Source organism: Vombatus ursinus, unplaced genomic scaffold, assembly GCF_900497805.2.
Source record: "Vombatus ursinus unplaced genomic scaffold, bare-nosed wombat genome assembly UNPS02014818.1, whole genome shotgun sequence".
In the NCBI taxonomy this organism is placed as follows: Eukaryota; Metazoa; Chordata; class Mammalia; order Diprotodontia; family Vombatidae; genus Vombatus; species Vombatus ursinus.
In genome coordinates this window covers 20840890-20912978 of record NW_020954596.1, presented here as the reverse complement: position 1 = coordinate 20912978, position 72089 = coordinate 20840890, and positions in this window count along the sequence as shown.

The window sequence follows — 72089 nt, the reverse complement described above, 5'->3', positions numbered from 1 at the left end:
TGTACATTGTTGCTGGCATATTGTCTCTCCATTGGAAGATGAACTCTTTAAGGGCAGAGACTATGTTTTTTTTTTTTGTTTGTTTGTTTCGTTTTTGTTTTGTCTAGACAATGGGGTTGTGGCTTGCCCAGGGTCACACAGCTAGTGTCAAGTGTCTGAGGCTGGATTTGAACTCAGGTGCTCCTGACTCCAGGGCCAGTGCTCTATCCACTGCACCACCTAGCTGCTCCCAGGGACTATGTTTTTGCGTTTCTTTGTATCCCCAGACCTTAGTGGAGTCCAGAGATATAGTAATCAAGCGATCAGTACCCATTTATTAAGTGCTTACTAAGTGCCAGACACTCTGCTAAGCACTAAGGATACAAAAAGAGGCAAGAGATAATCTCTGCCCTCAAGGACCTTATAATCTAATGGAGGAGAAAAAACACACACATACACACACATACACTATATATATATGTGTGTGTGTGTGTGTGTGTATGTGCATATATATATGTGTATGTGTGTATACATACATACACACATATACACACACATATATACATATATGCACATATATAGTGTGTATATGTGTGTATATATGCATACACACATATACACACACATATATACACACACACATATATAATATATACACACACATATATATTGTGTGTATGTGTGTGTATGTGTGTGTGTATATATGTGTATATATGTGTATGTGTATATATATATACACACACAAAGCAACCTAATACAGAATAAATTGGAAATAATTAACAGATGGAAAGTGCTAGAATTAAAAGGTTGAGGAAAGCTTCCTGCTGTTCAATAACAGATACTTTATAAATACTTGCTAACTGACTGATTGGCAGTGATGACCTCCAAGAGTATGTGTTAAATTTCCCATGTGTAGTAGCACATTTCTCTACTGAGAACAGATGTATGATTCCTCCAAAATCAAAATTGGTCCATGCATTGAATCTGAGTTTGTATGCCATTTAACACTTTTTTCATTTAGGTTATCACAGACACTCTTTGTATTGTCTTCCTGGAGTTTCTTTCTTTGTTCTTTATGTTTTAAACAAGCCTTGCCAAGTTTCCCTAAATTCCATATACTTATTGTTTCAGATAATTCTACAAATTCTGTTACATTCAAAACCACAATTTGTTTGGCTATTCCCCAATCAATAGGCACTTGTTAGGTTTTCAGATTTTTTTCTATCACTGTGTTTCTAAGAATATAATAAAAATAATAACTAAGAGTTATACAGTGTTATATAGTACTTTAAGATTTGAAAACATATGCCTGAGACTTAATATGTGCTTTATCTGTAAAATGAGGGGATTAGAATAAATGATAATCATAAAAATGGTAGCTAACCTTTAAATAGTTCTTGAAAGTTTTTGAAGTCCTTATATATGTATATATATATACACATATACATGCACATATATACATATATACTATATAAAATATGTTAATAACATATGAAATTACATATCTATACATGTATGTATATAAAATTTCATTCCATTTTCACAACTTTGTAAGGTAGGTGTTATTATTATTTTATTTTACAAATGAAGGAACTAAGGCTGAGGTGGCTTACACAGTGATTCCATAAGTATCTGCAATAATATATGAATTCAGGTTTTCCTCATTCCAAGTTAAGTACTTGATCTATTATGCCAACTAGTTGCCTATTATAATTATATATGTGTGTGTGGGTATAATTTTTCCCTGTAAAGAAAACCAAAACAAAACAAAACAAAACAACACAACTTTCTATTGAGTTATTGTGTCCAAAACTAGAATTGTCCTTACGAATAAATAGGAGAAGGGAAGGGAATAAACACTTACATAGTGCCTGCTACTATATACCAGGCATTGTGCTAAGCACTTTATCATTATTATCTCATTTGATTCTTAACAAAGACACTGTGAGGTAGGTGCTGTCATTTTCCCCATTTTACTGTTGAGCAAAGTGAGTCAAACAGAGATTAAGTGATTTGCTCAAGGTCACAGAGCTAGTAAGTGAGTATCTAAGGTTGCATTCGAACTATCTTTTTGACTCTAATCCCATTGCTCTGTCCACTGTACCACTTAGCTGCTTAGGCAGGATCTCTACCAAAGGAGGTCTTAAAAAGAGGATCCCTATGGGGGCAGCTAGGTGATGTGGTGGATAAAGCTCTGGTCTTGGAGTCAGGAGGACCTGAGTTCAAATCCAGCCCTCAGACACAAAACACTCACTAGCTGTGTGACCCTGGGCAAGTCACTTAACGCCATTGCCTCATCAAAAAAGAAAATAAAAATAAAAATAAAACAAGGTCCCTCGTTGAGTAAGGATAATTTCTGAGGACTCTTCCAACTTTTAAAATTTTTGACTTTCCTAATATTTATGAATAAGGCAAAACAATAACCCTTAAGATACTTCCTTTTATTTTTTTAAAAATTATTTATTTATTTATTTTTCATTTTCAACATTTACTTCCACAAGATACTTCCTTTTATGGCCACTTTCTATGTCCCAGCCATACCATTTAATGTCTATCATTGTGGAAATGTTGATGATAGGACTCACTTGAAGCTCTCCCATTCCCTTCACCCTCTTAGTTGTCCTAAGAAATTTATATATTTGTGCATAACATGTTGATGCAAAAAAAACCCAAAACCAAAAACAAACAAAAAAACAAAAACAAAAAGCAACACCCATATTAGAATAAGTTATTTAGTTTACTAGTTAGTCTTTCATGAGTATGACTCTGGCTTCTACAAAACTTGTAGTATTCTATAGGTCTAGTATGGGAAAAAGAATATTGGATCTCAAAATCAGAAGACCTGGGTTCAGGTTCTGGTTTTTCCACCTATGTAACTTTGGGTATGTTTTCTCATCTACAAAATAAGTTGTCATGGAAAAGCCATATGCATAGACACATATGCGTATATGCAAATATGTGTGTACGTATACATATGCATATATATGCATATACATGCATATACACATGCATATCTATGCATGCATGTGCATGTATATGCATTGTATATATATACACCATACATATATGTGTATACTACATATATATGTATATATTGTGTACAGACACATATATTACATGTATTATATATAAATATATAAATGTATACATATGATGCATTATTCCTCTTTCCAAATTTCCAAATATTTCCAAATAATAATTTTAATTTTTAAAAATAGACATTTACATTCATTTTTACGATTTTCAGAGTACTCCCTTAAAAACCTCTTTGACACAGGCAGACATATACTATTGTCACCACGGTATGGTTGAAGAAAATGAGTTTTGTAGTTAGTAAGTGACTTCCCCATAACTCAGCGGGTAAGTCTTAGAACCAGACACAGAACTTACACAATGTTCATAGGATCCCAAGGTCTTAGAACTAGAGCTAGAAAGGACCTTAGAAGAGGTCATCCAGTACAATTCTCTCATTTTAGGAATGAGGAAACTGAGTCTCAGAGAGGATAATAGAAGAGACCAAATTCATACAACTAGTAAGTAGCAGAGTTGGGATCTGAACCCAGGTCTTTTGATTCCAAACCCAACATTCTTTCATGTCTCTCATGCTTCCCACTTCAGGATGTACCCAAACTTTCCCAAGAATAGTTTTTTTTTCAGTTAGGTAGTAGGCCTATAATTATCTCCATTTTACTGATAAGGAAAATAAGACTCAGTAAAGTTAGATGCCTTGACTTCCCAAAGATAAGAATATATGCTAGGATTTAAAATTAGTTTCTCTGGCTTCAAGTCCAAGGCTTTCCCAATTAAAATACCAGCTTACTTTGCTACTTTGATAGATTAGTGTACTCACTAATGAGAACCCTCCCCCGACCCCCACTAGTACAGACGCCCAGCTCATCTGTGCATTTGCATTGTGAGTTATCCTTGCCCGTGTCTCTCTGTAACACAGTGTACCCAGTGTGCTGGAAAACCTCTAGCTCTTTTAATATTTTCAGACTTGATCCATCCAGTTGCTGTCTCTTTCTCTCAATACATGATCATTGACCAGAGTGATCAGGAAACAAAACCAGGGCATTGAGTATCACCGTAAGAACTTCTACATTGGATCTGGCAAACATTGATACTAACAGTAATTTACTTTTTTTTTTTTTTAAATCATAGAATAACCAAGAGAAACTGTGAAGAAGGAGATGGAAACAAAAGTCTTCCTACAATGCACTGTATCTCTCCCCTGCCAGCTGCCACTGGAAGGGTATTTGCAAGAAAAATTGCACTGAAATCTCTAGAAGGGGGTGGGGATTTATTGTTTTGTGAAAGAAGTGGTTAGTAACAAGTGCCACACTACCTTAATTATGTCCTTTGCTTTTGTGAAATCCATTATAGCCAAGCACTTCTCATTTATTTCCAAGGCTCCTATGTGCTAGTGCAGTTATGAAAGGGAGATGAGCACGGATGGTATTGTGTGTATTAGCATTCAAACAGGACACCAGACTTCCCTTGTTGCTTCATAATTCTCATATCTATTACTGTCACAAAAGGCTCTTTAAACTCAAGTAGGATTCATTCAAGTTGATTTTCCAACAATGGATTTGTTTTGTTCATATTGAATAAGCTTACATCATTTTAAAGTGAATTTAAGGGCCATGAAAGGTGACCAATTCGGAGCTCTCCCAAGCACTGTAATGTACCAGAGCCAGCTAGCATATGGCATGTGGACAGTAAATGTAAGTGTCCCCCTCCCACCCCTGCTTGGAACATATGAAATGCCATCGGTATAGAGAGAGAGCTTCATTTGGTTGTAGCTTGGGTCTTTGGAAGGGTAGCAGGATGTGGTGAGAGAAGAGAAGAGGCTTTGAACCTCAGCTCTTTTTTTTTTTTTTACTGTCTGTATGACTTTGGCAAATGACTTCATCACTTTGTTATAATTCCCTTATTAGCATAAGGCCTCCACTGATTCTATGGTCATTGCGCCTCTCTCTCTCCTCCCCTGTGACTCACCATAGTAACAAAATCATTTTGTATTTATTTCCTTTTTATAAATTTACATGCACATGTGTTTGCCTTCCTCTATAAAATTTAAACTTACTGAGGGCAGAGTCTAGCTCGTTTTTGCCTTTGAACCACAAATACCTAGTATTGCGCCACTACATTGTAAGCACTTATTAATGCTTATTGATTGATCTGTGAAATGAGAGGATTGGACTAGATGATAATAATAATAATGCATAGTATCTATGTACCGATTTGAGGTTTACAAAAAACTTTCATATAAATTGTCTTATTTGATCCTCACAACAACCTTGTGAAGAAGGTGATATTATTATCCCCTTTCACAGATGAGACAGCTGAGGCTGGGAGAGATTAGATAACCAGCCCAGGGTGATACAAATAGCATATGCTCAGGTCAGGATTTGAACTCAGGTTTGCCTGATTGAGAATCTAACTCTCTATCTTTCCAGCCACCTAATTGCCTTTGAAGATGATCTTTATCTTCCTTCCCAGATCTAAATCTTGTGAAATTAATTATAGAAACCATTTATTAAGGACTTCTGAGGGTCAAAAGTTGTTCTAAGCTCTGAAACTACAGATATGAAAGGAAAGGCAGGACCTGCACTCAAGCTGACATTATGATGTGACATCAAGGTGAATGATCAGGGTGTTATTTCAGAAATACTAAGGGGCAGGTAGGTGGCACAGATAGAGCAGTGGATAGAACAGTGGCCCTTGAGTCAGGAGGACCTGAGTTCAAAGACAGCCTCTGACACTTACCAGCTGTGTGATGCTGGGCAAGTCACTGAATCCTGATTTTCTCTTAAAAATAATCACCAAGATTATTATAAGGTTATTTCAAGATTTCAGTGTTTCGAAATAGCCATTTGTTTTAAGGTATACTTTCATCTAATTGTGTTCAGAAGTTAGTAAGTTAATAAATATTGATTAAACTTACTAAGCTGCCAAAGGCAACTGGGTGGTTCGTTGAATAGAACTCTGGGCCTGGAGTCTGGAAGGCCTGAGTTCAAATCCAACCTCTGATGCTTAATTAGTTGTGTGATTCAGGGCAAGCCACTTAACTTGTTTGCTTTAATCCACTGGAAAAGGAAATGGCAAACCATTCCAGTATCTTTGCCAAGAATACCCCATGGAGAGTATTGGTGTGCTATGGTCCCTGGGATCATGAAGAGATAGACATGACTGAACTATAATCATGTGCCAGGCACTATGCTAAGCAATGAAGAAAGAGGTAAAAGATAGACCCTGCTCTCAAAAAACTCACAGTTTAATGGAGAAGACAACATACAAATATCTACATATAGAGCTTATTTGTATGTAGATATGTATGTGTGTGTGTGTGTGTGTGTGTGTGATAAATTGGAAATAATCCACTGAAGGAAGGCACTAGAATTAAGAGAGATCAGGAGAAGTTTCCTGTAGAAAGATTTTATCTGGGACTTGAAGGAGTCCAGGGAAGCCAGGTGGTATAGGTGAGGAAGAAGAACATTCCAGTCATGGAGAACAAACAGAGAAAATATCTGGAGTCAATTGATGGAATATCTTGTTGAAGCAACATCAAGAAATTTAGTGTCATTGAATCACAGTGTATGTAGGAAATGGGGTTATGAGGTATGAGCAGACTAGAAAGGTAAGGAGGGGGACACTAAGTTATAAAGGGCTTACGACTCCAAAAGATGATTTTATATTTCATTCTGGAGGTCATAGGGAGCCAATGGAGTTTATTAAATAATAGTGGGTGACATAATTAGCCCTGAACTTTAGGAAGATCATTTTGACAGCTAAGTGGAGGATGGACTAGAATGGGGAGAGACTTTTGGCCAAGGAATAGGAAAACATACAAACAAACAAACAGAACTTTGTATGAAGAGTCAGTATATTTAGTTTCTAGGCCCACCAAGCTCTGCCACTAACACATTGTGGTGCCTTGGGAATATCACTTCATGGCTCTTGGCATCCATTTTCTTAACTGTAAACTAAAGTGTTCTGAGCAGTAGGGCTGAACTCAAATCAAAATAGGGGCCACTAAACTGTACATAAGGACCCCTGTGGGCCCACATATTAACTTAGAAATCTGTATAGATGTAGAAATGTGTATATACACATATATATACATATATATATATACACACATACATACATATACACACATACATAATTAATACATGGACACATTAAAATCAGACAGGAATTACATTTTAATCTGGTTCAGGCTATATTAGGGGTACCATGGGTCATATGTAGCCTGTCGGTCATATGCTTGATACTGCTAGCTTAGAGTATGACAGATACCTAAGGTCCCGTTCAGACATTTTGTAATTCTATGATGCATGAATTTAATATCATTATTTAAAGGGGCTAGATGTAGAAATTAAAAAAACATGAACTCATATAACTGGGAATAACCCATTACTGTCAAAATATCTCTAACATAATCAAAAGACATGATTCTGAATCATTATATTGTCACTTTCTAGCCTATGCCTCATCATCCCTTAGGCTTAGTTACCTCCTTTGTGCAATGGGGGTGATAATATTTATACTGTAGGAAAACTACACAGAGTGATGCCACATTTTTCATACCTTCAGGTGATGTGCAAATGAGAGCTCTTTAAAAAAAAGTATTATTTTTAGTGCCAAATTGGGATTATAGGTACATAAATACAGACATGGTGGGGAGCTTAGAGGTCATCTAGGCCAACTTCAAAGATGAAGAAACTGAGGCCAAAGTCCACACAGGTAGCAAGTAACAGAGCTGAGATTTTAATGCAGGTCAATAGGCAACCAACTCAATGTTCTTTCTGCAAGGGACAGATGTAGTTATAATTCTCCTGGGTAATTTAGAATTGCAGAAAAATGTTAAAGCTAAAAGTGATGTTACAAGCCATCTAGTTAACACCCCCTCCTTTCATTTTATGTAGATGGCAACTGATACTCAAAGAGTAGCAGTGTCCTGCCCAAGGACCTTGAATCCAGGCCTTGAGATTCCTGCCCAGTGCTTTTTCCACCATGTTGCACAACTACCTATTGGCCTTCGTGCTTTTACTGGGAAGCTTGAGAGCCTAATGAGAAGTAGTACTGAACTCTCTGACTTCCTACAGATACCTCTCGTAACTAAATATTATACTCTTGTAAACCTCCTGAATATTTTCAGAAAGCACCCATGGTATAATATTTTAGCTTCTCAAGCCAACCAAAAGCATAATATAAAGTATGGATCCAGTGAAATATCATTTATCACCCACCACACACAATGCTTTTCTGATGCTATAAACACACACACAAACACACATCACCAGATGAAGAAGTCTGTGTAGCAGAGCCAACATCAATCCATCTTTTCCAAAAATCAATGAACTGAGCAGTAATAACTAATGAGGAAGAAAAAAGTATTTCAGGGATCAGGTGAGCAACCTAAAGGGAAAAGGGAATATGAACATATCAATGGTTCTGGTTAGTGATATCATTTATAAATTAACTTAGGTTCATGCATAAGAGGGTAATGAAGCGTATGGATAGGACAGAGAAATGGAAAGGACCTTAGGTATTAGATAGCCACCCCTTAATTCAGAAGATCAGGAAACTAGAGCCCAAAGAAGGAAAGTGATCTGCCTGCAGACTGGGTGGCATTTCCCCAAGAATGAACCCAATCAGTCATGTCTGACCCTTTGTGACCCAATTTAGGGTTTTCTTGGCAAAGATACTGGAGTAGTTTGCCATTTCCTTCTCCATCTCATTTTGCAAGTAAGGAAACTGAGGCAAACAGAGTCAAGTGACTAGTCCAGGTTCTCACAGTTAATAAATGACTGAGGCTGGATTTGAACTCAGGTCTACCTGACCCTAAGCTCAGTGTTCTTTCTGCTGAGCCATCTGGCTTCCCTATACAAAAATAGTTATGAAAAAAATTTTAATTTTAATCCCTTTGTTCAGAATAAAAAGACCTGGGTTTGAATCTTAGCTCTATCTCTGCTTCCTATGAAACGTTAGGCAAATTACTTCACTTTTCTAGACTTCAGTTTTCTTATTTGTAAAATGAAGGGTTTGGATCAGAAGCCTTCTAAGGTGTCTGTGGATATTTAATCCATGATCTTATTTCCATATAATTGTTAAGTTTGACTCTACCCTAAACTTACCTATGCCTGGAATGTATTCCCATCTTGATGTCTTCCCCCTGAAATAGTGCTTGGCATTATATGAATGTTTATGGAATAAATGACTTTGAAAATTTCTTCTTCTACTCAAGGTCCAGCCATTGCATGAAGCCTTCCTTGACCCTTTTCAGATGAAATGTGGTTTATCCTCAAATGTTCTTTGGCCAGTTTTCCTTTCATTACATTTTGCCCTGTAGCATATTTATTTGTACACTTTTTAATTTTCCAATTAGATTATAAACTCCTGGTAGGCATAAATCCTCCCCGCCTCTCACCCATCACAAGCTCCTAATACAATACCTTACATAGAGCAATGGTGTCAAATTCAAATAGAAACAGAGGCCCCTAAAGTATACATAAAAATCCTTTTCTATATACTGACTTAGAAAACCACATATTACCATTATTATGTTCCATTGCATTTGTATTTTTTTAATAAATATTTCCCAATTACATTTTAATCTGGCCATTTTTTTTTAATGTATCTCTGGTGTACAGGCATGTTTGATTGGGAGTCAGGAGACACAGGTTCATATCTAGGCATTCATGCTTGAATAACTTTGTGACTCCAGATAAATTATTATCCTTGCTACACCACAGTTTCCTCCTTGGTCAATGGGGATAACAGCATTTATACTTTATAGTTCAGACAAATGGTATGACATGAAAATCTTAAGAAAGATATAGAAATGTGAATTTTTATTGCATATGTTAGACACATAATAAATGTTTATGGAATGAAATGTAATTGAATCTGTTGATTATTTTGGCAACTTGTTGTGTCAGCAGCTAGTGCAGTGTGGGGCTTCTAAAAGAATAAATAGCTGTCCCAGTTTCTTTTACAAGCTTTTATTGTAGGTATGTTTAATATATATTTTAATACTCCCATGTGCTACTACCATGTCAAATGAATGGTCATGTCATCTTTAACAACATGAAAAAAAATCGCCACATTCTCACACTGAAGCAAAAAATAAATCATATCTTAACCATTTTTTTAAAAGTCAGGCCTCAGTCAAAGAATACAATGCAGCAGCTGGCAGCCACAATAACATCTGCACAATGGCATAATTTCCCCTACTTTGACAAATCTTCTACCTCTTCCTACCAAGTCACTCCAATATTTTCCAACCCTTTATATGCACTTCTTTTGACGAGGCAAGACTTTTCAAAAATAGTAGCATTATAAAAAGTGACTTAATCAACAGATGATATGATTCAAATTCTGAATAAAATGGAAAGGGGAGAAGCATTCATGAGCTCACATCACCACCAAAATGGCTCCAATTATATCAGCAACACTAGGTAGAAAGAGAGCACATTTCCTCTTGTACTGATATAAAGATGTGGGATGGCTTGATCATCAGAGCACTGCAGAAGCCCAAACAGAAGCATGTATTGCCTGTAGGTGTGTTGTGGAGGGAGAAAGGGAATGAAAGACCTAAAAGTCAACAGCTTTTAGGGGAGACAATCTGATCATGACCTAGGCCTGACCACCAGTACCAGCCTAGTTGTTAAGGCAGGTACTGAATGTAAAAATTGCAAATGTTGGCTGGATATAAGATATAATCTCGAATGGAATGTAAGGATCATGCAACTCAACTCTTTAACTTTACAGTTGAGAATACTGAGGATCAGAGAGATGAACTATCTTGCTCATTGTTTACCTGTGTTACACAGGGAATAAGAATTAAAATCTAGGGGTGTATGGGGTGTTCAAGGAGGATTAGTATTTCTAATGTGAAGGCTTGCTGAGCCTTTTTCAGGGCTGTTCATCCACCTTTGAGGTCCACCTTCACCCAACTCTCATCTGCAGCTCTAAGAAACTATGGCATCCTCAGTGGCCACAGCCCTGTAAACTGTCTCAGCAGAAGGGTTAAACAAAGCTGAGGGTAACCAACTGGCCTCAAACCTGATGGTGAGTTAGGAGAAGTGTTAACCCCAAGCATGTGAACACTTCCTCTGGCAGAATGGGCAGTTGAGAACAATTTGTTCTAATGATGCTTGTGGAGCACTTAGAGCTTGATCAGAAATCAAAGATGTCAAGGTCATCCACTGCTTCTCAGGCCATTGTCAGTCATCTTGACTTTTGTCTTGCCAACTGCACTTTAATGACTCTGGAAGAGAGTGAGGATGATGACTTTGTACAACTCTGCCTCACTTAAAGCCAGTTCTTTCACAAGTCCAGACCTTACCCATGATGTCTTTGATTCTCTTTGAAAATGAAGATCAGCAACAGTAAGAATGAAAACTTAGAAATAATGCTAGTGCAAGATTAAGGCCCCCAATGAAGACTTTGTTTACACTTGCTTGACTGTTGAGCTCAATGTTAAAGGACATGAACTCTTCGTAATGATGTAGCAATTACCTTATTGACTACTGAGCAAGAAACACTTGTACTCTAAAAAACATTGAGTGACCCTGAGCTCTTTTTTTCCCCTTTTCTTTATTAGTGAAGTATAGCTAGAAACTTCTAGTCTCTTTCTCCGGTGGAGGGCAGGGGGGTGATTCAGATGGGGTTGGTGTTTTTCCCACCCTTGCTGACATGGTGAACAGGGACTACAGGGGCTTAGTCAATACTGGACCTTGGGTCCCCACTTTTGCATATTTACTGAAGTGTTGTTATTGTTGTCCAGTGATTTTGGTTGCATCCAATTCTCTGTGACTCCATTTGGGATTTTCTTGCCAAAGATACTGGAGTAGTTTGCCACTTCTTTCTCCAGCCCATTTTATGATGAGTAAATTGAAGCAAACAGGGCTCAATGATTTGCCAAGGGTCACTCAGCTAATAAATATCTGAGGCCAGATTTAAATTCAGGTCTTTCTGACTCTAGACCTGGCACTCTATCCACTGCACCACCTAGCTGCCCATCTTTACTGAAGTATAGACGAGTAAGTAGCTCTCCTCAGATAGACATGTTCAATCTTAAAGAAAATTTTGTGAGTTTCATAGCTTTTGAGATCCACAGTCCCTTGGTCAGACCTGACTGGCAGTAGGATCAGAGGGAATGATGAGTGTGTCAAAGGGTCAGAGCTCAAGGGCTGACTGGTCTGGACAAAAATATGTTACTAGAGGAAATTGAACTATGTAGAAATGAGGTGAAAAATAAAATGCTTATTCAGTAATTCTGCAAACTGCATTATATCCTGATGTTTTAAGTATCAACTTCCCAGGAAAGTAAAATAGTAATTATGTTACTGGTTTCTTGTTTGGGTTTTTCTGACAATCTATACCTTAGAGCCATATATGCGTTAAACAGCTCTGTTGTGTATTAGAATTAATATTTCTCCCATACTGATTCAGAGTATATACACTGAGTGTATATTTCCTTATTTGGGATGATTCCAAACATTAGTATAAACTTAACCTTTGAGTCATTCTTCCTGGAAGCTCCAAGGTTGGGGTACAGAGAAAACAAAGATTGTTAAGAAAGGCACCTAATCCCTTTCATTAGGGGTCAGAACTTCTATCTGGAAGCCTACCTCAACTGTGAACTACCTCACTCATCCTACACCACACTTGGCAACACTGAGGCCTTAATGATAACATATCAGTAAGCACCTAGCAGGTTAGTTAGGGCTATCCTAGCTGAACAAGGTGCCAAGGGAATAGGTAAGGCTTAGTTTTAGGGCAGGATCAGGAGAAATGGTTTCTCCAAGACCCTCTGGAAATTGAAGTGGCGGTCCTAGATAGCAACCAGTTATTTCACTCAAAAATAAATTCTTAGGATGTTAGAGTTGTAATAACAAAATTTCAGAGTTAGAAAAAAAAAACTTCAAAAGTTATCTAGTCTATTTGGATTCTGAGCAGGAATCCTCTCTAAAACACTATGGCAGGAAAGGAGGGGCAGGGAAGCAAATATAGTCAAAGGAGACCAAAGACATTAATTTAAGACTTAACTTTGCCCCTAATGGACTGTATGGCCTTGGAAATGTCAATTAACCTCTTTGGGCCTCAGTTTCCTCATCTATAAAATTAGAAGATGGAATAGATGGCCTTTGACATATCTTCCATCTAAATGTATGGTCCTTAACAAATGGTTACCTTTTCTCGGTATTCAAGGAAGGGACCTTAGAACAAAAAAAAGGTGTTATTAGAGTAAAAAGAGACCCTATAGATATTCAGTCTAACCTTCTCATCTCAGAAAAGTTAACTAGGTCCAGAGCCAGGAGGCGACTTACTGAAAACTCATAGTCAGTTAGCAGTGACACTGGTTCTAGAGGTGAAGGTCTCCTGTTCTTTAGTACTTTCCACAATAATATATTTCTGGGAACCTCCAAAGGGCAAGGGAGAGCCTGCAGAAAATGAGAAAAAGGGAGGTTTGTCACCAATTTTTTCTGACTGTACCTGGAATCAGCTTTGAGTTGTTAGAGTCTACATGTAGATGTGCTTGTTTCCTTGGTTGTTATTTTTAATTTCTTTACCTCTAATTTTCTTGAATCTTTCCAATATTGTACCTGGTAATTAAGTTGTATTCACCACTGATATACATTTTAAAAGTATACAGTAAATTTCAAAGAATAAGATGACTTGCTGAGTGGAAAATCTTGATTATTATAGCCTGAAAGCAGACTGGTACAACCATTATTCACACACAAAAATAACCTTAGGACTGATAATATTAATAATGCTTTTTATTACCATTAGAGCTAGATTTAGATATTTAGCTTTTTTCTTGTATAACAGGTTGTTCGTTTTCATGCAGTTAAAACCGTTAATAAAAGTGATTAATAAAGTAAATAGCTTTCTTTTTATATACATTTTTAAAAATGCCACGTGTGAAACAATGCCTCTTTGGGAAATACTGCTTGACTCTACCCCACAATTTAAGAGCATCACCTTATAAGGAAATGCAGAGCAAGGATTTTCAGTAAGAGACCATTCGTGATAAGAGTCATTCATATTGAGATAGCACCTTTTCTTGCGGGGTAGATAGTGCCCCATTTTATAGAGAAGGAAAATGAGATGCAGAAGTAAAAAGACCTGCCCAGGGCCCCACAGCTATCAATCACCACAGCAGAGAATACGATTCTGGGCTCTGGATGGCAAGATATCAAAGCCACTGTTTCTTTCTGTACAGTTCACCTCCTCTTCAGAGAGATATCTCTATGCTATGTAACCTCTCTGAGTCAGTCTCAGTTGCCTCATCTGTAACAGAAGGTTCACTCTACTTTCATTAACTCATAGGGTAGTCGTGAATAAAGCACTTGGTACATTGTAGGCCCATAGAAATGCAAGTTATTGTTGTTGTTGAAAATTGTGATACAAACATATGAGATTAAAGACTTTGGCTCTAGCAAACTCACAGTCAAGTTAGTAAGATATACAAATAAGCTGATGTGAGGCAGCTATCTCTGGCAATGGAATGTCAAGCACTAAACATGCCTAAAAATATATATTGCTCAAGGATAGACCTAAGAAAAAAGAGAAAAAAAATCATTAGAGGTAAAGCTATAACTTGAAAGTCTTATATTCTAGTTTAAGTTCAGTTGTAGTGTGGGGGTTTAGGGGTTGGAGCAGAGGACAGTTTACCTTAACAGTAGTCATATATAGAAGTCAGATAACTATACAAGGTTTCATGATCTTTCTTATAGTTTAAATTTCAATGGATAGGGCAGCTAGATGGTGCAGTAGATAGAGTGATGGGGCTGGAGTCAGGAAGACTTGTCTTCCTGAGTTCAAATTTGGCCTCAGAGACTTACTAGCTGCATGACCCTGGGCAAGTCACTTAACACTGTTTGCCTCAGTTTCCTCATCTGTAAAATGAGCTGGAGAATGAAATGGCTAACCATTGCAATATCTTTGCTGAAAAACAACTACAATCAAAAATAAACAAACAAAAATGAGGTCATAAAGAGTGGGACATAACTGAAATGACTGGACAACAACAAAAATAAATTTCAACAAGAGTGATAACATATCAAATTTTAGCTTAGGGCTTAGTGGAGCTCTTCCTCAAGAGACTCCAAATGATAAAACAGTTTTGTAGACAACAGACCCAAAATCCTCAAACCCTGGGTAACAATTCAGGGTAAGGAGACTCGGGAAGGGTAGATCCAGGATGATGAGCACAGAAAGAAGGATTTTGTAGTAACAGGTGCCAAGAGATTGGGCATGAGGTAGGGAACATGGCACAGGCTTATATCCTAGAAGATTTGATGACCCCACTCCCAGCCCTGCCTGATAGCTGCACTTTAGGACAGTGGTGAAAAAAAAATCCAATTTTTATTCAAAAGAGAAAAAGAAAAGTAGGTTGAACCTAAAATAAGTCAAACATGCTTAGGCCTGCATGACAGACAATATAGGGTTGACCTACTTCGTATAAGCCAAGATGTAGCTAATGTTTCAAAGGTGCTCAGGACAGCTCCTCTCCTTACACCCCCCCCCCCCCCCTAACCTTTGCTTTTTGCAGGCTATTTCCTGGAATTCCACGACTAAGGATTCCTTTAGGACAAGTTTTCATAATTTTTCTTAAAATATTAGATTTTAGCTTAGGACTTACCAGAGCTGTTCCTCAGAATAGATATTGATGAGAGAAAGGTGAAGAAATCCTGACAATGTTGGACACTTAAAATATTCATCTATTCTAATGAGTAGATCAGGGATTAGGAGACATCTATTGATTCTTGTCACATATCTCATTCCTCCCCCCCACCCCTGTCTCTCTGTCTGTCTCTCTGTTTCTTTCTGTCTCTGTCTTTCTCTCTGAAAAATCAATTTGTATTCCTAGAGAAGCTTATGATTCACTATGTACTTTTCTCATGATCCTATGAAGTATATGATACAAATATCTCTAATGCTGACATTCCTAGTACTAAAGCAAATCAGTGAGTTAGAGGAGTGGGATAAAGGGTGCAAGGGGAGGTGTTAGAATCTCATTACACCAAATAAGTCACTGTTTGATTGATATTTAAGGCTAGTTTTGTCCATCCTCTCCCCCAAAAAAAGAAAAGAAAAGAAAAGCTATGACTGAATTTAAGAATTAAAAAAAAAAAACTAAACAAAAACTAAACATGAATCTTTGGGTTATATAATAACATTAAGAGTTTGAGTGATTTGCCTTTTCTGCCCCATTTTTAATCAGTTGCTTGGGTGTCAGGTAGACACAGTTAGATAATAGATGTCTCAGACTTCTATTTAATCCAATTGGTAACCTGAACATTTCCCACAATGAACATAATTTGGTTGTTTCTTGCTGCAGTTTTCAGACCCTTCAAAATGTTAACCTCCTACTCATTTAACTGATGGGCTCTCTTATTCCCTGTCCCATTCACATCCCTAATGAAGGGTAAATGAGACTAATTCTCACCCAGATTCTTCCAGCACCCTTTCTAGCCAACCACCACAATTCACTTGCTGACATGGAGAGCACACGGCTAAGCTGCCAGCTCTCCAAATGATCTAACTCCTGTTCACCAGAATTAGGCTTTATTCATTTCTGCAATGAGATTTCTGAATGCAAATATTTCAGTATTCTGTCACCTCCAGGCCAATCATCTCTGAGTCTCAGTTATAGAAAAAATAATAGAGTTATAGAAAAACAAAACAAAACTAAACAAAACACTCTATTGTGAATTAGCAAACCTGCATTCTGATCCTTGTAGTGCCACTTATGAGCAGTGTGATATTGAACTACTGGATTTACTTTTCCTAACCTCAGTTTTCTGATCTGTAACATAAGTAGACTAGGCTACATTATCTCTATGGTACACTCCAGCTCTAAGCCCTGTGACCCTATAAAGATAATCAAGTTGATTTTCTTTTTTCTTTCTTTCTTTTTTAAATATAGAACAATGATAGAATGGTTACCTCTCAGGAGGCAGTGTGGAAAGACCACTAAGTGGGCAGTCATTTTCATATATTACCTCTATTTCTCATTCATCCAGCATTTATTGAATTTCTACTATGTGCCAGGCACTATGTTAGGCTTTGAGTATACAAATACAAAAGTGAGACAGCTCCTTGATGATCTTACATTCTACTAAGAGGGTATGACAGATGGGAAAGTAGGGGCTAGAGAAAGGATTTTTAGTTAAAGGAGTCACAAGGATGTTGAATAGAGTAAGATGGCAGTTATACTGTCATACCTTTTTTGAGTAACAATTATAATATTGATTCTAACAATTCTATTGACTGTAAGATGAAGAGTAAAAGTGGAAAAACTAGAGTTGAAACGGGCATACTCACAAGATGGCAGATCAGCAGGCATGGCATCTGCTCAGCAGTCCCTGGTTTCCTGGTAGATGGCTGGGATATGGAGCATGTGCTGGGACCCACTGTGTGTAGTGGACTATGTGAGTTTTCCTTCACCAATAGACTAATTTAGATGCCACAGAATGAAGTCTGCATAGATTAACAAGGGATGGTAAAAATAGGGTCTCTGGATGTCAAGGTCCAAACAGAAGCTGTTCCTTTTGGGAAGAAGGAGTGTTGGTATATCTGAGGGTAAGATGCCCACACTGGGTAGATACTGGTACTCTGGTGGCAGTGTCACTTATCATCTGTGTGACTTTGAACACGTTACTCAAACAAGGAAAGCCTTAGATTCCTCATTTATAAAACAACATCAGTAAAAATGTAGCTGTCTCACTCAGAGGACTATTGTGAGATAATACATATGAAAATACTTGGTAAGCTGGGAGGCCCTGTGTGAATGCAAGGGATGATTTCTTTTCCTTTGTACAATTATTATAAGTTATCATTGGAGGCATTACGTGAATGCAAAGGATGATTTCTTTTCCTTTGTGCTCATATTATAAGTTCATATTTGTTTGATTCTCTCCCATTGCCAACATGTGTGCATGTATGTATGTGTGTATGTATGTCTGCATTTAGATATAAGGTATATAATCTGTAGATAAAGATCTACAGATATAGACCTCTATATTTCTATCTCTATATATACACACATATAAATATCTATAGTTCTAGATCAATATCAATCTATAGATATAACGATATAGATCTATATATGGTCTAGATTGACCTTGATTTATATAATCTATGCCTATCATTTCTCTATGATCTAGATCTAGAATGATATAAATAAATATAGGTCTATAGATTTATACATACAGAGATATACAGATCTTGATATTAATATAGATCTGGATCTGCAGATTGATACAAACATAAACATTTCTTTATTTGTTTTTTTAATTGAGCAACTATAAAATACAAGACATTGTGTTATATGGGCTACAAACACCATAATAATGATGACAATAACCCCATGCATTTCTACTGCCTTTTAGACTCTTAAAGAGAGCACTTATTATCTTTATCTCATTTAATATAATTTAAATCTACAAGGTACATAGCTTTCCTCATGAACTTTACTATGATTATTCCAACCCTATGACAGCTCTTTCTCTTCTTATTTCATAGCATTTATTGTTTTGACAACTCTTGGCATTTAATGTTATTCAGTCATTTCATTCCTGTCCAACTCTTCATGACCCCATTTGCAGATTTCTTGGCAAAGATACTGGAGCGGTTTGCCATTTCCTTCTGCAGCTTATGTTATAGATGAGGAAACTGAGGCAAACAAGGTTAAGTGACTTGCCCCGGGTCACACAGCTAGTAAGTGACTGAGACTGAATTTGAACGCAAGATTAGTCTTCCTGATTCCAAGCCCAGTGCTCTATTCACTGAACCAGCTTACTGCCCTTTTTGGCATTTATCATGCCCTATCTTGTAGTGCTAGTTTAGGACAAGTATATAACAATCCACATTTACATGGTATTTTTCATAACGTTCCTATGAGGAAGGTAATGCAAGTAGTTATATTCCATTTCTATGACTGAGGAAATAGTCACAGACATTAAATGATTTGGCCAAAGCAACACAGTTTAAAAGAGGACTTTTAGCCATGATGCTTACCTGAATGGAAACAGATAGTCCATCTCTCCAAATCCTATTCCACCAAAAATCTAAAGAAAAATAATCTTTGAATACTGACAAGGAAATTCAATGAAACACCATTACAAGTTATTTCTTCTGTCACAAAACTGCACAAAAAAGGCAGTCAGAAGCCTAGAGGCAATAGGAAAGTGGCCATTAGAAATATTAGTAGAGGGAGGCAGAGCCAATATGGTGGAGTGAAAGCAGTGACTTGCTTGAGCTCTCCCCCAAACCCCTCCAAAGACCTTTAAAAAATAGCTCTAAACAAATTCTAAAGCAGCAGAGCCCACAAAAAGAAAGAGTGAAACAAATTTCCAGCCCAAGACAACCTGAATGGTTGATCAGAAAGGTATATCACACCAGGCAGGGAGAGGAGCACAGTTCGACATGGGAGCTCAGGCCACAGTGAACCTGGAGCATGCCTCAGAGGATTGAATTGCAGGTGGCTGTGGTGGTTTCCAGACTTCTCAACCCATGAATGCCAAAGACAACTTAGAAGGTCAGTGGGAAAAGTCTGTGACTTCTGAGAGAGAGAAGCTAGGTCTCAGCCACAAATCCTGAGCACGGCCCCAGGTGGCAGTTGCCTCCTGAGCTTCTGGTCCACAGACTGAGGAGGAATCAAGTGGCTGATCAGAGGGGGATTGAAGGGATCTCTTTGCAAGTACTGAGACAGGAATCTCTTGCTTTACCAGTGCTTGGATCTGGATCACAGTTTTGAGGGGCAGTCCTGGGGCTAGGAGGAATGCTGGTGCAGTGGAACTTGTTTTGGCTGTGGAGAGGAAACACCTCGCCCCTTATCATTCCACCTTGAAAGAACTGAAAATTTATAGGTCCCTAGAAGTACCTCTGAAAACAGCTGTACAAACCCCTGAAGTTTGGGACAGTACATTCTTCACATTGGAAGTAGACTCTTACTTTAACAAAGAGTTTAAACTCAAGTAATTGGCTGGAATCATGAGTAAATAGCACAAAAAGAGTCAGACTATATTATCTTACTTTGGTGACAAAGAAGATGAAAACATACAACCAGAAGAGGACAACAAAGTCAAAGCTCCTACATCCAAAGCCTCCAAGAAAAATATGAATCAGTACCAGGCCTTGGAAGAACTCAAAAGGGATTTTGAGAAGCAAGTAAGAGAAGTGGAGGAAAAACTGAGAAGAGAAATGTGAGTGATGCAAGAAAATCATGAAAAACAAGTCAACAGCTTGCGAAAGGAGAACCAAAAAACAGTGAAGAAAATAACACCTTAAAAAATAGCCTAACCCAAATGGCAAAAGAGGTCCAAAAAGCCAATGAGGAAAAAAATGCCCTAAGAAGCAAAGTTGGTCAAATGGAAAAGGAAGTCCAAAAGATTACTGAAGAAAATACTTCCTTAAAAATTAGAATAGAGCAATTGGAAGCCAGTGACTTTATGAGAAATCAAGACACTGTAAAACCAATCCAAAAGAATGAAAAATTAGAAAACAATGTGAAATATTTCATTGGAAAAAAAGAAGCTGACCTGGAAAATAGATCCAGGAGAGAGAACTTAAAAATTATTGGACTGTCTGAAAGCTATGATCAAGAAAAGAGCCTAGACATCTTTCAAGAAATTATCAAGGAAAACTGCCCTGATATTTTAGAACCAGAGGGCAAAATAGAAATTGAAAGAATTCACTGATCACCACCTGAAAGAGATCCCCAAAGGAAAACTCCTAGGAATATTGTAGCCAAATTCCAGAGTTCCCAGGTCAAGGAGAAAATATTACAAGCAGCTAGAAAGAAGCATTTCAAGTATTGTGGAAACACAATCAGGGTAACACAAGATTTAGCAGCTTCTACCTTAAGTGACCACAAGGCATGGAATGTAATATTACAGAGGGCAAAGGAGATAGGATTACAACCAAGAATCACCTACCCAGTAAAACTGAGTATAATCCTGCAGGGGAAAAAAATGGTCCTTTGGTGAAATAGAGGACTTTCAAGCATTCTTGATGAAAAGACCAGAGCTGAAAAGAAAATTTGACTTTCAAATACAAGACTCAAGTGGAACATGAAGAGGTAAACAGGAAAGAGAAATCATAAGAGACTTATTAAGGTTGAGCTGTTTACATTTATGAATGGAAAGATGATATTTGTAACTCATGAGACCTTTGTCAGTATTAGGGTAGTTGGAGGGAAAAATTATATGCATGTATATATAAGTAGATAGAAGGATAGATAGATAGATATTGCACAGGGTGAGTTGAAGATGAAGGGGTCATATCTGGAGAATAAAATTAAGGGGTGAGAGAGGATTATACTAGGAGAAGGAGAAAGGGAGAGGTAGAATGGGGTAAATTATTTCACAAAAAAAAAAAACAGAAAAGGAAAGGTTCTTACAGTGGAGGGGAAATGGGGGAAGGTGAGAGGGAATGAGTCAATCTTATTCTCATTGGATTTGACTTAAGGAGGGAATAACATACACACTCAACCGGGTATGGAAATCTGTCTTACCCTACAGGAATATAGGGGGGGAAGGGGTCAAGAGAGTAGGGGGATGATGAGAGGAGGGCAGATTGGGAAAAGCGGTAATCAGAAGCAAATACTTCTGAGGAGGGACAGTGTCAAAAGAAAGAAAAGAATAAATGGGGGGCAGTATAGGATTAAGGGAAATAGAGTTAGTTTTTCACAGCATGTCTACTATGGAAGTGTTTTACATAACTGCACACATATAACCTATATTGAGTTACTTGCCTTTTCAATGAGGGTGGGTGGTGAGCGAAGAAGGGAGAAAATTTGGAACCCAAAGTTTTAAAAACACACGTTTAATAAACGTTTTCACATGCAACTGGAAAATAAGAAATACAGGAAATGGGGTACAGAAATCTATCCTGCCCTACAGGAAAATAGAAGGGGAAGGGGGTAAGAGAAGGGGGGGGAGAGATAGAAGGGAAGGCACACTAGAGGAAGGGGTATTCAGAATGCATGCCATCTTGGGGTGGGGGGAGGGGCGAGATGGGGTGAAAATTTAGAACTCAAAATCTTGTGGAAGTAAATGTTGAAAACTAAAAATAAATAAATGTATTGATCAAAAAAAGAAATATTAGTAGACAAACCAGACAATGTCCTCCAGAGAAATCAAAGAGGCCAGAGACTCCTATATCCTGAAAGATTCTGTATACCAGCACATCAAAAGCAGAGGGTTCCTTCAAAAAGCAACAGGGGAAAATCCATACCCGTCAGATGGCAACAACTATTATATTGGGGTGTCCAGTTTTAGGAATTTTGATGCATATATACTGAACCAGCATAGTGGACTGTGAGGATCTAGTGCTCCAAATCACAAAAATCTAGAGAGGACTGGATGATGGAGATTCACAAAGGAATTCAGGTGACCAATAGTAAGACCATGAATGTCTGACCACCTCGTTCAACAGTTACGCAGGAGGCAGATCCTGGCCCTGACACAAAGCTCCATTTCAGAAACAGGTGATGAAGAAATGGGTTAAAACAAGAAGAGAAATGCCACTATAAAAATTATGATAGATCCAGAGATAATAAAAATTGTACCTAGAAAAGAATAGTTCAATAAAAGATGTAAGTAGCAATTCAAAAGATTAACATATGTGTGTATATATAATCATTTTCCACACACTACATGAATACCTAGCAGGAAAGATAAAAATTAAATAAGTTATAGAAGAAATAATTGGAAGAATAAGCAGCCTATAAGAGGAAGTAGTAAATCTTAACAAGTAAAGATGCTCTCAAAAATTGGCATATAAATTTATCATTGTATATTTTGAATCCTTTCTTATGTTCTGCTGTTCACATGTCAATACTTTAATTTTGTATTTAAGTTTTAGTATTTAAGTTTATAATATGCTTCTTTTTCTTTTCTTATTGTGTATTTCAGTTTTAGTATTTAAGTTTAAAAGAAATTAATTAAAATTGGCATAGACTAAATAGAAACAAGTGACTCATTAAGACAGCAAAAAGTTGAAAAATAATAGACAATGCAAAATATCTGATATCAAAAACAACTGAGCTGGAAAACAGATCAAGGAGAGCTCATTTAAGAATCAATAAACTCCTTGAAAACCATAATTAAAACATATAAGCCTGATCACTGTATTTCATAAATGCTAAATGAAAATTGTTCAGATCTATTAGAACCAGAAGACAAAATTAGAAAAGAATTATCTAGTAACCTTCTGAAAAAAAAAAACACCAAAGAAAAAGTTTAAGGAATGTCATAGCCAAAATCTAGCATTTCCATGTCAAAGAAAAATACTGTAAGCAGCTAAAAGAAATGAGTTGAACTGCTAAGGACCTGTAGTCAGTATCACATAAGGATTGGCAGCTTCTACTATAAATGAAGAGAGATTGTCTTAGAATGTAATACTCCAAAACGCAAAAGATATAGGTTAATAAGTAAGGAAGGAAATAAACATTTATTAAACACCTATAATGTATCAGGTATTGTGCTAAGCCTTTTACAAATATTATCTCATTTGATCCTTACAACAATTTTAGAAGGAGGTGCTATTACTATCTCCATGTTAGAGTTAAGGAAACAGACAGATGGAGCCTCACAGACTTGCCAAAGCTCACATAGCTAGCAAGTCTCTGAGACCAAATTTGAACTCAGGTCTTCCTGACTCCAGGCCTGAGACTCCATCCGCTGTACCTAGCAGCAAAGCCAAATGCAATCTTAGAGAAAAAAAACAGATTTTTGATGAAATAGAAACCTTTCAAGCATTTCTGATTAAAAAAAATACTTAAGTTGATTAGGAACTTTGAAATTGCAAATCCAATGGTCAAGAGAAACATAAAAGCAATGTAAATTTATTTGAGTTGTTGACAAAGCTATATGATGCTGGAGAGTTAACATTCTAAGAGAAAAAGAAGAAGACAGGTACGTTCTTTCAGAACATTACTGTCTTCACCAAGTATGGACAGTTTTCATTTATTTCATTTATTTATTTATTTGTTTATTTGTTTATTTTTTGATGAAGCAATTGGGGTTAAGTGACTTGCCCAGAGTCACACAGCTAGTAAGAGTTATGTGTCCGAGTCTGGATTTGAACTCAGGTTGTCTTGACTCCAGGGCCAGTGCTCTATCCACTGTGCCACTTAGCTGCCCACATTTATTTTTTAAAGAGCTATATAGCTTTTAAAATATATATATTATTTAAGAGCTATATAGCTCTTAAAATATGTATATAGCTATATAGGTTCTGTTCTGAGGGATCTGAGTGGAAAGAAAAAGAATACTCAAAGTAATACACAAATATAGAAAATAAGAAAAGGAATAAACATTCATTAAGCATACATTACGTGCCAGGCATTATGCTAAGCACTTTATACATATTATCTCTTTTGAATCTCACACCAACACTATGAGTAGTTTCTATTATTTTCACTATTTTACTTTTGAGGAAACTGAGGCAGGTAAAGGTTAAGTGACTTGCTAGGTGTCACACAGATCAGAAGAACCCGAGGCTAGATTGGAACTCTGGCTTTCCTGACTCCAAAACCAGTACTCTATCTGCTGAAGTGGAAAAGAAAGGAGTAAGGGAGTATAGGTGCCATTTTTCAATAGTGGGGTACCTTTGAAGAAGCATGTACAAGTGGGAAGGAAGGGGTAGGGAGTGGGAATCAGATGAAGCTCTTTCCTAACTGAACTGGTCAGAGTATTGAACACATGTATGAATATATACAGAAAGGGTTTGGTGTAGAAATATATCAAGCTCAACAGAGGAACAAGGAGTTGAGTCTTTACATATTATCTGTGTAAAGATCCTCAGAACAATACCATTTGGTAGATGCTATTCTTATTCTTGTATTACAGGAGAGGAAACTGAGGCTCAAAGAACCCAGGGTCATACTTAGTAAATAAATGAAGCAGGATTTAAATGCAGGTCTTATTGATTCCAAGTCCAGCTCTCTACTATACTATCTAGATGCCTTGATGGCCTCTGAAGTCCCTTCCTCTAAGCTTTAAATCTACAACCCCATAATTCTTAGAGTCATCTCTTTTGACAGATTTGAAAAGTATGTATCTTACGGAAATATAATGGGATCAAGTTGTAAGGGACTTTAGAATAATGACCATTTGAACTGGAAAGGACCCTGGAGATGACACAGTTCAATCCACTATTTTGAAGATGAAAAAAAGTTAAATGACTTATACAAGGTCACATCACTCATTAACGCAACAGCTAGAACCAGAATCCAGTCGTCTGGCTCCTGTCTACTCCTTTTGTAGTACACTGCTTCTTCTAAGTGGCCTCATTATAGCTTATGTAGGATATAATGTCAGTTTAAGAGATGTATAATATTACTAGAATGGATTTTAAATACAAAAACGAAGCAATTTTCTTACTGAATTATTGAATACCCTTGATTGTAGATTATATACTGTGAACTATTGATCTGATAATTATTTATGTGGACTATTAAAAAGAATGATTCATCTTTTATTTTACCATCTTAAGCGATGCTAATATATTATTTACAGTGATAGGGCTGGGAATGAAAGACTTTTTAGTACAATACAATATATCTAATGTAGGACAGGACTTACTGGGAGAGTAATCTAATCTTACATAATCAAAAATTAAATAAGCTTACATTTCAATGGGCAAAAACGAATACTCTACCCATCTCTTTAAATATTTTAATTGCATGGCTCTTCATCAGGAGTTATGAACCCTTCATATGGAACTGAAATATTTAAAATGAAAAATAAGATATTTTAAGTGCTATCCTCCAGAATTTCTGACTGTAATGAAATGGATTCCTTCTTTTGTTTGATCTTTGGTATTATCTGGGTAGAGTATGAGAATGGCAATTGAGAGGTTCTAGACTTGGTTCTGCCACTAACTCCCTCTGACCCAAAGACAAGTCCGTTGACCTGTTTGGCCCTGTTTTGTTATCCGTAAAATGAAAGGGTCAGAATACAGCACCATTAAATTTTAAAGGATTCTATAAATATCAGTTATTCCAAGCATGAAATTTTCCATTCTAAATAAGTTATCTTCCAATATCTCTGTTCTATCTTCTGTTTTCTAAGATCCTTTTGAGTGTTAACACCTACTATATGACAGGTGCTGTTCTAAGTACTTTTTTTTTTTAAGCAATCGGGGTTAAATAAATTGCCCAGGGTCACACAGCTAGAAAATGTCTGAGCACAGATTTGAATTCAGGTACTCTTGATTCCAGGGCCAGTTCTCGATCCACTGCCCCACCTAGCTGTCCCTGTGCTGATTACTTTACTAATTTTATGTCATTTGATAATTGATCACTAAGAATGTTTCAGCAAGGGATTTCTATGTCTACATATAATTAGTTAATTTATTAATGTTTAATCAAGACAAAATGTATACAGACATATGTAATTTTGTAAATCCTAAATTGAAAATATTATTATTGCTGCCATTATGGTTATTATTATTTTGTTTTTCTTCTTATTACTTATATCTCCAGAGCCTGACCCATAGTAGTGCGCAGTAAGTTATTAGCTGAGTGATTGACCTATAATCCATTTTAAGGAGCTCACAAAGCACTTGGGAATATAAGACTTGCAAATATACCTTAATTAAAGAATGCTCAGTAAAATATGATTAAATGTCCACATGAAAGATACTCACTAGAATTTATTAGAAAAGCATATTCTTTTTAGCAATAGTTTTACAACAAATAATTCATATTTGACATGGAATATCCAAATTATGATTGATCTCTACTAAATGGAGCTGTTAAATTTCAAGGGACATGATGATATGGTACCTGATATATCTGAGTGTAGATAATAATAATATATGCAGCAATGAATTCTACCAGATATATGTCCCTTGTACAGAAATGGAAGGAGGAAGTAAGTGAGGAAGGGAGAAAGCAAGAAGAGTTCAGAAAGGAAGAAAAAATAGCATAAAATGGTAACTATAATTAGAGACTGATAGTGATACATTACTCATTACATCATCTCATGTAAGAACTAGAATAGACATTAGTGATTATTAGTTCTATCATTTTTAAACAGATTATTAAATTTAGACCCAGAGAGTGAAGGTAACCTGCTCAGCTCCTGGAACTGAAGGTCACGAATAATTATCCTATCCACTCAGAAATTCATTCTACATCGATATAAGTAGGAGGTAGTTTCTTCATTCTATTTCAAAGCTTTGTAATCATCCCCTTCTCTCTACTCTTAACTAAAGAACCAAGATTTGCCACCTTTAGCTTCTCCCTAAGCATCTGCAATGCATTTCGGAACTGGTGGCAACTGGCATTTAAGGGAAAGGTAATCAGGTACCTTATTCTAAGATTAACTCCACCAGATTACAGAAAATGAACAATTCAGGTATTTGAAATAAATATTTTTTTCATAAGGAAGTAATGCCAGATTTATGTCAATGTAAAAGCAACACACACAGTGACACACACACACACACACACACACACACACACAGATACAACAGAAAGAGATAATAGACCTCCAATCCATTCTAATTTTTCATTTACTCCTGGCATAGGAAAGAGGAGGAAGCCTTGACCGTCACTTGGCTATTGCCAGAGCTTTCTCTGTAATTAGAAATGCAGTAACAGAAGAGTTGTTCTAAGACATGGCAGAAAGTTCACAAATTAAGATATAGTTTCTGATATTCTAGTCTCTACACAATGCTATCTGGTGTGTCCAACCCATAGACTTTTTTTTTAATTTTTACTTTTCTTTTTTCTTATAGTGAACTTGATAAGTACATTAGCATTTCCATATACAAAGAAAAACAGAAAAAGAACACTGAATATGAAACAGTGACTCGCACTGTGTAGGTTGCTGTGTGTTTCCATTTCATCCCTTCCTGGCCTTAACCCTGATTTTTTAACTTTATAACTATGGTTCTGCTGCTGACTCATCCTAGAATTTAAAAGCCTGAGGTCTCCACACCCTAGAAATCCAAGCACACTTGGGACCCACTAAACCTGGAATATTCTGCCACAAAATCTGTCCCCTTCTCCTATTGGTGAGTTCTTCTTGCAGCCTCCATATTGTGGAGAAGCCTTAGTCAGCCTCCATTACCCTTCAGGCTCTGTTCCTGACTTCCAGATTTCATAATAGATCTCTTACACTTGAGACTGTGGCACAATGAATAGAGCGCCTATCTGACATTCAGGAAGACCTGAGCTCAAATCTGTTTATACATTTATACATTTATGCATTTATACATTTATACATATGTATGTATAAATGTGTGTTTAGAATTGTCATTCTGAATATTAAAATGTGAGCTAATAGAGGGCAGAAACTGTCAGCTTATATTTGTATCCCTAGCATTTAGCACAGTGACTGGCATAGGAAGAGCTTAATAAATACTTGTTTTCCTCTTTCCTCATCTCCACCTTCTCCCATGGTTCCCAAGCCTGGGTACTACTCTGGAATTTGGCTACAATATTCCTAGGAGTTTTCCTTTGGGGATCTCTTTCAGGAGAAGATCAGTGGATTCTTTCAATTTCTATTTTGCCCTCTGGTTCTAAAATATCAGGGCAGTTTTCCTTGATAATTTCTTGAAAGATGATGTCTAGGCTCTTTTTTTGATCATGGCTTTCAGACAGTCCAATAATTTTTAAATTCTCTCTCCTGGATCTATTTTCCAGGGCAGTTGTTTTTCCAATGAGATATTTCACATTGTTTTCTAATTTTTCATTCTTTTGGATTTGTTTTATGGTGTCTTGATTTCTCATAAAGTCACTAGCTTCCAATTGCTCTATTCTAATTTTTAAGGAAGTATTTTCTTCAGTAAGCTTTTGGACTTCCTTTTCCATTTGGCCAACTTTGCTTTTTTAGGGCATTCTTCTCCTCATTGGATTTTTGGAACTCTTTTGCCATTTGGGTTAGGCTATTTTTAAAGGTGTTATTTTCTTCAGTATTTTTTTGTGGGTCTCCTTTAGCAAGCTGTTGACTTGCTTTTCATGATTTTCTTGCATCACTCTCAGTTTTTCCTTTACTTCTCTTACTTGCTTCTCAAAATCCCTTTTGAGCTCTTCCAAGGCCTGGTACTGATTCATATTTTTCTTGGAGGCTTTGGATGTAGGAGCTTTGACTTTGTTGTCTTCTTCTGGTTGTGTGTTTTCATCTTCTTTGTCACCAAAGTAAGATAATATAGTCTGACTCTTTTGGCACTGCTTACTCATGATCCTGGCCGATTACTTGAGTTTTAAACTCTTTGTTAAGGTAAACGTCTGCTTCCAATGTGGAGAATGTACTGTCACAAGCTTCAGGGGTTTGTACGGCTGTTTTAGAGGTACTTTTAGGGACCTGAAAATTTTCAGTTCTTCCAAGGGGCTATGATAAGGGCTGAGGTGTTTTCTCACCACAGCCACAACAAGCTTCACCACACTAGCATTCCTCCTTGCCCCAGGACCACCCCTCAGAACTGTGACCCAGACCCGAGCACAGGTAAAGCAAGAGGTTCCTGCCTCAGCACTGGCAAAGAGATCCCTGCAATCCCCCTCTGATCAGCCACTCGATTCCCCCTCAGTCTGCTGGCCAGCAGCTCAGGAAACAGCCACGGCCCAGGCTGCGCTCAAGACTTGAGACTGAGACCTAGCTCCTCTGTCATTGCAGTCACAGACTTTTCCCACTGACCTTCCACATTGTCTTTGGTGTTCCTGGGTTGAGAAGTCTGGAAACCACCACAGCAGCCTGCGATTCAGTCCTCTGAGGCCTGCTCCAGGGTCTCTGCGGCCTGTGCGCCCACGCCAAACTGCGCTCCTCTCCCTGCCTGGTGCAATATAGCTTTCTGATCAACCATCCAGGCTGCCTTTGGCTGGAAATTTGTTTCACTCTGTCTTTTTGTGGGTTCTGCTGCTTTAGAATTTGTTTAGAAACATTTGTTTAGGTATTTGGAAGGCTTTGGGAGAGAGCTCAAGACAGTAGCTGCTTTCCCTCTGCCATCTTGGCTCCGCCCCCCTGGGTACTACTCTGGATTTCCAATCAATTGACCTGAGCTCATCTTAGCTTTCCTGGAAGTGGGGGTAGCGGGGGTGCCTTTCCTCTTGTAGTGGTCATAGCTTCTGTGCAGTCCTGGCCTGGACAAAGAAAAAAATTACTGATGTTTTTGTTCAAATTCCTTCATCATCATTCAATCTGGTGCCTTTTGTTCTTTTTTATATCATTAACAGAAGGTATATAGGAGAGATGGTCCTCAGAGCTTTCCATTCTATAACACCCAGGCTTCAAATTGAGTTCAACAGAATACATGTCCATCAGAAAAATGAAGGGATATTTTCTTCAATTGCCAGTGGTATAACCTTTATGTTTTACATTGAGGGCCACTCTGACTATGGTGTAGTTTATATCTATTGAAGCAGAAAGATATGGCCATTACTATAAACTGTTCTGAGGTAGTGGTGAGGAAAGCAACTCTAAATATTAGTCCTGAACTCACAGCTGACTAATCTTATGACCCTGGGAAAGTAATTTAATTTCCATAGAATTATATAATTTTAGTATTTGGGAGGACCTATGAATATATCTGATATATACTGAGAATATATATTGAGTATATACTTGAATATATCCATATGTGTGTGTGTGTGTGTGTGTGTGTATTGTTCCTGAGCAAGATATAGGATATCAAACCCTTAAGCTTTGAATTATGAATCACCTTGAACACATAAGTTCCCTACCCAGGTACTACTCTACTATGGCTTTGTAAGTTGTTCCCATTTTTCCCTTCCAGACACTGTATGTATCAGTGGAAGAGTTTGTCTCTGGTTTATAGATACACTATCCTATCATTATGCCATATCGTTTTATGCTGTCATTATTTTTGCTTTGTTTCATGTTTTACTAAATGTTTCTGATGAGTTGTTAATGGAGTTCAGCTGGATTTATCAACGGCATACTGGTAGGGATTCCTAAGTTACAACGTCCAACTCTAGGAGGATAGCCACCCACTATGGTTACCTCTAGAGAGTGAGTTGTAGCAGTGTGGCCACCCTACTTTGGGGTTTCCCAACCTAGGAGAGGATGAGTAGTTGTTGGCTTGAACTGAGGGGGGGGGGGGAGAGAAAGAGAGAGAGAGAGAGATAAAGCGAGAACTGAGATTATATGCCACATCTGCACCACCGTTTATGTCAAGTCCAAATACCCATTCTTTCAACCATCCATTGGTTTCAGTTTTATCTTCTGGGATTTCATTTGGGTCTAGATAAATTTCTGCTAATCCACCCTGCAAACCAGATCTCCAGACACCATGACCTAAGAAGTTAGACTACTGAATTATAAATTACCTATAGTTTTCTTAATTTTTACCCCTACCATCTCTCCCAACCTTCTGTTCACTTTTATTCAGAGAATCATAATCAAACCAATACTCCATTGACACATCTGATCAAAACACCCTTCTCTGGCCACCACTCTTAGTTATCAGCCCTTTTAGAATAAATGAATAAGAATTGTATTAAGATCTTACTATGTGCCAAGAATTTTGTTAGATGAAAGGGATATGCAGAAAAGGCAAAAATAGTCCCCACCCTCAAGAAACATAAATTCTATTTGGGAGACAATGTACATAAACAAGAACATTCAAAGTAGATACCAGGTAACCTCAGGAGAAAAGTGGGAGGGAAAGGCTTCGTGGCAGAGATGGCCTTTGAGCTACATTTTGAAGGAATCTCAAGGCTCTTAGAGGTGATAAGGAAAGAAGGCATTCAAGATTAAGGGAATGTAAACTCCTTGAAGGCAAGAGTAATCTGGATTTTGTATCTCTGGCACTTGGAACAGAGAGCTTGGCATGCTTTCAGTCATTTTTCAGTCACCTCTGACTTTTCATGACCCAGTTTTGGGGTTTTCTTGGCAAAGATACGAGTGATTTGTCATTTCCTTTTTCCAGGTCATTTTACAGCTGAGGAAACTGAGGCAAAAAGAGTTAAGTGACTTGCCCAGGTTCATACAGCTAACAAGTATCTGAGGTCAGATTTTAACTCAGGAAGAAGAGTCTTCTTAGGCTTACACTCTATCCATCATAAGGACTTAAACATTTTTAATTTATTAGTTTTCTAAGCAACAGAACTTGTCTAAGATGATATCTCACTACTCAACAAGAGTAATGGCTCTTTTTATAGATGATCAAAATGTCTTCACTGGTATTACTGTCCAGAAATTGGAGTAGGAGTCTTTCTACATTCATTCAGCAAAGATAAGGCCCTCACTATATGCTGCTAGATACTTAGAGAGAAGGACCATAAAGACACAGAAAAAAAAAATAGTGCCTGTCTTCAAAGGGCTGACATTTTGGAAGAGAAAAAAAGTTATATACCTAAATACAAATTGGAACGAGATGAAAACAAGAAATATAATATGTTGCATGAAAGTTATCTAAGTTGCATGAATCTCATCTAAGAGGATATGCTGAAGAGAAAAATACAGACACATAATCATTAGACTGGAAGGAATCTTTTAGTCACAGGACAGCAGAATTTCAACCTGGAAGAGACCTTAAGTCTTCTCCAATCATTACCATCATTTTCTATTTGAGATACATTCAGGTGAAGTCTCTTGCTTGAGGTGACTTAAATTGGCTTTTGCAACATCACAGAGTGATAGGCTTGGAAAAGACCTGTGACGTTTCCTAGTCTATTGCCTCATTTTTCCACTGAGGAAAGCAAGCAATATCCTGCAAAGTTAAGTAACTTGTCTAAGGTCAGTTAGTAAAGAAAATGGTTCAGATTTCAGCCACCATTCCACATACCTTTTAGGTGAGATGAGACTAGAGTTTGTTTCCCAACTCTAAATTCAGAGCTCATCTTTTTACACTTAGCTGCATTTATTCAGAACAAGACCTTAGGATCATCTAAATTTATTATTATTTTTTTAATTCAGAATGCTAATTTTTATTTTTGTTAAGATTTGAAATTTTCCATCATCTTTCTGCTAACCACATAGGTTATGCTTAGAAGAATCTAACTTCTGCCATCAGGCAATTAAATAATTGGGATCCTTTCTTTAATTAACAATTGTGCCTAAAGAAATGTCTCTGCATAAAGTCACTTCTAATGAAAACCCAGTATTAGCTGGAAAAATGCAACATGATAATATGAAGTCAGAATTATGTGAGTGATGATTTCCTAAACAAATAAACAAAATTGCTTCTAACATTTCTTGTAAACCAGCCATGAAATGCCTGGCAATCTAAATGGCAGAGAAAGATCCTTACAGTTTTATGTATGATTGGACTGCATGTTACAGAATGAACTTTAATTAGAACATCACTGGTGTCAAATTAGTAATAAATGTTTAAGACAACTCAAGATAACAGAACCATGGGAACTGGCCTAATGTAATATCTGCTGTAAATTGCAAAGGATTTACATTTTCCATTAGCACAAAGTCATAAGCATAAAAATGATAAAAAGGTTACATCCAGTTCATGTGTTCTCAAACTCAATGAAAAATTGCAGGGAAGGTGTCTTGGATGGGGGAAGGGTGTGGGTTTAATTTTAATATCTTTCAGGAGCTTATCTTTAGCCAGCTCCAAGGATTCAATTTAACAAAAAAATTATTAAGCATCTATTATGTGTAGGACACTATAACCACTGCTAGGTATAAAAGGAGAAAAACTACATTATCCTACTCTCAAGAAGCTTATGATCTAATTGGAGAGGAGGATAAATCCATATATATGTATATGCATTCAGAGTTTCTCCTAACCACCTACCAACGATTCCATGAACTACATTCCTATAAATTAAAAGTAGAATGAGATATGTGCAAATGAAATGGCCAAACAAAACACTGATTTTAGGAAAAAGAAACAATGTTTGCCTGAGGGCATCAGGAAAGGCCTTCATGGAAAAGCTATTATCAGAGATAATACTCAGATAAAGGGAGCAACATATAGGGCTGAGCATGTATGAATCCATTCCAAGCATGTGGAATGGTCAGAGTTAAGGCAGAGATAGAAAGAATTTGGATGAGAGATGAAAGATCTGTTTGTCCATGTTAGGGAATATGCAAAGGGAAATATCATAAGGATGCAAAGGTAGAGTAGATTGTAGAGAGTCTTGAATACAAGAGTCATGAATCTGTGCTTTATTCAGTAGAGTCGCTAAGGTTTTGAGTAGGAGGACTATATGATCAGAGCCTTGAATTAGAAAATTATTCAGACAAAGATGAGTACAATGGATTGGAAAGCCACTGGAGGCAAGATGGCCAATGAGGAAGCCATTACAGTAGTTTACATATGAAAGAAAGAAGGTTTGGATACATAGATACATACACAACCTTCTTACTCCCTTCACATAGAAATCCAAGAATAGGGTTGCAGTTCAAAGTTACCATGTCAAGTTCCAACACCTTGGAAACTTTACTGGTTCCCTATTGTTGTTGCTGCTGCTTAAGATGGCATTTATATAGAACTTATAGGTATGCAAAATGCTTTACAAATTATTAACTTATTTGATCATCACAGCAATCCTTGGAAGTTTGTGCTATTACTATCTCCATTTTAGAGTATCCCAACATTCAAAACACTCCACAATCTTATTCCACCTTACTTTCTATATACTAACTCAATATTATTATTAATAAGTCTTTGTTGTATTCAAACAGAAAATTTGACTTGCCCCAAATATATTCTTTACTTTCTTAACTCCATGCTTTTCTCAATAGTATCTCCTTTAGCTATAATAATCATCTCATTTCTTTTACCTATTTAAATTGTTCCTATGATTGAACACCTAGCTCAGACATTACCTTAGCAAAATAGATTTAGATCTTGAAAAGATTAGAATTTATTCCCTTTATTTGAAGTATGAGGGATTTGAGGCCCAGAGCTTAAGAGTCCAGCTCAGTGTCATATAGAGAGCCAGTAGCAAAGACAAGATTCAAATCCCCAAGATGTAACACTCAAGAGCCAGAGATCTTTCTACTGTGTACTCATTCTCCAAGAGGCCTTCTCCAATCCCTCCAAGCTTTTCTATCTAATCTCCTTTGATACCTGACCCTAGCATTCCTTCAAACTATCATTCTGTGTTTCTCCTGAGTTTCATTGCCAAAGTTCTAGAAAGTCATTTGCACTGTCTGGACCCCACATTCTCAATTCCCATACATTACTAGGTGCCTACCAATCTGGCTTCATAGACTTCTACTTTCCTGAAATTGCTTTCTCAAAGCTCATAAATTCCCTTTAGACTAATATATCAGATGGTATTTTTATCGGTTTTTATACTCTGACCTTTTTACAGCTACACCTTTTAATACTGTTGGCCATTACTGCCTTCTAGATACTGCCTTGTTTTTTAAGACTCTGTCTTCCTATGTGTCTGATTACTCCTTCAAATTCCCCTTTGCTGGATTTGCTTTCATCTCTATCCCCTAAGTATTTCTATCTCATAAGACTCTGCTCTGGACTGCCATCTCTTAGGATGAACTTTCTCTCCCTTGGTGATCCAATATTTTCATCTCTGTATAGCTGATTCTCACATAGATATATATCCAGCCATGAATCTCTTACATTGAGTCTCACAACTCTTAACTTCCTTGTGGAAATATCCATCTTGGTGATCTTTCAATGACTCTTCACGTGTCCAAAATAGAATTTATCATTTTCATTATAAACTCATCACATACTCTACATTTTCATATTGTTAATGAAGTCACGTGTCCTTTCCAAGTCCCCCAGACATATAACCTTAGTTGTCTTTAACTTTTTCCTTTCTTTTATTTCCTTTGTATGATTAGTTGCCAAGTCCTGTGCATTTGATCTCCTTGATATATCCTGTGTCTATTCCCTTCTCTTCATCAATATGGTGGACACCATCTTAGTTCAGGGTGCCCTTATTACCTCTCACTGAGATTATGGTAAGAATCTAAATGGAAAGTGAGGGGGTGGGCAGGTTGTAAAGTGTATGAAATGCCACATAGAAGACATTATATTTTATTCTGGAGGAAATAGGGATCCAATATATTTAGTTGAATAGTGAAATTATATGGTTAGATCTATACTTTATCACTTTGGCAACTAAGTAAAGGATGAATTGAAGTATGGAAACATTTGAGGGAAGGAGGACAATTTAAAATACTATAGCAAAAGTCCAGGCCTGAGATGATAAGAGCTGCAGCTCTCACCTTCTGCAAGAGACCTTTCTTCATCTCCTTCCTTCCTTCTAAGACCTTCTTCCCCCTCTTTCACTACTGATTGTGCCTTCCTTCTGACAATATTTCTATTAACATTGTATGTGTGTGTGTGTGTGTGTGTGTGTGTGTGTGTGTGTAATTTTACATGCATAATTGTTTGCATTTGGTCTTCTCCATTAGAATGTGACTCCTTCAGGTCAAAGACCATGTTTTTGTAAAACAGTATACTAGCAGTAGTGAATAGGTGTGTCCATGAAGAACCAGTACTGGGCAAAAGTGGTCAAACAAGTAATTATAACCAGGTAAGACTGATATAATAAAATTTAGAGATGCAATGGTATCTAGCAGGAGAAGGTAATCAACAGTGTCAAATGTTGCAGAGACATGAAAAATGAAGAGTCAGAAAGACTGGAGTTCAAAATCTACTTCTGACATTTACTGAATGATCATAGAGAAGTCATCTGACTTCACAAACTATACAACAGTGCCTATAATCACTCCTAAGACTGATATGAGATGATATATACAGAGAACTATATTAATTTTTTGTTTAAATCACTACTACCAATTTGTCCAAGTTTAAAAGTCTTCTCTCTCAGTAGTATCTGAACTCATCTTTCAAGGATAAGAACAAAGTGGAAGTACTGAGGGCAAAGGACCAAGGTACATGATCTCCAACTCATGGTACATTTAGAAGTAGAAGATACTTTAGGAATTACGTAGTTCAGTTCTCTTTTTTTTTTTTTTTTTACAGATAAGTAATAGAGAGCTATTGAGGTGAAGTTACTTGCCCAAAGTTATGTGAATAGTAGAAAACAGCTGAGATTCATCCCTTGAACATTTGACTCTTGATCCAATGTTAATTCCATATACTATGATTCTAGAGCAGAGGTGGAGAACCTTTAGCCTCAAGGCCATATGTGCCCCCTAGGTCCTTAAATGCAGCCCTTTGTTGAATCCAAACTTCACAGAACAAAGCCCCTTAATAAAAGAATCTGTAAAACTTGTACTCAGCCAAAAGGCCACACTCAAGGACCTAGAAGACCCCATATGACCTTGAAGCCACATGTTCCCCAGCCCTAACTAGAGTAAGGGAATTATGTATTTCGGGCCATTTGCAGTCATCCTGATCTATATCTTGCCACTGGGCCCAGTTGACTCCAGAGGGGAAAGTGAGGCTGGTGACTTTGCACAGCCTCCCTTACTTAAATCCAATTCACTTGAAAGTCGTGGCATCACCTTCCTGATGTCATGGTTGTCTTTGAGAATGAAGGACAAACATCAACAACAACAACATTGGGTAGGTTCTCATACCTGAGGAAGACTCTACTTCTTGTTAAATACACAATTCCCATGGTGATGGGCCTGTTTTCAGGTCATAGCTATTCACAACTTTGTGGATGAAACATTCTCAGAAAGCTTATTCTTTTAATACACACAATTTCCCCAACACTATGGTCCTTAATACACTGAAGCATGAATATTAATAGTTATCACCCCTTTAAAAATTGTTGAGGAGAGGCAGAACCAAGATAGAAGCCCAACAGGAAAAAGTACAGTGAATCCTCCCTTCCCCCTCAAAAAAAAAAAGCAAACCTCAAAATTAATCTAGGAAACACACCAAGCTGATATGAAAGTACACACACACACACACACACACACACACACACACACACAAATCACAGTGACTCATTTTTCCAGCCCAAGTTGGCATATGGAGACAGAGACAAATAAAGAGGTTTGTCAACAATTGATAATAGGTCTGTCTGAGAAAGCGCCTAATAGAAAGGATAGGTCCCACTTCCAGCACAGATGGAACTAAACTTGTGTAGGTTGTAGGAACAGGTGCCAACTGGCAGCTCTGTCTCTCAATACCAAGTTCCAGGCCACAGAACCAGAACAGACTAAGGAGGGAAACTGTGCCTAGGATGGTATTCCAAGTTAAGGAGCAATCAGTACTTTATGCTATGGGACAAATAGCAGATACTGGGCTGGAGCCTCAGGAGTAATGTCTAAGTTCCAACTTCTAGCCCAGTCTGAAGTCTGCAGAGGAATAACAAAGGTCAGAAACCCAGACCAAAGAGGAGCATCACACTTTGAAAAAAAATAGATCTTTCCAGTTTTCTGATTGTGATTGAGTTCAGGAACAGTCTACAGAAACTCCAGATGGGGCAAGTCCACAGGTCTATTGGTTGGATTTAAACTCATATCAGAAATATGTAGAGCTCAGATGGGGAGGGGGGATAGTGATCTTACTTTTCCTCAATCAGATCACTTTGGGAGCACTTAAAGCTTACAGGTTCTTAGCCTGGGCTATTCTTGAGATACTAGAATAACACAAAGCCCAATACCTCAAGAAAGCAACAGCATTACTAGCCATTACTTGCCCAAAGTTATGTGAATAGTAGAAAACAGCTGAGATTCATACCTTGAACATTTGACTCTTGATCCAATGTTAATTCCATATACTATGATTCTAGAGCAGAGGTGGACAACAAAAAGTACACAACAAAGCCTAGACCTACAAACAAGTCCAAAATTTAAAATTATGCTGGAAGAGTTAGTAAAAAAAAAAGAATTAGAAATAAGAATCTCATTACAAAGAAGTATTGTGATGACTGAAATGTTCAAGACACAAACCTAGAAGAAGGCAATGACTCCAAAATAAGTGTAAACTAAGTCTCAAAACAAACACAGTTTCAGCACAATTTCAACTAGAAGTCCTGGGAGGGGTGAAGCAAAAGTTTAAACAAAAAAAAAAAGTCAAAATTTCTTATAAATGACATGGGAATCACAGAGGGAAAAAAATGAAAAGAAATGAGAAATATGGGAGAACAATTTTGATAGTTTGGATAAAGAGGCAAAAACCCTTGTTGAAGCAACAAACTCCTGAAAACTAAAATAGACTAAATATAAGTAAATGACTTCATGAATGAACAAGAAATTAGAGCGTAGTCAAAAAATAAGAAGAAAATAAGATATATCATATCAAAAATAAGTGTCCTGGAAAAAGACTGAGGAGAGATAATTTAGGAGTCCTTGGACTACCTGAAAGCCATGACAAAAAAAATAATTAGAATCTGGATAGCATATTTCCATAAATCATCAGAGAAAACACCAATCCAATCTTTATTTGTGTACTTTGTGCCAGAAATTGTGCTATGTGCTGTGGCTACAATTAATAAAGAGGAATAACCCCTGCCCTCAAGGAACTTATAATCTGAACCAAAGTGCAAAGAGGAAATATTTATTGGTTATGTCTTGAAAAAAATGCCAAAATGAAAACTTCCAGGAATATTATAGCCTGAATACAAAGATTACAGAACAAAGAAAACATTTCCAGCAGCTAGGGTGGGACAAGGGGGAGTGGGGAGAAAGAATTCAAGTACTAAGGAGTGAAAGTCAGAACCATGCACTATTTCACAACCACTGACTATTGGGAGTGAAGAGCTTAGAATATGATATTCCAGAAATATCAAAGGATATAGGGTTACAACCATGAATTACTTACCCAGCATAACAGAATGTAATACTATGTAGGGAAAATGTACGTTTAATGAAACAGAGAATTTTTAAGTAATCTTGATGAAAGGACCAGATCTATCTGATAAGTGTTTGTTTTTGTTTTTTTTTTTAGGCAGTTGGGGTTAAGTGACTTGCCCAGGGTCACACAGCTAGTAAGTGTCAAGTGTTTGGTCTGAGGTCACATTTGAACTCAGGTCCTCCTGACTTCAGGGCCGGAGCTGTGTCCACTGTGACACCTAGCTGTCCCCCTATCTAAAAACTTTGAAGTGCAAATATACAAACATAAGAGTCAAAAGAGATATAAAAAATAAATATGAATGAATAATCATAAAGAATTAAAGAAGGATAAACTACTTATATTCTAATATAAAAATATTACACGTGTCATTTCTAAATTATATCATCATCAGCATTCAGAGAAGAAGCCTAATTAGATAAAAAGTTTGGGAGTAGTTCTTTTATATTTTGATAATTTTAAAAGATGAATGGAATGGAAAAAGAAGAGAAATACACTGAAGGAGAGGAAGGTTAGAAAAATGATCTCACATGATCAGGTTGTGCAAATAGAAGTCTACACAAACAAGATATATATTGTTTAATAGAGAAATTGGAGGAAAAGAAGTAAAGGGGGAAATAGAAGGTAGATTAAGGAAGTTAATAGTTCTAAGCAAAACAAACTTTAGGGAAATTAAAAAGATATTAGATTTGTTTTGTGGTTGCAAAGAATCAGAAATTTAAGGAGTATTCATCAATTAGGGAATGACTGAATAAGTAAAATGCAATAAAATACTGCTGTGCTGTAAGAAATTATGAAGTGGTTAATTTTCAAAAAAAAACATGGGCAGAGTTGTATGAAGTAATGCAGAATGAAGTAGCAACAGAACAATTTATATAATAATAATGTTATAAACACAAACAACTTTGAAAGATTTGAAAATATTTACTAACTACAATTCCAGAGGTCTCAAGATAAAAGTTTCTAACCACCTCCCAATAAAGTGAAAGACTTAGAATGTAAAATGAGTCTTTTTTTTTGTTTCTGTTTTTATTTTGCTTGACTTTACATGTTTTAGTAGGGGTTTTGTTTTTCTTTTTCTTAATTCCAGTTGTTGGTGGAAGACAAAGGAAAAATAATTTTGCTTGTTGAAAAAAGATAAAATTGAATAATAAAAAAAAGCTTTTAATTGTTCAAGAATCTCCTTTACCAGACATTCCCTCCAAAGAAGAATCATTAATGTTTCTTTGAAGGCATAGGGAAGAAGGATTAGATTGTTCTAATTATTCACATAAGGCTATAGTAAAATAATAGGTAGAATTTATACAGACATATTTTGTCTTAACAAAAGATGAGAAAAACAACAACAAATTTTCTTAATTAGAGTTGTCCAAAATTGAATGCTATGCCTTCAGACATAGTGAGTTAACCATCAGTGAACGTTTCCAAGGTGAGGTTGGAAGACATATTTTTTGAGGTGCCAGTGAATGGATTATATGATAAGTATAGGATGGACTAAAATAGCACCTTAGGTATCTTCAAACTTTTGAACTCTATGATTATTTTAGTAAATTCAAAGCCCTGAAATCAATATTTAGTTTCCTGTCTGTGGTGGCTAGCAGAAAATAGTTCTAACCAAACATTAGTGGTGAGGGCAAGATGGTTTATCAAAAAGAACAGTACACTTAAGTCAAAAGACTTGGATCCAAGCCCTGAGTCTACTGCTAAATAGCTCAGGTTTCATTTCCTAACTTTCATTTCTGTGATTTTTGTGTGTGTATGTTAAAGAATAATCTCTTTATGCTGCTTAGTCCTGGAGAATAGAACTAGGAATAATGGGTAAATGTTAGTTTGCAGTTTATGTTGCTTTTTTATCATGCTTATTTTTCAGTTTCCTTCAGAGTGAGATTGATCTAAGATCATAATTGCACTTCCGTCTGAAACCCTAAACCACATGAACACCATCATGAAATTTATTATTAGACAGCAACAATAACAATAATAATTATTTACCACCTATTAATTTCTAATTGAACTCAATATAACAATCATACTCCATTATTCGTTCCCCCAAGCTATCTGATTGAAATACAGATTTACTCCTTACCCCATTTTCTTTCCCAACTAACCTCTTTGACTCAATCTTTATTCAAGTTCAGAAAAGAGTTATAAATATATTATCCTGAAACTAAACAAACAAATAGAAAGTTACAACTGGAAGATTCCTTGTAATATAGCACTTAAGAATTGGGAGAAGTCTGAAGATCTTAAAAAAAAAGTAAAAAAAAAAATTGTAAAAGCCCCTCATTTCACAATTACGAAAACTGAAGCCCAGAGAGAAAAACTTCCATGTAAAAGGTGGCACAGTGACAGAGCTGGGGACTTCAATGTAGGTTTTCTAAATTCAAATTCAATACACTTTTCACTCTCATCATGTTTTTTGATTTCCATTTATCAACAGGTCTGGCCAAGCTTCATTGATTTGGCCTTTATTCTAGTCTTTTGTCTATCTGACATCTTAATTGATTCATCTTTGGAATTCCTGTCTTGATATAATCTTTGATGTTTACTTATTTCAAGCTAAGTTCGTTTGTGATCCTGAACAAAATAGTTCCAGAGGTAAATCATAAGATGAGGTAGGTTGTGTGTAGACAGAGTACTGAACCTGGAGTCAGGAAGACCTGACTTTCAATCCTGATTCAGACACTTACTAGCTGTGTGAACATTAGTTGATCATTTAACATCTCTTTGCCTTTATTTCCTCAACTGCAAAATAGGGATAGAAATGGTATTTACCAGGGTTGCTGTGAGGATCAAAGGAGATAATATTTTTCAAGTGCTTAACCTAGTTAATAAATTAATAATGAATTAAACAATAAATGCTTATTTTTCCCCTCCCTCTTTTTTTAATTTTTTTCCTTTCTTCTTTCTCATTACCCAACCCAGGCCCTATCAGACCCTAACATAACGGATTTGTCAATAGCACCATATTTTTTTTCCTTCTGCCCTTCCTCCAAGACCCCAACCTTAGTGAATAGTGTTGGTGATTGACAAATTGTCATTTAGTGTTAAAAGAATCACACTTGATGACTCAACAACTGTGACATGTGGGTCATATAAGTAAAAGACTAGGTGGCACAGTGGGAAAAACCCATTATCTGGAGACAGAAGATCTGGTTTTATGTCCAAATTCTGCTACTTATTAAAACAATAATTGTTTTTTGTAAAAATCTTTATACAGTAATGTATGTTTTACACAGCACCATTCCCATAAAGATCCTGGGAGACAACATGCCAACATACCACAATTACTAACACTTATATAGTGCTTTATTCCCCCTCCACCTCCTTTGGCCAGAATTGTGATTTAAGGTACTAGTGTGTAAATTATTCTATTCATGTGGCCATATTCAAGTATGTGGCAACTTACAGTTACAGAGAGTTTCATGAGATACTAAAAAGTTGAGTGATTTGTCTCAGGTTACAAAATCAGAATGGGTCATGGATGGGATTGAATCCAGGTTTTTCTGACACAGAGGCCAGCTCTTTAGGTACTACACTGCCTCTCCATTCCTCATCTCTATTATGTATTCTCCTATTCCTTATTGGATGTCATGTAAAAATATACATATGTTATCTCTTATGAGCACCATGTGAGATAAGTCCTATAGGTATCTCCATTTTATTAATGAGGAAACTAAAGTTCATAGAAATCCAGTGAGTCCCTTTAGTCACATCACTAATAAAGTTTTTGTTGATTATTTACAGTATATGCTATAAATACCTTGTTTGTACATAGTTGAATATTGAATGCATGTTGGTTTCCATTAGGCTCTGAAGAAAATAGGGAGTGTCCTTTAATGTTACTTTTTATCCCTAGCTCTTAGCACAGTGCAAAGCACATAGTAGGTACTTCATAAATGTTTGACTAACTGTCCTCAGATCTAGTGATTACATGTAAGACATGACAATAGTTCCACAAAGCATGATAGGTTTGGGTTCTATAATCCACCATGAGCCACATCAAAAATACAAGAAAGAGAGGAAATGTGGTACAGTAGAAAGAGAATTGGTCCTGAAGTAAGAAGAAACTCAAGGAAGTTTAAATTATTTCCTGTGAGAGCTTGGACAATGCATTTCCACTTTCTTGGCCACATTTTTCCTCAGATATAAAATGAAAGAACTGGGCCAGATGATCCCTTTCAGTTCTAAACACTATGATTCATTTAATCCCTACTAATTGATTAAAAATTGGATAGATCAAGAGCCTAAAGAGAGACATCAAAGCACAGTGGAAAGATAATTTTAAAAAAGCTAAGAATTGCTAACAGTTAAATAGTACTCATTGTGTGCCCTGCACTGTACCTTAGTACAGTACTAGTACTTCACAATCATCTCATTTGATTCTCCCAATGACCCTGAGAGGTGGGTAAAAACAGTGTTAAACTGGAGTCAGTCTGAACTGGGTTTTAATCCTATCCCTGAGGATATGGAAAATGTGTAACTATGGGCATCTAGGTGGCAGGTCCAGGATGATGGACCTGAGGGCAAATGAGTTTAAATCTACCTCAAGCACTTACAAGCTTTGTGACCCTGGGCAAGTCACTTAACTTCTTTCTGCTTTAGTTTCCTCAACTGTAACATGGGAACAATAATAATAGCCTCTATCTCACAGGGTTGTTAAGGGACTCAAATGAGAGAATATTTGTAAAGTGCTTAACACAGTGCCTGGTACATACTAGGAATTTAATAAATGCTTACTCCTTTTCCTTCCCCTTTCAGTTATCCTTTTCTATCTCATACACTTTTGAACCACATACTAATGAAGAGATTTTGGGGGATTGCTCTATGATGAAAAAGATTTTCTTCAAAACTCATACAATCCTTAATACTCCTGGGCACTTATCACATTTGTTATCTGAACTTTCTGAATATTCCATTTAGAACCTGAAGTGGCTGACATCAATCTGCCCCTAGTCTCCACATATTAAATCTATAAAACACAATACATTGCTTCTATCTCCCCTTGTTTTCAGATATTACCATTCATAGTGCACATCAGGTGAAATGAATGATAGGTGAACCTGTCCTATAGATAAACAGCATTCTAATTTCAACTTTTTATCCTTTCCAAGTGGAGAGATTACATCAAAGCAGCTGCATCTGTGACCATGAACAGAGCTCTACTCCATCCAATCCGAATTTCAGTCAGCGCTTCAGAGGAGAGTTCAGGGAAAATTAAGGTGAAGTCAATATGGGCTTTGTGCATAGAGTGGGCTTCTGGTGGCTAAATCAATTTCAAATCAATAAATTGAAAGAAAGCCAAAATTAAGTGGGAAGAAGAATGTACAACAATTTATATTTATTGCAACTAGTAAGAATCACCATAAATATTCTAACAGGACCACTTGTCATCTTACGATCACATAAAGGTGATGTTTTCACTTTCTTAATGGCACTCTAATCACTTCCACTAATTTCCTCTTCTGATGCTTCATAGTGGCAAGGAGATAACCCTAGGTTCTCTGAGTATGCCAGGACAAGTCAAATCAAATCAACAAGCATTTGCCAAAGAAGTATAAGCTCTGGCAGCAAAGGTTCTTAGGATAAACCTAGTGATTGACTTTGTGTCTGACTTCAAAACACCCACCTCATTAAATTAAGAGGTTGATCAGCAGGTTGACCACAGAGTAGTGAGTTTTTTTGGCTACAACTATTCATAAAAACCTAATAAAGTGCAAAGAAGTTGGCTGCAATCCAAATTAATTGAAGGAGGTATCCATACAAATGAAATCACAGATCTTTGAAATAATGAAGCGATCTTGCCAGCAAGTTGGACCTTCCATTTTCTCTTTAAGATAATTTTAATCATACCTAAAAAAAATACCAATTCATTTTCTGATATTATCACACATTTACACACCAAACATTCTATTGTGACAAAAGAAAAAAAATTAAACACAACCAAGAACTCAGTAAAGGTATCTACTAGATCATTCAATTCTGTAGTCCCCTATGTGGTCAGTTGCCTAGAAACAGGATGACTCATTTAAACTAACTAGCACATTATTTTAATCATATTTTTTCAAGTCATGGTGCATACTATTCTCCTTCCTTCATTTTGCATCAATTCCTAAAACTCATCCCATGTTTCTCTGAATTGTTTATATTTGTCTTCTCTTTAGAGTTCAATAGTATTCCCATTCATTAATAAACCATAATTTGTCCATCCACTCCCTAATCAGTGCTTTCCTTTTATTTTTATTTTTTTAAAGCTTACCAGAAATCACTAGTATCATCAGTCTACTCATATCCCACTGCCTCCATAAAATCTTCCCTGGTGAATAGATTTTTCTCAGCTGTAAGTCATTTCTTTCCCATCTGATCTCATAACAATCACTACTCCTTGTATATAATTATGTTCTCTTCAATTCATCTGTCTTATCTATAGATGTCATATCCCACACCAGATTGTAAGCCCTTCAGTAGCATAAGACATATCTCATTCAACTGTGAATTCTATGGTGCCTAACATTTAGCACTTTATAAATGTTTGTTAAATGAATGAAAGAGTCCATAATGAACTATTCAATACCTCATATTTAATTCAACTATCCTCCTTTAATATGTTCTCAGTAGGAAATCTGAGTTGAAACTGAACCTACAGAGAAATAAGTATTCTATGCCTCTGGACCTTTGTCTAAAGCTCCAACATGGGATTTATATTAAAACTTATCACATGATATTGGAGAAGAATGAAGTTTAATTACCCCAGACCTCAAATTCAGGAATTCTGTATTTCCAGTTTTAATAATGATATTGATATCTGTGGCTTTGAGCAAGTCATAGAAACTCTTAACTAGTGTTTCTATCTGACAAACAGAGGAAATCATCTACAATACATTCCACAGGAATATTGTGAAGATTAATTAATTAGTGTTCATAAAGTGCTTTGAGTAGGGTAGTGTTATTAGCAGTAGATTCTCTCATCAAGTTGGGAGTCATCCAAAATTTCTTCTTTCAGAGAATATTTCAGTATCTAATTCAAAGTACTCTTGTATCCCTCTGTATTAGTGTTCACCATTCCACAATAATTTACCTGCCTTGGTGATAGTTTGACTATATTAACTTCTATATGCCCACTGCTTTACAGTCATTGATTATAGATACTTAGAGTATTATTTGTCTAAGAGAAGGTAATGAAGTCACCTACTTAAGAGGTATTAAGCTTGGGCACAGGACCATGCCACCCACAAACCTCCTGAATGGGGCACAAACTAGATTGGGAAATTGGGTAATTTGGAAATATTTAACAAAATAAATAAAAATTCACCAAAACATAGATAACCCTAATTTATGGTTTTTTAAGTTATTATGTGTCCTACAAGTATCCATTTCTATTTCAGTTTGACATCACTGATCTAGCCTAACTCCTTTTTTTTGCATACCTGTGGGAGTCATAGGATAGAGAGGTGAAATGATGCACCCATGACACAAAAATTCAATATAACAAGTATTTATTAAATACTTATTTGTTTCATGCATTGATGGAAAAAGAAAGGAAGCTGTGAACAAAAAGATGGATTTCACTGATTTTACAGTTTACTTCTTGGAGCCTACAAACACTCACAAAAATATTTTATGCAAAAAGTGTTATACTGAATTAATGGACTTTATGAGCTATTTTTATCTTAAAAATTCTATGTATACCTCACAAGAATCACATAACTGATGAGTTGGAAAGGGTTTCAGAGGTCATCTAATCCACTGGTGTTCCCACTTCAATGTCATCAAAAAATGGTCCTCCTGCCTAAAAACAAATGTTTCCGGTGATGAAGAACCACCCTCACTGAGGAAATCCAGGGTGATTTTGCGTAGACTAAAACTTTAGTACCCATCCTATCTCTCTTAGACTGAGATATAGTCTGCCCTTATGCAACTCACATCCATTGGTACCAGTCCTGCCTTTTGGAGGTCACACAGAGCAAGTCTAATCTTTCTTTCATTTGAACAGATCTTCAAATGCATGATGGTAGTGATAATGCCTCTAAGTCTTCTCAAAGCTTACTATTATTGATTCTATCAGGTGATCTTTATATAACATTGTCTTCAGTCTTCTAACCATCCTGCATAGCTGAGCAGACTGTGTCTATTATTACCCTTTGTAAATGTTTGTGTATGAGGTACAGAACTGACTATAATACTATGTATTATCACCCAACTGGTTCATGAGAGAGGTAGGTCTTGGGGGTTATAGAATTTAAAGCTGGAAGGAACTCTAGAGTTCCACCACATTCTTTTTTACAAATGAGGAGACTGAAATCAAGAGAAAGTAGATGACTTCTACAAAGTCATGCAAGTCACTATTTCAAGGAGGGGAATTCAAACCCTTGTCCTCTGATGGATTCCCTCCTCTTTGACTTGAACTACCAGGAAATGCCTGGGCCTTAGGAGAAAACTAGCCCTAAAAGCAGGATTAGCCTTTGTCAGTGTACTGTTCCTTCTTTGATTGGTTCCATACATATTGAAAAAGCCATTTTACTTGGCAAGCCTTCATCTGCTTATGCTTGGTGTTATCCAATGAAGATTGATCTGAATAGGTGCTTGGTATTATCCAGTGAAGGTTGATTTGAACAGGAGCTCATTTTCCTGCCTGTTCACTTCTTCTCCCCTATAGTCCCTTCTCCTGACCTTCACCCAGTAACAGTATATAAGGATCACCTTCTATAGCATTGTCCTGAAGCTACCGAAATATATTCACTCACTTATTCATTCAACAAACTTATATTCAACACTTACAGTGTATAAAGCACTATGCTACATGTGGTTGGAAGTGACATGAAGTTTAAACAAAGCATAGTTTTTGCTTTTATGGAACTAATTTTCTAGTAAGAAGCTTAGAAAGAAACATAGCATTACATGACAACTGTGTTAAAGATTTGCAACAATAGCAACCAAAAAGAGTTATGTGAAGTTAAAGGTGGAAGTTTAAGGCAGCTAGGTGATGCAGTGGATAGAAAGACTCATCTTCCTGGTTTCAAATCTGGCCTCAGACACTTACTAGCTGTGTGACCCTGGGCAAGACACTTAAGCTTGATTTGCCTCACTTCCTCATCTCTAGAACAAGCTGGAGAAGGAAATGGTAAACCATTTCAGTATCATTGCCAAGAAACTTCCAAATGAGGTCGTGAAGAGTTGGATGCCTCCTGATAACAACAACAATGGGGAAAAGTGGTTACTGAAAAGGCTTTCTGAAGGAGATATTTTTAGATATGGTACTTAAAATAAGTGTCAGATAGGCAAAGAGGTTGGGGAAGGAAACTCTAGGATTAAGGAGACAGTGTAAAAGAGCCTACAGGTAAGAAAGTACAACATGTATTTGAGAGACAGTGCACTGTCTGGGTTGAAGCATGGTGGGGGATGGGAGGTGTCTTGGGAAGCAATATGAGAGAAGGCTTCAAAGGTAGGGTGGTATCAGATCATGGAGGTCCTTGTCTGCCAGAGAAAGATGTTTCCATTTCATTCGTGACAATAGGGAAACAATGAAGATTTGTTAGCTAAGAGGTTTTATGATCAGAGAGCAGAGGTCCTGCTTCTGAGGATATCAGGAAGGGTGAACCTTAGAGTGCCGAAAGTAAAAGAGGACTTGTACCTTTTGAGTTTACCACCTGAGGGTGAAGTTCTGGATCTGATGCTGAGTTTCCAGTAATATTTTCTAAAGCAAACCACCAGATAGAACTTCCTGCTTCCTTTAACTGCTTTCTCTTCCACTACTCAAGCTCCCTGTGGCTGGAGAGGCTGGCTGTGAAAGTTGGTTCCTCTGCCTTCTCACCGCTCTATCATCATGGTCCTATGATCAACCTGGCTTACCCTCGTCCACACAGGGCACATTCTGAATTCCTACTCCTGGTGATTCAGAGTCAATATCTGCTGAGGTGAAAATTCCTTCCTCCTTCACATACTCCTTTGTCCTTTTCTAACACCTTGAGTGGCCATCTCTACTATTCACAAACTTCTTTTCATTCTATTGATATAATAAATATCTATATAATATATAAATACATATTTATATATTATATAGATATTTATTTATATATTATATACAATATATTATTTATATATACAATATGTATTAATTTATATAAAATAAATACATATAAATATATAAATATATATTTCCATATAAATATATGTAAATATATAAATATATAATAAAGTATATTATCCATACACATGCTTTCCATCCTATGGCGCTAGCAGAAAACTATAACCTCCACCCCCTTCCCAGTCTGACAAACTTTAACTCCTATAATCCGCACCTTCATTCCACTTCAGTTATCCAGAAGAATGGTCATATTTTCTATGTCACCATTGCTCAAAACTGATACCTCCATGGTACTGAACTATGAAATCTTTCGTTCTGATCAAAACATTTCTCCTTCCACCTCTCAATTTACCTCAACCCTCCAAAGCCAGAGTGAATATTTAATTCTCAATGTGACTTTCAGTCCCTCCACCTCTCCCATTGACCCCATCCTTGCCTCACTTGCTGTGCTTCATTCTTTTTACCCAATAGTTGCTGTTGTTCATGTGATGATGATGATGATAATAATAATAATAATAATAATTTATATAACACCTTAAATTTTGTAAAGTGTTTCACATATATTATATAATTTGATCTTCCCAATATTCTGTAAGGTAGGTTTTTACAAGTGAGGAACTTGGGCTCAAAGAGACTGAGTGACTTGTCCAGGGTCACCTAGACTATAAGCATTTGAAGCAGGTTGGCTTTAATTGCTAAAGAGTAGTTTGAATTAAATACTTTAAAATATGGAGGAAAGGAATAAGCATTTATTAAGCACCTACTCTGCTAAGAACTTTATAAATATGTCATTTGATCCTCATAATAACCCTGTGGGGTAGATGCTATTATCATCTCTTTTGCAGTTGAGGAAACTGAGGTAGACAGAAGTTTAATGACTTGCCCAGGGTCATAGAGCTAGGCAATATCTGATGTCAGATTTGAACTCAGGTCCTCCTGACTGAAGGTCCAGTGACCTATCCACTATGTCACCTGGCTGCCTCAGTAGGCAGTTATTGGCACGTACTATATACCAGACTAGGTTTGTTAACTTCTTTCTATATAAATCTCCACTGAAAGCCTTCTTCATTCCCTAATTGAAGTGTGGAAGTGACCCTCACTTCCTGAAAACAATGTCCATGAGAAATGATCTGCTAACCTAAAGTGGCTTCAAGCATGGACAAAGTGACTTGTGTTTGCTATTTGAGGCCCAGACTAATCAAGGTCAGAAGGCCTCATCATGATTATCAGATGATGAGTTCGAGTAAACATCATTTCCTGACTAACATGTGTATGGGCTTAGGATCTGAGTAGGTGGAGAAGGACCTAGCAGTGAAATATGGGATCTTTGGAAATATAAAGTATTTCTTTACAAAGCATATTTCTAGACAGGAGAACAGTGACTGTAAGTTCATGTCATAAGCATATAGTTACTAATCACATAGACTGCATTTGTCAAGGCTTGATATCAAAGTCTGCTCTGAAAATGTGAGGACTCAGGAAGGCTTGACTGAAATTTGTAATCATGTGAGAGGAAAATTAGCAATATGAAGGAAAGGCTACTGATTTCCATTCTTTCCTCTAGCCTCTATAAACATGATCTATGACTTCACAATGCGGAGCTTTCCAAAAACAAAGGCTAATTTACATGTCTCTTTTATTATTTATTGAATTTTTCCTTTGACTTTATTTGATCTTTGGACTTTGTTCTACTTATTATAAGAATGGAGATGCTCTGTCTTTTTTCCTTCTGAGTAAACATTATAAATTATTCAAAGCACCTTAAAGGCAGGGAGGATATTGGGGAAAAATGTTTTGACGTCCCTCTCCATTTGATGTGCTCTTCAGGTCATGGAAAATGGTGGTTCATGGGTGGCCAAGGAGGCTTAAAAGATACTGATACTGAGTTCAAGATGTAATATTTTCCATTTATATAATGATTGCCCTGGCTCCAAAAAAAAAAAAAAACAATGAAGAGGGGGGACCTTACATGAAAAATTACACAAAGATAAAGCTTTGATTTAAGGGGAGCAATGTAACCTACACATATTACACATGAATAAGAATGAAACTTGCTTATTTCAAACTGACATTCATCACAGCCTGGTATTAAAAAAAAATATTTCATAGGAAACATTAGTGCTACATTCTGCATGTACTCAAGATTTTACATTTTTACATAAATTAATCCATTTCTATTACCAGTAAGATTACTAGTTTTGAGTTCAGAAGACCTGGAATTCTCTTTCTGAAGCCCTTAGAAGTGATGTGATGCTGGATATGTTATTTTCCTCTGAACCTCGATGTCTTCATCTGTAAAATGAGATGGTGTCTGTTACCTTCCATCTTTAAATCTATCATTCCATCATCTTTAAAATAAGGATACCTGATGTAAGGGACCTTATGACAATCAGACAAGTGTGATATATATGTGATAGTACTTTTTTCAACTGATACAATGGAAGGCATCACTAATTGACTTTATCATCCAGGCCAACATTTGGATAGACCTTAAAATTGGGTAGGGTTATCTCTGAAACTTCTCGTCCTCATTCCATACCCTTCCTCTCCAGCCTTCTCTCCAAAACCCAAACTTCTTTCTATCTTTCAATTTAGTGCCACTTAGAGCCTTTATATCTCTACAGTCTTCCTTCGATCACCTCAGTTAAAACCTATTCTCAGACGAGATTCAGCTTCAATTTTAGTTTTTCCACTTATTACCCTTAGTGGGGTAACCTCATTGACCTCATTTGTAATATGATGGAATTGAAGCAAATGATTTCTAAAGCCCCTGCCAGCTTTAGAAGCTAAGTTCCATGACTCCATATAGGAGAACTCATTCACATTTTTGGTATAAATGACTGATAACAGTTAAAACCTTTACCTTCCTCCTAGAATATTTACATTTTAACAATCATTAATAATAATTGGCATAGAAACACCTCTTCCTGTGAGGTAGGTGTTGCAGGTATTATTATCCCCTTGTTAAGTGACTTGTCCATGATTTAATAGCTAGTTGATAACTGAGGAATTAAATAAATCTCAATCTTTCCTGACTTTACCTCCATCCTGCTGCCCTAGAAAGCTTTAAAGGAAAGGAATTCCATATAAACTTTGACATTACAGCAGTGGGAAATCACTTGAGGAATCTTCTATTGCTGGAATAGTGGTTTGGGTTGGGAAGAGACTTCCTTCCCAACCTGATATTTCATCTGGCCAAATAATTAGAAATTATCAATTAAAAAGCCAAGAAGCTTTTAGCAATTTGCTGGATGCTGGAAATACAAAAATAAATTCAATCATCTCTACATAGAATGTCACACACCCACCCTACTCTTCCATATTCTGTTAGTCAAGAGTGGAACAGTGCTGTGGGAATAACTGATTCAGCCACTTGATTCAAGGTGATTGTGGGATCAGGAAACTGTCCTGGTTCCTGATCACAGAACAGTCTAAGGGAGTTATGTCAAATAACAGGTAGCATTTTGTCTAGGTGTGAGGTTCATATCTCTGCCAATATTTAGCCCTTACCACTCACCAATGAGTGGAGAAAAATAAAGGCCAACTGTTTAACAGTATTGCTACCAGGGGCAGGAATCAGAAATAGATAGCAACAACTAGATCTGAGTGAGGCCTTTTGTAGGTCTACAAATGGAGGCTAGGTTACTATTCAGGGATATTGTAATGAATATTTCTGTGCAGGAACACCGGACTACATGACCTCTGAGATGCTTTCCAATTTTGAGTCAGTGATTCTATGAATTATTGCTAACACATATATAGTAATTATTTAAAAAAAATCTAACTTGGGCAATGGAGGATAAATTAAGAAATAAGTATAAAGTGCAATTTTAAGGAATTAAATTGTTAATGACATGAATTAATTGTTCATTGCCTAGTTATATATCTCTTTCATGAAGCCTTCCTCCATCTATTCTTCTAAAATTCTTTTTCTTCTACATTCATACTTGACTTTGTATTATAGTTACATATTTACATCTTACTCCTCCTACTCAGAGTGAAAAGATCTAATTTTTATTTATCTTTGTTTCTCTCAGCACTTCCCATAAATCCTTATACATAATAAGATAAATTTATATTGAATTAAATTGGAATTAAATTGAAAGGAAATGCCTGCAATGTTGAATTTTAAAAGTGAATAAAGAATACATGAAATTTCATTCTTTCAAGAAAGTTGGCAGTAAAAACAGCTTTCTGGAAAACATCCAAATAGACCGTGCCTAGAGTGGGCCAGAGGAAATATAGGGAGAAATCTCTCTCTCTCTCTCTCTCTCTCTCTCTCTCTCTCTCTCTCTCTCTGTCACATAAACACACACACACACATACACACACACATACACGATTAAAAAAAAAGTTCTACAAAGCCCTTTTGAACACTTTAATCATGAGCTGCCTGGAGATTTACATGGGGCTTTGTAGAATTTCTTTAAAGTCAGAATGTGTGTGCATGTGTGTATGTGTATATGTATATACACATATATAATACATACACATATATAAACATTCTTATGTATATATGTATATGTCCATATGTAGATATAGATAGATAGATAGACAGACAGATTTATCAGTAAATTTAGTTGTCTCTGTTTTCATAAACTTGTTCCCCTACTTACCACCCCCTTTGGATAAAAAGACTGATCTCTCCAGCTTGAATCAATGTCCAAAAGTATGCTCTCTAATATCATATATACTTCCCGTTCAATGTTTTGGCTTTGTGCAGGAACACTTCAAACAATCCATTGGTTTTAAACTATCTACACTCTGGTACATTTCCAAAGCTATATTTTTGCTTCTTAATTACTACCATTTAAATGGTCTTTCAAGATAGGCAGTAAATTAAATTGATCCTTTGTCAGCAATCTCCAAATTTGGCAGCGGACTATTGATACAGATGAAATTCCAGTTGCATAGTGTCTTTCTGAGGAAGACAAAAATAAGCAGAAATGAGCCAGCTCCGCAGCTTGGTGTGGTAGAAAAAATTTCCATCAGGAAATTGTAAATGGCACTAACATTTTATATTTGGTCTGAGCAAATACCTGCAGTACATGTAAAAACAATTGCTCATTGTATACTCCAGTTTTTTTTCTAAATTCCTCTTAGGGCCTGTTTTGTTCCTAACTATGAAAAGTAATAACAATAGACTAGCTTTATTGAACAATGTACTATGAAGAAAAGACGCTGTTTAACTGGCTGCCTTTTAGAGAATTGCAGAATCCTTGAAATTCAGAGCTGGAATACACCTTAGAGGCCACCTAGTCAAATTTATACTAATAAATCATCATCCAGCCTTCACTTGAAGAATTGTAGTAGACAGGAATCTACTGCTTCATAAGGCACCCATTCTATTTTTTTTTTAATTCCTCTTAGGGTTAGGAATCCCCCTGAGCCGACCTATGCATCTTAGCTAAACCTACCTCTTTTACCTATTGCTCCTCTAGTATTAAGTTCTAGGATTAAGCAAATCTAATCCCTCTTCTAGGTGACAGTCATGTAAGATAGATAATAAAAATGCTGTGTATCATTAAGATCACAGGTTCTGAGAGATATCGATTCCAGTACCCTCATTTTGTAGCTGAGTATGCTCAGACAGGTTAAATACTCAACTTTACATAGTTGCAAATGGAATACTAAAGAACTGCACAGAAGTTGTGTGACTCTAAGTATAGTGCTTTATCCAGGGGTGGAGAATCTGCAGCCTTGAGGACACATGTGGCTCTCTAGGTCCTCAAGTGTTGACATTTGACTGAATCCAAACAGGCTTTGTTCTGTGAAGTTTGGATTCAGTCAAGGGGCTGTACTTGAGGACCCAGACGGCCACAAGTGACCTCGAGGCTGCAGGTTCGCTGCCCCTGAATACTATATTCTTTAAAGTGACAAGTTTTATACTTGTTAGGGTTTTTTTTTTTTTTAGGCTACTGAGGATTTGGTAAAGCTCAAACCTCTTATTTCAAAAAGTAGAAGACTCAATTAGTTTTAAGCGAATTCCTCCACAAATGCAAGCCTGAAACTGTTCTTCAATTTAGAATCTTAGAAAGTTGACTAGGGACACTGAAAGGTAAGTGACTTACCCAGAGTCATGAAGACAGAATGTTTTAGAGGCTATACTTGTACCCGGGTCTCCATGACTTTGAAGCTGATTCTCCTTATACCATGTCTAGATGCTTCTGAGTAGAATTAAGGAAGACAAATTCATGTACATTTTCTCATTGATTTAGGGATTTAGTAAACATTTATTAAGCAATTACTATGTGACAGTGCTTTGCTAAATACTAGGGATACAAAAATATAATCCCTACCCTCAAGGACCTTAATATTCTTTAATAATTTATTCTGATTTGTCTATGAATAGATATTTTTGATTACATGATTCCTTATATCCTTCCTAGTTCTCAAAGATTATACGATTTTATAAAATGGAACATTTTGTTGTTTTTGAAGACATGAAAGTGGCATCTCCTACAGGAAGACCACTCTGATTATCCCTTTCTTTCCCTTCCCTCATTGTTAGCACCACTACCTCTAGGAACTTAATATTCTGCATACTTGTTTCCTTCCTTATAAAAGACCTGGATGAATTAGAATGTGAAGTCCTTAGGGACAGGGTCTATATCCTTTTATATCTCCAAGGCTTAGCATAAAGCAAACACTTAATAAGTACTTTTGTATTGATTGATTAATGGAGACAGATAACATGTATCTAATTTAAAGGTGACATGACATGATTCTGGGGAGGTAAACATCAATATTTTCTAAAGTCCCTTTTCACTCTAAATTATTATGATCACATGATTCAATATTCTCATTCTGTCATGATTATTCGAGTTGAAGATTAGTTGCTAATTGGTCAATAAACAATCAATTCATTTGGAACAAGTGGTTTCTAATCAAATTCTAAGTGATTGGTTTGGCAAAATATTAAAATGTCTTTTTCTATTGACATAGCCTTTAAATGTACTTCAATACACATAGCAAAAGCTAGCAAAAGGGAACCAGAGTATTCCTTTTGTCTGGAAAATTCATAGTCTGACATATGCTTCTTTGCTCTCTCTCTTCCTCTTCTAGCAACTATTGTGTAATAACTTTTTGGGAGGAAGAGTGTCCATTTAGAGCTAGATGCTCTGAGGGGGGAAATTATATATATATATATATGTGTGTGTGTGTGTGTGTGTGTGTGTGTGTGCGTGTAGATATATATATATACATACATATATTTATAAATGTTGACCAATAAATAACTTCTTAGTTCCCTTGTAACCAAAGGTACTGAGTCATTCTATGCTTATTATCCAAAGTCACTAAATCTAGCTGGCGGTTTTTGTAAACCTAGGTGTGGAAAAACACCCTCAAAAGTCCAAATATTATATCTGTATTTACATGTAATTAGTTTGACTGTTTTGATCTGACTCTGGAGGCAGGAGATCTGGGTTCAAATATCAGCTCCTATTGTTACTAATTACAGGTATATGTAAAGGTTTGTTTGTTTGTTTGTTTGTTTTTTCCTATTATATTATACATTCACTGACAACAGGAAGTGAGTTAGTTTCCATCTTTTCCTCCACAACTCAGTATACATGACCTTGAAAAAAAGGCTCCAGCGGCCTCATGAATGTTTGTTGGACTGAATTGAACTGAACAGGGAAGTTAATAACCAAAATGGGGCCTGGCTGGGTACATTTAAAGAAGGACACTAGCTGAACGGCCTGCTCCACATCTAGTCATCTATATTTTGTATACGCCCCATAATTAAACCAATGGGGGGGGTGGGGACTAGGAGGACTATTTGTCCTAAGTCTCAAAGTTTAAAGGAAACTCAAATTTAGGGAGCAAAGAACTCTCATCATTTGACCCCTTAACTTCACAACACCTAGTATCTCTAATATTGCTACGTTTTCCTTACAATTAGTATATTTATCCAAAAAGGCTAGAAAATCTTTTGTTAAACTTAAAATAGTCAGATTATATCTTACTTTTCATAAGTGACCTATTTTATTTTCAAGTCTCTTCACTCAAAAACAAAATAAAGAAAAAGTCCAGAGGAGACAAGCTAAAAGAAATTCATACCCCACGATACTGCATAGAAATCTAGCCCTCTGTAGTATTCCTTGGCCTTTATTATATGTAACTGTTTCATGTCACTCTGGACACCAGGGAAGATATATTTTAAAGATAGCAAATTATTTTTATGGGGCTTCTGAAACACTTTTTGCAGAGGGAATTTATTCTGCAAATAAAGTTTATATGCAACTTCGGGTAATAATAATAAAACTCACATATCTTTTTTTTTTAATCACTTTAAACATTTATATCATGAGAACATTTTCCTTATAACAATCTTGTAGTTAAGGAGTATGTGTATTTTCTCCATTGCATAGGTCAGGAATCTGAAATTCAGGAATCAGACTCATGTAACTAATAGTAAGCTTGGAAGCTGAACTTTGCAGGCAGATGGGACAGTTGGCTGCATTTGGAGTCAGAAGACTGAGGTTAGAATCATTATTCTACTACCACTGCCTCTATGACCTTGAACTAATCACCTCACCACTGGATGGGATTGCACCAGATGATCTCTAAACTCCCTTAATCCTTTAAATCTATGATCCTATGACTTTCAGCCCAGCTTCTACTTTCACAGGGGAGAAATACAAGCACCTGGGGAAACTGATAAAATCTTTATGAGTCTAATGCTATCAGAGCAGAGGTTTGATAGATACTAAGGATTCCAAGGACAGGAGTGAAGCAGGAATGTATTTTAGGCATGAGGGTTAGCTTATAAAATACATTCTAGGCATGAAGGTTAGCTTTTTTAAAAAGCAGCCAGATAAGAAATAGAGGATCAAAATTTATTTATTTCCAAGAAGGCCATTTTAGGTTGGGATTAAATTTTGAAAAGTTTATCCAGATTTCAATTTCTAATTCTGAATATGCTTGATGTATGAAGTCTTGTCTGATCCCCCAAATGGAAATTACCTTTTCCTCATTTGCTTGACTAGACCTTTGTACTTCTTTTACAAACTTCAATAATCAACCAGCATTTATTAAGCACCTACTCTGTCGGGCCCTTTATGAGGCACTAGGCATACAAAGCAAAACAGTTTCTGCCTTTAAGGAGCTTAAAATATAGCTAGGGAGACATATATCATTATATCTATACCTGTATCAATATAAAATCTATATCTATACCAGTCTCTAGATAGATTTAATTATAGATGTTTCATATATGTATATTTATATATATTTCTGTACATGTATGCATATAAGTATACATGTACACATAACTATACATATAGAAACATAAAAAAAGGCTTGGTATTTTAAAACTACTTAGTTAGCAATAAAATTTCTCCCTTCCCCCACAAGTCTTCCACTATATTTTTTCAGATATATCTGCATCGAGGATTAATTGCTACTGTTAACTGGCTTTGGCTCTTTCTTATAAAGTCTATAAATACAGGCTGAAAATGTTTTAAAGACAGAGGAGACCCAGAAAGCCAAACATATCACTCGTTTGCAAGTGGCAATTAGACATTTTTAACAAGTTCTTTTAATATAAAATGGAGTAATTAAAACTTGCACATTGGAGAGGAAAAACACTTTTGAGATTATGTTCATTTTATTAAGCTATTTCAAATACTAAGTTTTATTGCAATACCTGATTCTTTTTTCTCCCTTTAATTGAATTGCTGACACTAAAATCATAGTGAAAGGATTATCTAACCCATGGTGAAATAGATAAAGTTATGAGGGGTGTTTGTTTTTAATTGATATTAACCACTCATTCATACATTTTCACTAAAAAGGATTAAATTGGAAGATTCCACTAATTATCTAGATTTTAAGGTTTCATCTCACAAAGAGTTCCATCTACATCTATATTTTTTTTAATCTACATTAGCTGTCTAGTATCTGTTGTGATGGAAAGGTTACTGAACAAGGAGTCACAGGACCCATTTTAAGCCTTACCTACATCATTCATTTACTAGCTATATGAGCTTGGTCAAGTCACTTAACTTCTCTAAGCATTTTACTATCCTTCATTTTTTTTAATCTGTAAATTTAAGATAATATTATCTTACTATCAGAGCTGTTGAGAATAATAATAATAATAATAATAATAATAATAATAAAAAGTGCTATAGGGCACTGGTATCAAAATAAAATAGAAACGGGGGCCAATAATCCATCCATAAGAATCCCTGTGGGTTGCATATTGACTTAGTTTTAAAATGTAATGCAATTTATATTCTATTGTATTTTCATTAATTTTGTTAAATATTTCCCAATTGCATTTTAATGTGGTACAGCAGCCCTGTTGAAGGTCCCATGTGGCCCATGGCAGCCTGTTTGACATCTCTGCTGTAGGAGATAGGAAAAGGGACTGAACCTGTGATTTCATTGGTGCCTTGCTCATATTATATGCTTAATAAAAGTGTATTGAATAGAATTTATGAATTACCCCAACTAGAATTTAAGTTTCATGAAAGTAGAGAACATATTTTATCTATCTTCATATTTTCCTCAATGCCCTAGATTTATTAAATCTTTAATAAAGTTTTTAATGAATTAATAAATAATATGAGGAAAATGAATGTGAAAAGTTACATAATAAAAAATTCAAATATAAATGGACACAAACGGTAAAGACAGTAAGTGAAAATACTAATTTTCAAGTAAATGATACAATATGGACCATGAGTATAGTGAGTTTAGAGGAACGAAAAATTACTGTTGGCTCAAATATTATAAAAAAGGGCAGGTAGATGGTTCAGTGAATAGAGCACCAGCCCTGGAGTCAGGAGGACCTGAGTTCAAATCTGGCCTCAGACACATGATACTTACTAGCTATGTGACCCTAGGCAAGTAACTTAATCCCCCAAAAAAGGCTTCATAGAGGAACAGTGACCAATTTTGGTAGAATAAATAGCCTCAATGAGGAACCACCAATTCTTGAAGTATTGAAGCAGGCTTTTTGTGAATATAGAGTTTCACCTCCAAAGTTTTAAATCAGATCCTTGGACAATATGGCACATACGTATCTGATGACTATCATCAAACTTGAAGATCAAAGAAGAGATTTGGATGTTGTCCACATTGAGGGCTCTGTCATATCCCGGACCTTATAAATTGTGACCCTGTCTTACCATTAGGCAGGTCAAAGGTGATGCTATGGAAGTAATCTAAGAAGTCATATTTGATGTCTACAAGACTGACTTCTATTTCTGGCTCTGCTATTAACTGTAGGACCATGAACAAATCATTTCAGATCATTTGTCATTAGTTTCCTTATGTGGAAAATAAGGGTAGTGGACTAGACTTAATTCAACAAACTTTTTAAGTGCCCCTGATATGCAAGCCACTTTTGATAGGTTCTAGGGGTATAAAGACAATACCAAAAGAGTCCCAGTTCAAACTTGAGAACTTGGGGAAGGGCACAGTTTATATATTCAGGAAAACCTGAGTTAATATTTGCCTCAGACAGTTACAATTGTGAGAACCAGGGAAAGTCTTTTAACCTCTCTTTGCCTAAGTTCTCTCATGTGTAAAATGAATAATAACCGTACCTATTTCCCAGGGTTTTTGTGAGGATAAAATAAAATAGAATTTATAAAATGCTCTTAGAAGCTCAAAGCACTCTATAGATATTCATATTAATATTCCTGTTGTTATTAGAAGGAATATAAAAGCATGCAAATTAAAAAATGTAATTTCATGAGTAAGCACTAATAATTGAGGGAGTGTCAGAAATGGCCTCCTATAGGAAGTGATAAATGAATTGTGCTTTGAAGAAGGATAATTCTCAGAGATGGAAGTGAGAAGGCAGTACCTTTCAAACTTGGAGTAGCAATAGTATGAAGGCAGAGATTCAGAGGATAGGGTTTCATGTGAAGAAAACAGATAGAAGTCATTATGACTAGAGTAGTGAAAGCATGAAGGGTACAAGTAATACAAACTGAGACTGGAGAGGAAGCCAGATTGTAGAGATTTTAAGTGTTAAACAAAACACTTTGCATTTTATTGTAGAAGCAACAAGGGGCTATTGAATATTTCTGAGTAGGAGGATGACATGATCAGATACCAAGGTCAATTTGGTTATCAAGATGGTACATGTAAAAACTGTCTGACTTAGACTATGGCTATTGTTTCTCCTAAGGAATTCGTTCAATGAAGTGGGTATAGAGCCAAAGCACTTTAAGGTAGTCACTCTTTGATGTAGATCATTAGAAGTGATGGAAAATATAGACATCATCACTTTACAGATGAGGAAAACGAGGCCTAGAGGAGACAAGTGATTTGATTAAGGTCACACTGTGACTTTAGTGGTCGAAATAGTACTAGAACACCTGTCTCTTCAACTCCCAGACTAAGACTTCTCCCATCACAGCACAGGACTGGATTTAAAACTATTACTTGGGAGATTTATCCCGTCACAGCCCAGATGCTTAATGTATAAAAATGTGATCCTAACACCAATTTTTTGCTTCAGTAGCCAATGTGACATCTCTTCTTCACAAAGCTAGACGAATCTACTCTATGAAAAATTAAGCATATGGAGCTGAGGCAGAACACACCATGCCCACAATCTTTTTTCATTCATGGAATAAACATCTAATATTATTGTCAAGGGGTCTTGGCTCTACGATCATATTTTTGCATCATCTTCAAACACAAAGGACAATGTGGAATAATAAGACTGAGTTTATGACCTTCAAAGTCCAGAATAGGCTTATGTGAACTTTTGGCAGAAAGTCCACAGCAATGGATTCCACTCAGAATCTTGGGAAGGAGCCCAAAGATAGCCCTGAGAGTCATGTCTTCTTCTCCAAAGACTATTCAACATATGGAACCAAATCTTTCAACCTCAGCATCCTACCCTAGTGACTTCATTTGTCTCAGACTCTACCTCCAAGTTCCCACCCTTGGAATACAGTAAGAGAGAAGGATTGGAGGTCTTGATGAGAGTCAATAATAGGTTTAAGAGATGAGGCATAGCATTGAATGAATGAAAGAAGTTTATAGTTAGATAGAGAAGTGTTACAGATTTCATTAAGGAAATAGAATAAGTAAGATTCCCATTTTACAGACAAAGAAATATGACTCACAGAGCTCAAGTGAGTTCCCCCAAGATCACATTGGTAGTAAATATAGTTTCATACTAGAGCTTAGAAAGGACCTCAGTGCAAACCCTTTAATCTTACAGGTGAGGGAACTGAAGTCAATGAAGATTAATTGACTTGCCCAAGTTCACATACAGACATACATTTCAAAGCGTGGTAAACTGCATTTAATGAGGGGGAGGAGAGAGAAAAGGAAGTGAAACAAATAACAAGATCAGATTATGTTTTCAATTAAAAGTCACTAAATAATATGAATGTGTGTGTGAGTCTGTGTGTTTGCATACGCACATGTATAGCCATCTCTTTATATAGTATATCTATATTGAGAAAGAGAGAGACAGAGAGATTTCATTTTCTTCCCTGAAGTGCCCAGGGAATGATGTCATCAACTTTTCCCAGGTGTCACTGGCAACTCTCATCCTCAGTGGTCACATTCCCACTGGAGTTTGGCAGACTGCTGCCTGCCATTACCCTGTGACTCTCAGAGCCTACCTTCCGGGATGCCCCACACAGGGAAGAGATCCATAACTCACAACTGCATTTTGACTAGGTTGAGCCAAAGATTTTATGCCAAATTGGCTAATGTCCTCGGCTTCTGTCAATGTACTGGAAGGCCTGAAGGCCTTTCCTAAATACTGAACATCTCAGTAGAAAAATCCAATTTCCCTTACTCAGGACATAGTCAATTAAAAAAACAAAAACAAAACAAAACAAAACAAAACAAAAAAAAAGAACAACAATCTTCCTCATCCAGTTGCCAAACTTTTAACTGGTTCTGTCTAGCCTCCAGAATAATAGTTAAGTATGTTTCTTTGAATAAAAGAAAGTCCAATTCAGTCTTCCTTTATTTTTCATTTAATTAATTTCAACTACTTTCCATTAAATTCACCAATCATTTTAAAGCATTTATTATGTTTAATACCTAGTGCTCGATAGATTCTACAAAGGCAGGGACCCTGTCATCCACATTTTGTGTTTCCCCAAGGGGTTTGCACACAATAGTTCCTAAATAGGTGTTTGTTGAATGAAATGTTCTATTTAATTAATATAGAGATGAATGTAACATGAACGCTAACTTTAAAGAGCTATCCAGACATACATTCAGAGTAAATTTTAGAATAATATAAATGTTCCGGAAACGTTAAATTATACTGCTATGAAATGGGAGGGGTTATGGTATGAATGCATTTCAGGCATAGAACATAGCTTGAGTAAATGCTTTGAAGTGAGAGTGGGGCTTGTTCATGGGAGGCTTGTAGGCCAATCTAGCCATTGCGGGTAATACATGAAAAGGAAAAGGGTGGGATAAAGTGAGAATCAGTTTGGGGAAGGTCCTGATGGCCAGCATAAGAAGTTTAAAGTTCATCTCCCCTTATTGTTCTTGATTTCCTTCTTGTTTTCTTTCATGCACCCTGCCTTCAAATGCTCTCCCACATAGCCTTAATACCTAAGGGGAAGGGGGAGTGTCAGCCTGAGAGAAGTAACAAAGCTAGCTGAGAGTGTTGTAAGATTTAGTAAATATTATATAGCCTTAAATGCTACTAAAATCTCACCTTTTACAGGGAAGCTTCCCTATCCCTCTTAATTCCATCACTTTCCCGCAGTTAATAATTTCCTATTTCTCCTATTTATATCTTGTTTGGTATATGTTTGTTTGCATATTTCTCCACCATTAAATTGTAAGCTACTTGAGGTCAGGAACTGTCTTTTGCCTCTTTTTTTTTTAATCCCCAAAACTTAACATAGGGCCTGGAACATATTAGATACTTTCTTAATTGAATTTATTATTATTTATTTTAAACAATTTTAATAGTATTTTATTTCTTTCCCAGTTACATGTCAAGAACATTTTTAGCATTCATTTTTATAAGATTTTGAGTTCCAAATTTTTCTTACTTCCTCTCTCCCCTCCCTTCTTCCTAAAATGGTAGGCAATTTGATATAGGTTGTGTATGTGCTATCATGTAAAACATGTTTCCATATTAGTTACAACTGTGAAAGAAGAAATAGATCAAAGAAAAAAAAAACATGAAAAAGAATAAAGAGAAAAAAGGATTTTTTGATCTGCATTCGGAAACCATCAGTTCTTTATCTAGATGTGGATTGCATTTTCCTTTGTGAGTCCTTTGTATTTATCTTGAAATATTGTGTGGCTGAGAAGAGCTGAGTCATTCATAGCTGATCATCACATTATGCTGCTGATACTGTGTACAGTGTTTTTCTGGTTGTGCTTATTTCACTTTGCATCCGTTCGTACAAGTCTTTCCAGTTTTTTCTAAAATCTTCCTGTTCATCATTTCTTATTGCAGAACAATATTCCATTACATTCAAATACCATAGCTTATTCAGCTATTCTCCAATTGATGGACATCTCCTCAGTTTCCAATATTTTCCCACCATGAATAGTGCTGCTATAAATATTTTTACTCATGTAGGTCATTTTCCCTTTTTCATGTTCCTTTGTGATAAAGACCTAGTAGCAGTATTGATGGATCAAAGGGTATACACAGTTTGGTTGCCCTTTGAGCATAATTCCAAATTGTCTCCAGAATGGTTGAAACATTTCACAACTTTACCAACAGGGCATTAGTATTTCAATTGCCCCACATCCACTTCAACATTTATTTTCCTTTTCTTGTAATATTAACCAATCTGATAGGTGTGAAGAGGTAGCTCAGAGTTGTTTTAATTTGCATTTCTTAATCAAAAGTGACTTAGAGTACTTCTTCATATGCCTATAGATAACTTTGATTTCTTCATCTCAAAGCTGCCTGTTCATATCCTTTAATCATTTTTTCAATTAGGGAATGGCTTGTATTCTAATAAATTTAACTAAATTCTCTATATAGTTGAGAAATGAGACCTTTATCAGAGACACATACTGTAAAGATTGTTTCCCAGCTTTCTGCTTTTCTTCTAATCTTGTTTGCATTAGTTTTTTTGTGCAAAAGCTTTTTAATTTCATATAACCAAAATTATCTCTTTTACATTTTGTAATGCTCTCCATCTCTTGTTTTGTCATTAATTCATCATTCTCCATAGATCTGACAGGTATATTATTTCTTGCTCTTCTAATTTGCTTATGGTGTCAGCTTTTTTTTTTTCTGGTGTTGTTGATGGACAATCCTTTTTTTTTTTTAGTTCTATTGGCTACATATAATACTAATTTTATTTGGCATTTAAGTTATTTTTTCTTATTTAATATTTTATTTATATCAATTACATGTAAAGACAATTTTAACATTTTTTTCAAATTTTGGGTTTCAAATTCTTTACCTCCCTCTTCTTCCCCCCATTGAAAAGACAAGCAATTTGACTTAGTTCATACATATGTAGTCATGCAAAACATATTTCCATGTAAGTGATTTTGAAAAAAAAGACTTAAAAAAACAAGAAAAATAAAGAAAGTACAGAAAAAGTCTGTTTGATCTGCATTCATGCTCTACCAGTTCTCCCTGGAAAGAAATCATAAGTCCTACAGAATTGCATTGGATCAAAAATATCACTGCAAATAGCTAAGATATTCATAGATCACCATAAAATACTGATGTTATTGTGTACAATGTTCTCCTGGTTCTGCTCGTTTAACTTTGTATCAGTTCATGTAAGTTTTTCTGTTTGTTTGTTTTTCTGAGAGCCTCCTCCTCATCTTTTCTTTTTCTTTTTCTTTTTTTTTTTTTTGCAATTGGGGTTAAGTGAATTGCCTAGGGTCATACAGCTAGTAAGTGTCAACTGTTTGGTCTGAGGCTGGATTTGAACTCAGGTCCTCCTGACTTCAGGGCCAGTGCTCTATCCACTGTGCCACCTAGCTGTCCCTCCTCATCATTTCTTAAAGCACAATAGTATTCCATTACAATCATAAATAGAATTCACTTTTGAACCCATCTGGCCCTGGAGATTTTTTCTTGGGGAGTTCATTGATGACTTGTTCAATTTCTTTTTCTAAGATGGGGTTTTTAGGCATTATGTTTCCTGATTTGTTAACCAAGGTAATTATTATTTTCTGAAATATTCATTGATTTCACTAAGATTGTTAGATTTATTGGCCTATAAATGGGCAAAATATTTCCTAATGATTGCTTTGATTTATTCTTCATTGGTGGATATTTCACCCTTTCCATTTTTTTTTTGATGCTGGATATTTGGTTTTCTTTTTTCTTTTTTTAAAATCAAATTAACCAATGGCTTATCTATCTCATTGATTTTTTAACCTCCATAAAACGAGCTCCTTGTTTTATTTATTAGTTCAATAGTTTTTCTTTCAATTTTGTTAATCTCACCTTTGATTTTCAGAATTTCCAATCTGGTTCTCAATCAGGGATTTTTAATTTGTTCTTTTTTAGACTTTTTAGTTGCATACCCAATTCATTGATCTTCTCTTAATCTATTTTGTTGATGTAAGAATTTAGATAAATAAATTTTCTCCTATACACTGCTCTGGCTGCATCCCACAAATTTTTGAATGTTGTCTCATCATTTTCATTCTCTCTAATGAAATAGTTGGTTGTTTCTATAATTTCTTCTTTGACCTATTTATTCCTTAGGATTAGCTTATTTAGTTTCCAATTAATTAAAATTATCTTCCCACTGCCCTTTGTTGAATGTAATTTTTACTGCATTATGATCTGAAATGAATGCATTTAATATTTCTGCCATTCTACATTTGATTTTTCAGTTTTCATGCTGTAATAAAGGGTCAATTTTATGTAGGTGACATGTACTACTGAGAAAAGGTATATTTCTTTCTCTTCCCATTCAGTTTTCTCCAAAGGTCTGTCATATGTAACATTTCTGAAATTCTATTCACCTCTTTAGGTTTTTTTTATTGTTTATTTTTTTTGGTTGCATTCACCAAGTTCTGAGAGGGGACAGTTGAGGCCCCTTACCAATATAGTTGCTGTCTATTTCTTCCTGTAACTCACTTAATTTCTCTTTTAAGAATTTGGATGCTTGACTTCTGGGAGCCAAGATGGCAGGATAAGCATTAAATCACCATAACTCTCCCATATTCAACTCCAAAAAAATCATAAAAAAGCTCCCCAAAACAAATCTTAGAACAGCAGAACCAGCAAAATGATGAGGTGAAACAATCTTTTAGCCTGAGAAACTTGAAAGATCAGCAAGAAAGCAGAGCATAGTTCAGGACAGGAAGTATTCCAGCAAGCCAGCAGCAAGCCCCACCTCAGCAAACCAACAGGATATTCTGAGCCCTAGTACAGTGGAGCAGGCAAACACCAACAGCAGGACCCCCACATGCCTAAGTGCATCCAGGGGAACACACAGATTCCAGCTACAAGAACCACCACATGCTTCAGTAAAGAACAGTCAAACAGGGCTCCTCTAGTAGCCATCCAGGTAGACTCCAAACCCACTGGTGCCTAAGCAAACACGCAGCTATTAGTGCTGGACCCTGACATGCATTTTAGTACAGCCCCGGGGAAACACAGAAATGTATCACTGTCCTCAGTACATGCCAGACACCAGCACCAGGACCTTATCTCAGCACCGGGAAAGGTGCCAGACTCCTATGGCCTCTAGTGGTGTCAGCCACCCACCACACCACCCTCTCAGCACATCACCAGACATGAGGGTCCCACCCCCATGCCTAAGGGCAACATCAGCATAGCACTAGGTAAACAGCCAGAGTTTAAAGCCCATGGCACAAGAAGCCTGAGACAATGTCCCTTCCATCCAGGGAGCAGAGATCACATTTAGAAGAAAGGAAGAAGACCAATAAAGATGAGTGAAAAAACAAAAAACAAAACAAAACAAAACAAAAAAAAAGAATCTGACCATAGAAAGTTATTATGGTAAGAGGGAAGACCGAGACACACACTCAGAAGAGGACAACAATGGGAAAACATCTATGGGCAAAGCCCCAAACAAAAACAGGAAGTCATCTTAAGCCCAGAAAGAACTCATAGAAGAGCTCATAAAAGAGCTTAAAAATCATACAAGAGAGGTAAAGAAAAAAATGGGAAAAGAAATGAAAGTGATGCAAATTCACTGTGAAAAAAGAGTCAACAATTAGGAGAAAGAAAACAACTGCTTAAAAAGTAGAATTGGCCAGACAGAAAAGGAGATACAAAAATCCACTGAAGAAAACAACTCCTTAAAAAGTACATTTGGCAAAATGGAAAAGGAAATATAAAAGGTAACTAAGGAAAATAACTCCTTAGAAGTTAGAATTGGGCAAGTGGAAGCTAATGACTCTATGAGACATCAAGAATCAATCAAACAAATTCAAAAGAATGAAAAAATAGAAGAAAATGTAAAATACCTAATTGGAAAAACAACTGACCTGGAAAATAGATCTGGGAGAGATAATGTCAGAATCAATGTCAGAATGAAAATAGAATCATTGAACTACCTGAAAGCTATAATCATGGTTGGACAGCATCTTTCAAGAAATTATCAAGGAAAACTGCCTTAAAGCAAAGAGTAAAATGGCCATTGAAAAAATCCACTGATCACCTCAGGAAAAAAGGATCTCAACATAAAAACTCCAACAAACATCATAGCCAAATTTCAGAACTCTCAGGTCAAAGGTGGTGGGTGGCTGGAGGTACTGGAGGACATAAGGGTCTAGCAGCTTACCTACTGCTAAACCAGGGTCCTGGTGCTGAAGTCTGGCTTGTGCTGTGGTGGGTGGGTGGGTTTCTGTGTTTCCCCGAGGGATACAGTAAAGCAAGTGACAGTCTGGCCACTGGAAGATGCCTATTTGCTCAGGGCTAAGCTGAAGTATGTGGAGAGGGCCTGGGATTGGTGGCTGCTTGTTTGCTTAGCCACTCATAGGGTTGGAGTCTACCTCTTTTCCTGCGGCTATGCTGCTTACTTTTCAGTAATGTCACAGAGCAAATTCCTCTTAGGAAGTGGGTTGGGTTAAAGGACCTTAGTCATCCTTTGGAAGTCAGAGATTCTGTGAACCTAGGATTCTAAGTAATAGAAGATATTTCCAAGATGGAAAAGCTTTGAGCAAGGGTCCAAAGGTGAACTATAATGTGAGTGTCACCTTGAAAGTATCACCAGAAATTTGACCATGAAGTGATCACTAAGTAAACTGTCTTATTATAGTGAAGTTGGATCATAATCAGTGTTGGTTGCAGGTACATGGACAATGAAGATGGAAGGAAACCTTGAAGTATTGAATTTATTGTTACTTTCACTATTAAGGACAAAAAAATTATAGGGAAATGGGTGGTCCAGGCCAGTAATTTTGGCACTATAGGGATTTCTCGTTGTGGAAACTCTATCTACTAATATGGATGAGACAGTCACGTATGACTTCTATCATTGGAGTCACCTCTGACACTGAGAGTCTACATTATTTGCCCATTGTCATATACCTAATAGATATTAGAGGCAGCACTTGAAACCTATTCTTCTCGACTCTAAGACTAGCTTTCATCCACTAAACCATCCTGCCTATGAGCAATAACTATGATAAACACTGTAATCATGAGCAAACTGCAGGCTACTCACTGTTGGAACAGGAGCAATCAATTCTCCAGTGTAACATGGGACAACAATTCACACTATTTTGGGCAAGAGTTCACATCACATCTTGGTGAGAAAGAACCAAAGACTAGGGCTGGCCAACTGCTCTGGAAATTCTGGAACCTAATCTTCTATAAAGATAGTACGTAATTGAGAGTTATGTAACAAAAATAACATCATTGTATAATAGTGGAATACGGTAAATTTTTAACACTATCTGAAAATACCTTGTGGGCCCTTTCTTCACCAGCTGAGAATGGAGTCCCAGGCTTTGGTTGTTCTTTTAAAGCTTTCTATTCCTTATATGTTATTTCTATTCCAACAGCCCCTGAAAATAGAATGATTATGAAACATATGCACTGGCAGATGCCCTCACCAGATTGTACCATTTTCATAACTTTCCTCATAGAAAAGAATTACAGACCCACAGAGACTACGGTTATCCTAAGATAATAGATTCAATCCTGCTGTGTTGTGCCCAAGAGGTTGTTGCAACAAGCCCTTCCTTCTCTCTCACCTTTTCTTCTCCATCTAGGTTTATGTGATGATGGAGAAGAGGATGATTCCCCAAGGCCCACACATTCTTGCCACCTTTTCATAGCACATGGTTGCTACACTGCTAAGTTTAACTGAAGTGAACTTAATTAGACTCCTCGTGGACAATCCAGAAAGAGCAGATGGCAAACAGTGGAATCATTATCTCATTAGAGGACATGGATCTACAAAACTGGGCTATCAACTTAGATTTGGACAACCAAGGAAAATCTTGGGATATAGTGTCATGGCATATACCAACCTAGAGAATTCTTGGGCATCAGGAAGCCTGACTAATATTGAGGCAAAGCTGATCCAGAAGAGGTAGACATCAAAAAGAAACAAGAGGTTAAGATAAAATGTTGGTAAAAAATTAGGGAATATACAGAAACTATCACATTATTATATCTATTGAAATTATAGTCAATCAAGCAATGAATCAATCAACAAATAGGCAATAACATCCTTCTGTGTGCCCAACACTGTGATAGGCATTGGAGATTCAATGACAAGTGGAATAGCCCCCTGCTATTAAGAAGATTAGATTTTACAGGGAGGAAACAACAAAGCATTAGATCCAAGCCAACCATTGAATGAAGTAATAAATGAATCAATGAGAAAGCACTCATTAAGCTCTTATCATGTACTCTGTTCCTCGTAGGGATACAAATGGAAGAGCTATACAGTTCCTGCCCTCAAAAATCTCACATTCAAATAGGGAGAGACAATATATAGTAGGTTTCAGCTGCATAATGAATGAAAAGGTCTAGTAACCCAAAGACTGTAGGAGAAAAATGAATGGTAACATATCCTTTCAGTGTCATTTCCAATGATAAAATTATCAATTTTTTTATGTTGAACTGTCTGGAAGAACCAAGAATTCTGGCATCAAGAACTTTTTTTTCCTGTTTCTCCAATAACTTCAGTTGCTCAGGAGGTGAGGACTAAATTTGATAGTATCAAATTGGCTCGTTGCTATCAAGAAGCCTTCTCAGTGTTGCAGTAAACTATTAAGTAACATTCTAGTGGGGTTTTCAGGCCCTCACTACATCTTAGAAAGGTGTTTCTAGAAGGGCAAGAGGAAGTTGCCAGATTGCTTCTGTAAGGATTGCTTTCTTAGATGGTGGCTGTGGAGTTATACTGGTCGTGCAGTGATCTGACAGGCA